The sequence below is a fragment of the Equus asinus genome, chromosome 17 (genome assembly GCF_041296235.1).
Source record: "Equus asinus isolate D_3611 breed Donkey chromosome 17, EquAss-T2T_v2, whole genome shotgun sequence".
NCBI lineage: Eukaryota > Metazoa > Chordata > Mammalia > Perissodactyla > Equidae > Equus > Equus asinus.
Genome location: NC_091806.1, coordinates 29,905,638 through 29,977,726, shown reverse-complemented (window position 1 = coordinate 29,977,726; position 72,089 = coordinate 29,905,638). Strand labels below are relative to the sequence as shown.

Sequence of the window (72,089 nt, the reverse complement as noted above, 5' to 3'; positions counted from 1 at the left end):
TAATTTCTACTACATTTAGAATTGATGTAAGCGCTTACTTTAAGCCAATTAAACCGAGCTCTTAATTTTGGCCATACCATCCGAGGGAAAAATGTCACACATATAACATACATAAGACATACGTACACAGAGACTGCACAGCTATTGTTTTTTTTACCAATATTTGTGGAGGAGCCACTCAAGATGCTAGATTTTTGGCAAGGGCATGCTTATGGCTGTTTTTCCTCTCCCCTCCTCTTTCTTTCTTTCTTTCTTTTTTTTTTTTTATCAGTCTTAGGAATTAGTGATGGGCTAGATAGTAGTTCCTGGAGAGGGGAGATGAAAATCCTTTCCGTGATAAAGGAACTAGGTGGAATCTGAACTGCCTCTAGAGCTGTATTTCCAGTCTTGCAAGGATTTTCTAAGGACAGTTGCTCTTGATTTCCCAGAAACTGGATTGTAACTCAAATTACATTCCAGGTTGATCTACCTGTCCAACTGCATCACAAAGGCACAGAGAAACCCCTCAAATTTTCTCCCAGATGGAGTTAGAACGCATCCACAGGGTGGGTCTCTGGGGATGCTTAGGAGCCTTCCCCGTGGCGGTAAAGCCAGTGTCTGACTGACAGCAGCTGGAGAAAGGGTGCAGAGGCCGATTGCGGGTGTGCAGAGGCCGACTGCGGGTGTTGACATAGTTATAAGATTTAGTCAAGTCCCGCTCAGCCTGGGCACTTTGTCTCTGAGCCAGCAAAGTTGAGGTAGGGAAGCAGGAGGCAAAGGCCTGGAACTGGCTGGAGGCTGGGGCTCCCAGAACCAGGTTGGAGAGTTAAATCCCTGGCAAAAGGCTTACTTTTCCAATTTTACAGAAGGTCAAGGTTCTGCTCAGGTCTAGCCTGAACTTAACCTCGACTTGGTGACAACAGAAGAGATGATGAGCAAAACAGACAAAGAAAGGAAAAGAAGAGATCAGACCTCACCCTCATGACCTCTTCCAGAGGGTTATCAAGATAAGAGTCACACAACAGTTCCTGTGCTGGGGCACACTACGCTAGCACGACAGTTCACAGAATAAATCACAGGTCTCCTACCCTCATAACCGACTCAGTAGGTGACTAAAATACTCAATGAGTCAACTGTCAAGAGAGGGCACGCCCACTTAGGGTTGCTGGGGTGATCAGGCCCAGAAACCCAAAGTTGGGGCTCCCAGGGGTGGAGCCTTTTACGCTTTAAAGATTTCTTTGTTTCCCAGTCGCAAAGCTCAAAAGGAGATGAAAATGGCCATTGTAACTCCAAGAGAGACAAAAGAAACGGGTCCATTACCTTGAAAAATCCCCCCTGAACCTAGGGCAGCGTCCTGCCCATTGTTCGTACTGTGGGGTTCCTATAGCAAGGGGTGATGGGGGCGTCCCCCGGCATTGCATCCCTTGTATACCTTCCCTGTTATGCCTGGCAGTAACAGGTGCCTGGTGAATGGTCCCCGAGAGAAAAGGAGAAAGAAAAGGAGCCATTACCTCGAAAATCCCCCCATTGGGGTTCCTGTAGCAAGGGATGATGGGGGCATCCCTTGAACATCTTCCCTATTCTTCCTGGCAGGAATAGGTGCCTGGTGAATGGTCCCAGAGAAAGGGAGCCATTACCTTGAAATCCTCCCAATGGAGTTCCTGTAGCAAGGGATGATGGGGGCATCCCTTGAACATCTTCCCTATTCTGCCTGGCAGTAATAGGTGCCTGGCGAATGGTCCCCAGGATAAAAGGACAAAGACAGTGAGAAAGAGAAAGACAGTGAGGAATTTTCCGCCAGTCTGGGGGACATTCTACCCAATTGCATCCTGGAGCCATTCTCCCAAGAAGGGGTTCCCATACTCCACCAAAGGTTAGAGTTTGGTACTTTCCTTGAACTGGAGTCCCGAGTGGGACTTTCCTCACAGTTCAGAGCGTGGTCAGGTGCCAGAGGGAGGGATCCCAATCCAGCCTTAGGAAAAGAAACCTTCCACGGGAGTCTTGGAGATTGGCGGCCGTCCTAATGACTTAAGTGGCCTACCCGCGCCCACATAAAATTTGTCTATTAGAGATAGAGTCAGAAAGGAATGGATTAATTCATTCTCCATCACCCTGAGGCTTAAGGTACTGATTCTCTTCAAGCTGAATGCCACAATTTGCCCCATAGAGTAGCCATGGGCAGCAAACGTGGATTCATACAGCTGTCCGAGAAAGTTCCCGATGGAGCAGTGAATCTAGATCCATCCTTGAAAAAGAGCAGGAAGGAATGGATTAATTCATTTTCCATCACCCTCAGGCTTAAGGTACTGATTCTCTTCAGGCTGAATGCCACAATTTGCCCCATAGAGTAGCCATGGGCAGCAAACGTGGATTCATACAGCCATCCAAGAAAGTTCCCGATGGAGAAGTGAATTTAGATCCATCCTTGAAAAAGAGAAAGGCACAAGGAAGAAAAGGGCACTTACCAGAACTCGAGCTCACAAGCCGATGAAGCAATTCCCCGTACAGGCCACCAGAAATGATGCGGGATCGGTGAGCCGAGGAGTCGAAAGAAAGATTTCTTAGACTCTCAAGATCTGGCAGTAGTGCTCTTTTATTTAGAGAATAGTGTGGAATAGCATGGGGACAGGACCCATGGGCAGTCAGAGCTTCTGCTGCCGCCGCTTCTGCTGCCCCCACTGGCATGGGGACAGGGCCCATGGGCAGGCAGAGCAGCTGCTGTTGTCCCCGCTGGCATGGGGACAGGACCCATGGGCAGGCAGAGCTGGTGCGTGGGGACAGGACCCACGGGCAGTCAGAGCTCCTGCTGCTGCCCTGAGTTGAGGGTTAGGGCTAATTTTATTAGGCATGGGTACGTGACTTATTTTTACTGGAGAAAAGAATAGATGATGTAAAAAGTCATTAAAGGATTTCAGTGCAGATGGGGTCTGGTTATTGTGCGGTCATATAACTTTAGATACGAATCTGGCCATATAGATCGGCATGTAGGTGAGGATGCCCTGGGCTTCTCTCCCTGGGGCGGTCCTAATTCATACCATAAAAAAAGTCCACTGGGTCGTATAGTTTGGCACGTAGGCCAGGTCACCTTGGGCTTCTCTAGTTGGGACAGCCTTAATCCACATCAGATTGATTGTGGATTATTTTTGTCGACAATGTCATGCTCTAAACTGAACAGAAGACCTCCCGAAACATTCATATCAGTTCTTAGCAGGACAGCATCTTCTTCCCCACAGGGGCAAATATCACTGGATATCTTATCCCTTCTAACCACATTTATCACTGAGTCTTAGAATTGGAGTATATACAAGATTAATTCTTGCTTAATTATATTCACTGGGAATTTTCACATATAGATGTAAAAGTGCATCTATATGTAAACATACTACTAAGCCAAATCACATAAGTAGGATTAGAAAGATGTAATATGGAGAAAAAAATAACTTTAGAACCATTGTGAGACTATTTCCAGTCAAGAATAAAATATCAGGCCCGTCATTTTGTTTCAGTGAAGATTAATTTAACAAGTATTTTCCAACTTGCCATAGCAAGTGTTTCTTTTCCTTTTACTTAATAATCCAATTATTCTACCTTGAAGTGTGGTTAGATATGTTAAAAATTTTATCACCAAGTTAGATGAAGTAGCTAATTATTTATCCAATTTTTAATCATTAAAAAATTAGAGCACCTATTTTATGTCAGTGTCAACTTAAAGGGAAATTCACCTACTATTTTACCCTCAAAATGAGTTTTACATTGAATAGCCAAAAGAATTTCATTTGAGATGTGCATGATTTGGGAAACAATAAGAAAATTCCGAAAACAGAGGAGGGGAACTGTTTTTGAAGAGAAAGGGGGGAGTAGGTAGGGGCTGTTCTAAACTAATATCCATTGAGAGAAAATAACATTTCAGTGCGGCAATGGCTTCTCATTGGCTGAGTTTTGGCTTTTCTCAAGAGCTGGGCTGTTGCCAGGTGGGGAGAGAAATCTTACTTAGTAGTAAAATAGTTTTACTTCTATTGAAGATGCAAGTGTAGGTCTCTTCCTGTTTGATGAAATTGAGGATGTATGATAGGGAGTGAGAGTTTCCTACGAAGCTTCTGGACTGAAATTTAGTTAAATTTTCTTTAATGAATTCCTATGCCAGAAACTCTGCTATGACTGAGGACACAGCAATTAATAAAACAGGAAAAAAATTATGCAAAATGTGGTTTCATTGATTTTATATTCTCAAAATAGGGTCAGGTGAAAAATGGGGAGACAATTTAATTAAGTAATTATAGTCTTATTCAGTGCATATAAGGCAGCAAACAGGGTATGTGACAGAAAATAATAGGAGGAATTCTACTATGGATAAGGTTATCAGAGAAGACCTTTCTTAAAAGATGATATTTAAGTTGATATCCAAAAGAGAGGGAGTTGCTACTATTATAAACACTGTTACATGTAGGGATATTAAGTAAACATTAATTAGATAGGCAAGTAAAATTATGTCACGCCGCAGATGACATGATCTACATGTAGAAACTAAAACTTTCACAAAAATTTTTATTGCAGTACTCTGTTGAAAAAGAGTGAAGTGAGTGGACACTCTTATCTTGTTCTTGACTTTAGTGGGAAAGCCGTCAGCCTTTCACTGCTGGATAAAGGTTATTTGTGATTTTGTCATGTATGACCTTTGTTATATTGAGATGCATCCCTTCTATACTCAACTGTCTGAGAGCTTTTTATAATGAAAAGATGTTGAGTTTCCATATGACCTATGAAGGGCCCAAAGAAGAAATTAAGCAAACAATTCAATTTACAACAGGATCACAAATAATGAAATATTTACAAATAAACTTAATCAAGGAAGCAAAGTGCTTGTACACTGAAAAATACAAAATGTTGCTGAAAGATATTAAAGAAGACACAAATAAATGGAAAGACTTTCATGGACTGGAAGATTTAATATTATTAAGATGTCAAACTACCTAAAGTTATTTGATGCAATCACTATTAAATCCCAAAAGTGTGTTTTGTAGAAATAAAAAATCCAACCTAAAAATTCATATGTTATTTCAAGGGAGTCCAAATGGTCAAAACAATCTTGAAAGAAACAGTTTGAGATCTCACACTTCCTGATTCTAAAACTTACTGCAAATCTTTGGTAATCAAAATAGTGTGGTATTGGCATAATGAAAGACATATAGACTACAGGGATAAAATAGAAAGCCTAGAAATAAACCTTTGCATATGTTTTCAGATGACACTTGACATGGGTGCCAAGAACATTCAATGGGGTAAGGGCAACCTATTCAACAAATGGTGTTGTGAAAACAGTACATCCACAAGCAACTGAATGAAATTGGACCTTTAACTTACAGCATATAGAGTAGTTAACTGAAAATAAATCAAAGATCTAAACTACTAGCTAAAACTAGAAAACTCTTCGAAGAAAACATAGAAGAAAAGATTCATAAGGTTGGATTTGGTAATTATTTCTTGGGTATGACACCAAGCACACAGATAAGAAGAGAAAAAATAGATAAATTGTACTTTAGATAATTAATTAGATAATTAAGAACTTCTTTTCATCAAATGACACTATAACAGAGTGAAAAAGTAAGCCACAGAAGAGGAGAAAATATTTGCAAACAATATATCTGATAAGGTATAAATTTCAGAATATATAAAGAACTTCTACATCTCAGCAACAACAACAAAAAGCAAAATAACTGATTAAAAATGAGCAAAGGATTTGAATTGACTTTTCTCCAAAGAAGCTATATAAATGGCAAGTAAGAACATGAAAGGATGTGCAACATCACTAATTGTTAGGGAAATGCAAATAAAAATCACAGTAAAATACAGCTTCACACCCATTAGGATAGTTATTATTTAAAAAGAAAAAGAACACTTGTAGGAGAGAATGCAGAAAAATTGGAACAATTTTGCATTTCTCATAGGAATGTAAAATGACATAGCTGCTAGGGTAAGTGTTATGGTGGCTTCTCAAAAAATCAGTCAAAGGAGGCTGACCCAGTGGTGCAGTGGTTAGGTGCACACATTCCACTTTGGTGGCCCGGGGTTTGCCAGTTCAGATCGTGGGTGGCAAACCATGCTGTGGTAGGCATCCCACATATAAAGTAGAGGAAGATAGGCACAGATGTTAGCTCAGGGTCAGTCTTCCTCAGCAAAAAGAGGAGGATTGGCAGTAGATTTTAGCTCAGGGCTAATCTTCCACAAAAAAAGAAAAAAGTCAAAGAATTTTTGTATCATTCACTAATTCCATTTTTGGGTAATATATCCAAAATAATGGAAAGCAGGGACTCAAACACGCTGCTAAGTCTATACCCATTTTCATGGTAGTATTATTCACAATAGTCAGAAAGTAGAAGCAACCAAAGTGTCTATTGACAGATAAATGTATAAACAAAATAAAATATACATGCATACAATGGAATATTATTCAGCCTTGAAAAGGAAAGAAATTCTGACACATGCTAAAATAGATATTAACATGCAATACATCATCCTAAGTTTCATAAGGCAGTCACAAAAGGACAAATGTATGATTTCACTTACATGAGGTACTTAAAGAGGTCAAATTCACAGACAGAAAGTAGATTGTTGGTTGCCTGGGGCTCAGAGAGGGTAATGGGAAGTTATTGTTTAGTTGGAGATTCACTTTGGGAAGAGAAAAAGTTCTGCAGAGGGATAGTGGTGATGATGGCATAACAATGTGATTTAACTTAATGCCATTGAACTGAATATTTAAAAATGCTTAAAATTGTAAATTTTGTTATGTAATTTTTACAACAATTTAAAAAATGAATTTAAAAACTAAGGTGACTTCATTAATAGGCTTATCATGTGAACATAAACACAATAGCTCAAAGTGTATGTAAAGATCCTCGGCTTCTTATATACCTGGGTAATTTGTTTAAAAGGTAGATATGTCAATCCAACGAGAATAGTACTAAATTTAAACTTCTATTGCTGTGTTCTAAGAATTGGCATCCTAGAACTATCCTAGCTAATTTTGATAGTACATTCAAGCTTGAAAACCAATTGGACAACACACAAATCTAAATAGGATATTTTTGTAATCATAAATATTTTTCTACCTAGACCTTCCTCATAATGCCTATATGACCTCAACATACTTTTGACAACGTTAATTTGGCCCTGAAATAAAGTTATCTTCTTTTCTCCATTTAAAGGGTAAAGTCATTTTAAATGTTCTGATTATTTTTCAAAGTCACTTTTTTACTCCAGAACTACCTCAGTATTTTTCACCTATAATTTTCTGAGTGCACAGGTTTAAGAATTTTAACAAGGGACTTATCATGGTATGAAATATAGCCACAGCTTTATTAATGGAGAAGATTATGATTGGATACAAACATATAAGTTTGCAGGGAACAAAAATTAAGATGATGATAGCAATGTAAGAGACACAGGTCAAGAAGGCATTGCATCTCCCCTCCAAGCTACAGGTCCTTAGGGTAGCACAAGATGATTGCATAGGAGAGTATCAAGAGAAAAAAAAATAACAGGCAGATGAAACCACTGTTGGCAGCAACAAAGAAACAAAGGGTATAAGTGTCCAAGTAGACATGTTTCAACAAAGTGTCATCTATGAATGGTCTATGACATTGGAGCCAAAGACAGGCAGACAGACTGTGAAGAGGATATGAATTCTTGCAAGAACAAAGCCTCTGGCTCATGCCACTCAAAAGAAGCAGCCTGGGGCCAGCCCCATGGTACCTGAATAAAGAGATCAATGAAGGAGAATAGACCCCCGAATTGGATCCAAATACAGATGGGACTTTAGAATACAGTAGTCTGGATTCCAAGTCAATGGTGAAAAGATAATGATGCAACTATAAAAACCAACCAATATTTTGAAAAACAACTAACATCCAATCCCTATTTGACTCTTATACTAAAATAAACTCCAGATGGATCAAAAGATTTAAAATAATTCATAAGAACACAAAAATGCTTTAAAAATTAAATGCTAAAAAATAGTTGAAGAATATTTTGGTAAGAGTGAAGTAGGGAAAGTCTTCTTAAGCAAGATACCAAAGCCAAAAGAAACCACTAAATATAAAATGTAAAGAGAAAATGATGCATACCAAAAGCATTCTACACAGTAAAAAAGTTAAAACCATAATACAAGCCATAAAAATAATAATTACATATACAATAGTAAAAGGGATAGCTTTTTTAGGATGTAATTAACTCATAAAAACAGTATGCAAAAGATCAAGAATTACATAAATAGATAAAATATATTAACAGACAATTCACAGGAAAAGAAATACAAATTATATTAAATATGTGAAAATACTACAACAATTATATTACAAGCGTTTTGATTAAATTATAAAAATGAAATAAAATAACTTTAATCAGATTGTCATATGCCATAAATATTTGTGAGGTACTGGTTGTGGAGAATGTGGACAAAGTATCCTCATAGATGTTGGGCAGGGATGAAGCAGTAAGTACAACCTCAAGGATGGCAGTTTGGCAATAACTGTGAGTACCAGCATTTTCTATACATACATCTGACCATTGATTCAAATACATTATGACAGTTTCACTTTAGGAACTCATTCTTGCACATATTGAAAAATATATACTTATTGCACAATTATTTGGCCCAGAAAAAGATGAGAAACAACAGGAAGAGGAATGGATACATTCAGTTTAGTATATACTTATAGGGCAGTATTATATAGTATGAGAAAAATTAACAGACCTGTATGAACTAGTATGAAAATATTTTCAGCATGTTACATAGCAAAAACAAATGTTTACATACACACATGAAAACATAAATATATTTAAATACACTTGCATTTACAAAGACTATTACATGATGAATCTTAAGAAACAGTGTAAATGACTGCCTCTGGGGAAGACCACTGGAGACTATACTGAGAGATAAACTGGAAAATTATTCAACACTATATCCCATTTGATATGGTTTTCAGTTTTACTATTTAATATTATCTATTACATTTCCATTTTTCCTTTAAAAAGTAGAAACACCACTCTAAAAATTTGGTATATAATGCCACTAAAACTTAATAGAGAAGACAGGCTATACAGCATTAAATATTTTAAATACTAAAGTAAGAACAATTAACTTAAATGACAAAAAATCTGAATAGAAAAAATATTGAGAAAAGTAAAAAAGAGAAATACATATATTGATCAAAAATTAATGCAAGTATATAAAAATTTTCTCACTAATCCATTACATATTATAGGTTCCTTGCTCCATAATCATCACAAGTTTCTAGGAAAAGTGATAAACAAAACTTTATAGACCTGACATTCTATCATGGAGGGAAACTGTTCTTAATAGTACAATCCTAAATTTATTCTTTAATTATAATTATCATAAATTCTTTGAAGAAAGGAAAATCAGCATCAGATTTGAGACTTCTGAATTTCAAAGAAATGAATCATAATGTCAAATAACACTCTTCAAGGTGGATGACACACTTATTTACCACAAGATATGACATTAGTTCTCCAGAGCATCTTCATAGCATTTGTCATTTCTGAATTTCTGAGTGTAGATTAATGAGTTTAGCATTGAGTTTAGGACTGTATAAAACATGCTTAATGATTTGTCAATGGGGAAGATCTTTTCAGGTCTTATGTGCATGAAAATACAGGAACAAAGAATAAGTCAACCACAGAGATGTGGTAACCATGGAACTGGAGTGCTTTCCACCTCCCTTCCTGACTAACGCTCTTTAAAGAGTGCAAGACGACATCATAAGAGATGAGTAACAACAGAAACATAGTAGCACAGAGCATTCCACCATTGGCTGAAACTAAGAGGCCAATCACATAGGTGTCAGTATAGATGAGTTTCAATAAGGGCTACATGTCGCAGAAAAAATGATCAATGACATTGGGGCCAAAGGACTGGAGTCCATAAATTCTGCTAAGTTGAATCACTGAGTGCAGAAAACCTCCAACCCTGGACACTACTATCAGCACAATACATACCCATTGCCTCATGATAACCAAACAATGCCAGAGCTTACAGATGGCCACATAGTGGTCATAAGCCATCAACAAAAGAAGTAAGACTTCTAATACACCAAAAAAGTTTCTGTGTAAAGAGCAGGGTCATACAAGCTTGGAAGGATATGGTATTTTCCCCAGAGAAAAGGTTTTGAAATCACTTTGGAAGAAATAGATGAGGAATAAATGACAACTATGAAGTGATAAGCTAGCAAGAAAAAAGTATATTGGTGAGCCCAGTGTCTTTCTTGACAGACACAGCCACAACAATGAGCCGGGTACCCACCACGGTCAGCACAAAGAAAAGCAAAAACAACAAAAAGGACTTTCTGTTCCTTTGGATTTTGCTTGAGGCCCACGAGGACAAAGTATGTCACACTGCTCCTTAGCTCCATCTATTCTTTTATAGGTACTGATTTCAGATGTGAGTTTACCTATAAAACATGAAAAAATATCTTTAAAAGTATCTAAGTTTGGGGCCAGCCCAGTGGCACAGCGGTTAAGTTGGCACCTTCTGCTTTGGCAGTCCCGGGTTCGTTGGTTCAGATCCTGGGTGCGGACATGGCACTGCTTGGCAAGCCATGCTGTGGTAGGCATCCCAAATATAAAGTAGAGGAAGTTGGGCACAGATGTTAGCTCAGGGCCAGTCTTCCTCAGCAAAAAGAGGAGAATTGGCAGCACATGTTAGCTCATGGCTAATCTTCCTCAAAAGAAAAAGTATTTGTTTAATCTTTTATTTATTCATTCAATTAAAAAATGCTTTGGAGAATCTATTTGTGTCAACAAATCTGCTATGGATATTGGTACTACCATGTTGAATAAGAGTCATTCCCTACTCTCAGTGATTTGATATATAATCATGGGATCAGACAGTTAAAGACCAATGTAATACATACAATTATAAGTGTATTCATGTTGTGCTCAGGAACATCTAAATCAAACTGGGCTCTGGGAATGCTTCCCAGAGGAAGTGATGCTTCAGCTGAGTTTTAAGGGAGAATTGAGAGAACAAGAGAGGACGGGAAGCTAAATCCATGAAAAGATACACCATGGATAACATCACAAAAGTGTAATAATTAGGACTCATATTCAAAGTCAGTAGTACAAATTATGAATGGAAGTCTATAGACTAAAGGTCACAGTACTAGTTGTTAATGTTGCCACTCCACCACAGTAATTGACCTTCCTCCAGTTTCCAGAAAGATGTTTATTTCCATTTGAGACCTCAACTTTAAAATTTATATTTCTCCACCGTATCTGAAGGAAAGTTTCACTAGACAGAGTATCCTTGGATGAAAGTTTTTGTCTTTCAGTATTTTGAATATATCATCCCACTCTCTCTTAGCCTGTGGGGTTTCTGCCAAGAAATCCACTGAGAGCCTGATAGGATTTCCTTTGTAGGTTATTTTCTTCTGCCTTGTTGCTCCTAATATCTTTTCTTTATCATTAACTTTTGCCATTTTTACTATTATATGCCTTGGAGAAGGTCATTTAGCATTAATGAAATTGGACATTCTATTAGCTTCATTTATTTGTAAATCCAGAACCATCCCCAGTTTTGGGAAGTTCTCAGCAATTACTTCTTTGAGCAAGCTCTCTGACCCTTCTTCTCATTATCCCTCTGGAAAACCTGCAATCCTTATGTTGCTTTTCCTAATTGAGTCAGATATTTCTCCAAGAATTCCTTCATCTTTTTACAATCTTAGTTGTGTCTCCTCTCCCACCTATAGAATTTCTACATTTTTATCCTCTAGAAGACTAATTCTTTCCTTCCTAAGATCCATTCTATTAATGATTCTAGATTATTTTTTATTTCACTAATTGTCTTTTTCATATACAGAATTTCTGCTTGATTTTTTTATAGGTTCTATCTCTTTGGTGAAGTGGTTTATTTTATTGCTGAGCCACTTGAATTATCTTTCCATGTTTTCTTGTAAGTCATTGAGTTTCCTTATGATGGATATTTTGAATTCTCTGTCATTTATGTTGTAAATTTCTGTGTCTTCAGGGTTGTTTTCTGGAGAACTGTCATTTTCATTCAACTCTGAATTGTTGTTGCAGTTTCTCGTGTTGTTTGAAGAACTAACCTTTTGTTGGGGCATTTCTGGTATTCTTAGAACACAGATTCCACCTGTTAGAGCCACGAGGAAGCTGGAGCAGAGTTTCTGGCCCCACCTCATCTGCTGGAGGCTGTGGGGGTATTATGGCTGCTTGCCTCAGCCTGGGGTGCATTCAGGCACTTGTGTGGCTTGTACTTGGCAGGCAGGGCTTCCTTGCTGGACAGAGTTAGGGCCACTCTTTCACTCCTCAGGGGCACTGTGAACTCCCCCTCCCTGCCAGGAAAGTGATCACCAGTGGGCTAAAAGCTGCCACTGCCTCTGCCCACGGCTGCCCAGGATACATTCCTTCCTTGAGCGCTCTGCAGCTCTTTGAGTGCTCAGGTGCGTGGGCCTGGGCTACGTTTGCCCCAGTGTGTAGGTCTGCTGCAGTCTCTGCTTGAAGTCCGTGGGGCTGCTGTACTTGGTGGGTAGGGCTTCCTCGCTGGGACCCAGGCTAGGGTCACTCCCTGGCACTGCATGGGCACTATGGACTCCCGCTCCCCACCAAGAAAGTGAATGTGAGAGGGCTCAAAGCTGCCACACCTATTCCCACAACCACCCGGACATGTTCCCTCTTTTGGGGCTCAACAGCATTATGAGTACTTGCTCGGGCCTGGGGTGTGCTTGCTCCAGCAAGTAGGTCTGCTGCAGTCTCTGTTTATGGTCTCTGGGGCTTCCTTGCAAGACCAAGCTAGGGCCACTCCTTGGTGTCACAGGGACACAGTGGGCTCCCCTTCCATGCTGGGAGAGTGATCATGAGCGTGGGCTAAGTGTTACCAGTACCTACTCCTACAGTCACCCTGGTTCCTGTTCCCACTTTTGAGGTGTTTATGCCAGTCTAGAAAGCATTTGTGTGCATGCACAGGGCTACCAGAGGAGAGCAGGGTGTGCTCACCTATCTCTGCCACTCTCCAGGGAGCCAGTCCATCCACACTTAGGTGTATAGAAGCATGTGTCTCTCAGGTTCCCTGCTGTGCTGCAAGTACTTCCTAGATTGGTGAGTGAATGTCCATTTAGTTGTTCAAAAGGCAGAGAGACAAAGGGAACAGCTCACTCAGCCATGTTGCTGATATCACCTATCTTAATGTATTCTTAAAGCACAAAGGCAGTGAAGGATAAGATGAATTGTCCCCATTACATGTGGGCAGGGCACATGCAATGAGGTGCATGGAAAGAAAACGTCTTCCAGATGATCCCATAAATGCTTCATTGAGAAGCTAGTTTTAGAGTTCCAAGCCCCAAAATAGTGGTCTCTCTTCTAGATAGCCCAATGCATTATAGAATTCTTCCAGGGGCAAGAAGCCTTGAGAAGAAAGTTGAGTGCACTTCTAATTGCCAGCTTTTCTCTAGAGGAGATGGCCCTTGGGAGAACCAGCAGCCAACTAGTATGTTTTTATAATTTCCTGATGGTCTATGACAAAGGTTAGATTTAATGATAAAAATCAGGCAAAAACCCCAAAGTTGACTCATTCATCTTCATTATTTCACTAATTACCTCAGTTTCCTGCAAGTCTTGAAGAAATCGGAATATATTTAAAGAACAGTTCTCTTTTACAGTTTTCATCTGTCTGCTTCTGCCCCACATCACACAGAAACAAACAGAGAGACCAAACAACTTGGTCTTATGTAAAAATTGATGTCTTTAATGTCCTGTGTTAATTGACAGACTGAAGCAGAGGGTCAGTTTCCCTTTCTGTTCTAGTTCAAAGACCACTAGTCTGCCTATTATCACTGAAATCTTCTAACACCCATATATTTGGAAAAATTAGAAGTGGAGAAAAGTGTTGATCTAGCAGGATGACCCTGATCTTCCATAAAAGAATAATTGCATCCTTGCTCAGACTGCAACTTAGAGACAGCAACCCAAGCAGACAAACTTCTTCTAAGCAGAGAAAACTTAGTTACCTGTTTAAGTTCCATACACTCAAACATTTTGAAAGCTAAACTTTTTCTATAATATTGCTTTTCTGCATTGTTAATAGCAAGCAGAGATTTCTTTTTCTACCATGTAGTTCCTATAATAATAATTATTGCTGAGTTTTTCTCATGTACTAGGTAGAATACTATAAACACTTTATGTGCATTATTTCATTTAATCCTCACAAAAATTGCTATAAGGTTGGTACACTATTAACTATGTTATAAAGAAAAAGCAAAAGTGGAAAGGAGAAGGCAAAAGACTTGTCCAAATTCATAATGGTAAAAAAATAGAGGAGCCTATATATAATCTAGGATGTCTGTCTTTAGCTCTTTAGCACTGAGTGCTTCTTCAGTATAGATCCAGTTTACTTCCAGGAATCAGCAATGCCAGAGTCTGGATGAGTGGCCACAAACTGTGCCCATATGAAATCCATGGCAGTTCTTTTTCCAAGCTGTGAACTGTAGAGTAAGATGTTAATGAGTTTGAGGTTCCATTGGACAAGACCCTAGAATTGTTGTAAGCTAAAAATCCTCCACTACCTTGCATTTTATCAACATATGTGCTCTTTAAATATGAAAACATGGAGGCCCAGAAAGATAAGGTCCAAGGAAACACACTTAATTAATTAGCAGTAGACAACTATAAGAATCCAGGTGTTCTAATGGTCACCACAGTGATTTTTTTTTCCACCACCACACCTTATCTTCCCTAACATGTCTTAAGATGGGTGTATAAAAGGAAAAATCACCCTACAGTGACAAAGAGAATTAGCTTTTATCTTTCATCTTTAGTAATATCTGTCTTGACTCTCTAGAAAAACAAGGGGGCTGTCTGACTTTAGGGATGCAGAGATTCAGTTATACTGCTGGGACCACATTTGTTGTAGCAGAAATAAGGTCTTGCCTGGCTAGAACAAAATCCAACAAAGTTTGAATAGTCAGAATAAAAACCCTGATTTAGAGTTCAATATAGATTCACAACCACAGAAAAGAGTACATTGTTTCTTTGCAGATCCTATATTTTACGGCATTCTCCTTTGGGATGGCAGTTTTAGAGCTGAAGCTTTACATCAAAAAACAGAATCCAGGGGGGCTGGCCCCATGGCCGAGTGGTTAAGTTCGCGTGCTCCGCTGCAGGCGGCCCAGTGTTTCGTTCGTTCGAATCCTGGGCGCGGACATGGCACTGCTCATAAAACCACACTGAGGCAGCGTCCCATATGCCACAACTAGAAGGAGGACCCACAACGAAGAATATACAACTATGTACCGGGGGGCTTTGGGGAGAAAAAGGAAAAAAAAATAAAATCTTTAAAAAAAAAAAAAAAAACAGAATCCAGGGACTGTGCCAGTGGTGTGGTGACTAAATTTTGGCACACTGCACTTCAGCAGCCTGGGTTCTTGGGTTTGGATCTTGGGTGTGGACCTATATCACTCATCAGCCATCCAGTGGTGGCAACCCATATACAAAATAGAGGAAGATTGGTACAGATGTTAGCTCAGGGTGAATCTTCCTCAGTAAAAAAAAAAAAGCTAAAAAGGCCCACCGAATCCATAAGTTGTCATTCTCTCTCCCATAATGACCTGCTTTTACCACAATGCAAGTTACACATCCTGTCTCAGCTCCTCCTCAAATTTGCCTTTTTTATTCTCGTTTGCCTCTCATATCTCCTCTTATCAGTACAAGTTAGGATTCTTTTCCATCTTTCATCCCTGGAAATTATCAAAGTCAGAGATTGTTTCAAGGAAATGAGTGACTATACAGAAGCCAATCTCTGACTATCAAAACTATGACACAGTATGTCCTATCTCTGGAAGAAATCCCCAAGAACTCATTTAGCTACAAATTACTGCACTACTGCACTGTCTGCACACTCAAAAGCCTAGAAATTGACTCAGGAATCCATAAAATGTAAACATAGTTCTGATAAACAGGGAGGAGGATACACATTTCTGCAAAACTTTTAAAAAGTGATCCTCCATCAAATTTCAGAAAGTAATGCTTCAATGATTTTAATTACAAACACCTTGGGAGAAGATGCAAATGTAAGAAACTGAATTAAAAATAAAAATTCTAGTTAACTTACCATGGTGACCTCTGTAGTTAAGGAGAATGGCCAATGTATTCAGGAATAAGAAACAAATGTTATATGTAGCTGTTCAAACATCATATTATGTAATGTATATTTCCCAAGTCTCCACTGACTGGACAATGTTACCAGAAGCAGAGAACGTGAAGATGGCACAAATTTATTCAAATAGATTTGGCAAGCATTTCAAAGCTCCAACGTCTTGGAAATTTAAGTCAAAGGGAAAGAAAATGTTATGGTGAATTTGAAACCAAAATTCCTCTCACCTCCTTTATCTCTCTCTTAGGTCTTCCTATTGGCCATTAAATATGATCAAGTCTCTCCCATCTTGAAAAAATATCTACCCTCAATCCTTTGTCCCACTTTAGCAACTAATTTGGTTCTAATAACAACCCTTTGAGGTAATCTTATTATCTCTATTTTGCAGAAGAGGAAACTGAGGCAGAGAGAAGTTGAATAACTTACCCAAGATCACACAGTTTATCCAGGATTCAATAAATGATAATCAACAGTATTACAGTAGTGGAAAATGCAAATATTTCTTTCACATAGATTCAGAAAATATTTTCCAAGTATTTTCTATGTATAATGCACTAGCTGGGTGATTTTATATGCTACCTTTTGGTGTTCCTCTCAGTAACCCCAATGTATTCAAGGCTATTTTACAAGTTCTGGTAAGTTAAATGTCATGCATAGAATCTTAAAGCAAATAGAACTGGGAGTCATACCCAGATTCATGTCTTTGATGTATTATTTGTCTAGGGCTCTACCATGTCTCATCCATGTAGAGGATGTCCCTGGTCCTAAGTCTGAAATTCCATTCATCTTCCCTTCTACTCTGCAGGCATTAGGAAATTTCCAAGATCAAAACTCCCGAGATAGTGCTTAGGCAGATCTCCTAGATGGGGGCCAAACATAGGAGAGGAAAATAAGAGATGTTCTTTTTTCTCTATGATACTCCTTTATGGTCATGGCTGTGTGTGGGATCCATCTGAGGAATGTGTCCTGCCTGCCACTGGTGGTAGAACCAAAGCCTCTAGTAATGCACAGCTGGTCTGAATCAGCACCTCCCCTCCCATCACTCCCAGTGAAAGAGACACATCATAGAACCAGCGTCTAATGCATTACAATAATGTAATTGTTAGAGCTCAGGCTTAGAAATGAGATCAGTGTGTATTTAAATCCAAGCTTTACCAAATATAAGCTTTTTTGATCTTGACCAAATGATGCTCACAGTGAACAACAATTTCTTTCCACATAAAATAGAATTATTCATACCTCCTTCAAAGGGATTATGTGAGACTTACATGAAACACAACATCTAACAGAGTGACATAAATACAAAGGACTCATTACTTGTTATTTCTCATTGTATCCACTTTCCTTTATCTCCTACAAACTTTTCAAGGACTCTCAACTTCACTGTCAGATGTTTTTAGTGAAGAGAAGGTCAAATACTCATAGAAAGATTTCTAAATTATTATGATTTATGAATTAGTATTCAATACTTTAAAAGTTGGCCTTTCTTCTGTCCTAATGTCTTTATTTGCCAAGATTCTATAAACCACAATTGTAAAGAAGATAAAACATGTATATATGAGTTGAGACAATTCTTGCCAGAAACTGTTAGTCACACCCTGAGCTCTGAGTTTCCATACAGAAAATGACAACAGGCAACAGTGAGCTTTTACTTCGTGCCAGGCACCATTCTAAGCACTTTACGTGTATTATCTCATACAAACCCCAGAACGGTCCTGTGATAGATACAATTATCTCTCCCCTTTTACAGATGTAGGAACTCAGTTATAAAGATGCTGAAAAACTTGCTCAAGATCACATAGTTAGCAAATAGAACGGCCAACAAAACTCTTACTCTGAAGCAAGCTTCAGATTTTTATCCTTAAAGATCAGTTTCTCTAACCTATGTGTCTATCCTCAGTAGAATAGCAGTTTTGTACTGACAGACATTTTAATATGTTGTCTTGTTCAATCCTCCCCATAACTCTGTGACACAAGTATTATTAGGGCTGTTTCATGGACTCTGAGTGGCTCATACATCCATACTCCCATGACTAGAGCATTCTGTGCCTTGGGTCCCAGACTCTAAAATCACTTCCCAAATACAGTCATAGAGAGGCTGAAAACTGAGCCCATCTGGTTCCTCCATACGTTGGTCACAGATGCCATGGCCACAGGAGAGAAAGGATAAACTGCTTTGGCTCCCATCTTGATTGAAGCTGATAAATCTACTCCTCTAGGAGTTGAGAGATCAGAGCCTCCCTAACTCCTTGCACTTGAGTAACACCCATTCACATATTTCCCTGGAACTGCACATGAAAATGTTGATAAGGGCAGACCTGGGAAGACCACATAAGCATAATGGGCCATGGATCACAAGAGTTGTTTGGTTTTGAGTTTTCAACCCATTTGGATCCAGATTCCCAAGGGCCAAAGGAGATATCTCCCAGCTGAGCATGATCTTACTAAGAAAACGGCTTAAAAGAACTAGCTTCAGGGACTTGTTTCTCCCAAGGCAACTTTCATTTATTGCTGATTTTATGGTGCTTGCAATCCTTAGTTCTTCTGCTTTAACATACCTTGTTATTTTCAGGTCTTTAAATCAGATCAGATCTCAAAGTGGCTTTTATCATATAATTCATATGGTCACCGAGAGAGACTGACAAATGCTTGGTAAGGCGGCTTGGAGAGATGTTCTCTAATGCTTATGGTTTTTTTCCCATCAATTTCTTTTGAAGCCTAATGCTTTGGAAGATGTCTGACTAACGAAATTCATTATCTGAGCTGAGATGCTGTGCCTCACACTCATAGGATGCTGTGACTCTGTAAAGCAAAAATAAACCCAGCCCATGAACTCAGCATTATTTAGGAAGTCTCTCTTAGTAATTATTTTCAAGTCATTAAGTGAGGAAAAGAAATATTATAATTAAGATAAAAATAAATGAACCTGCAAAGCAGTGTCAGTAATGGGCCAGTGATTGCTACAAGGGTGGTGTACAAGTAAGATGTCTTATTATAGAAGTAACCTGTTACTTCTTTCCCAAATGCACTCAGAGAGGTAAGTACAATCTGTGATTTCTTTGTTAGTATTTTTTTCTCAAGGTGATCCTAGAGTTTTCAATTTATAAGTAAGTTAGATTTAAACAGATGTTTCTACTGTCACAGATTTATATGAATAGTGACTGGCATATTTAGTCTACTGAGAAAAGCAGTCACTTAGTATATTATGAACCCAGACCCAAGATAAGATAATAAAATTTCTTTTATTAAATTATTTTACTGATTATAAGGGTAATCTCTTTTCTTTGTAGAAAACTTAGACCAGAAAATTTTTCAAAGAAAAATTGACCTTAACTTTGAATTCAAATAACCACTATTAGTCTTTAGTGTACTTTTCAAATACTTTTTAATGTATACATATCATTTTGAACAATTTAGATCATAATATATAAACTATTTTATATCTTGAGTTTTCCACTCTATATTAGAAGAATCTTTCTGCACCACTAATTCTTCTTGCACAAAACTTCAGTGTCTACCTGGTATTTCATAAGTATAATTCAGTGAACTGTTCCTCTTTATGTAAACATTTGGACTTTTTTTCCTTTTTTCATTATCATAAAATAATTGTGAAACAGAACGTGTATGAAAAAGTTTTGTCCTTTTTTTTTGAGCAAAATTAGCCCTGAGCTAACTGCTGCCAATTCTCCTCTTTTTGCTGAGGAAGACTGGCCCTGACCTAACATTGCACCCATCTTCCTCTACTTTATATGGGGGATGCCTACCACAGCATGGCTTGCCAAGCGGTGCCAGGTCCGCACCCAGGATCCAAACCGGCAAACCCCCGGCTGCTGAAGTGGAACGTGCGCACTTAACCGCTGCGCCACTAGGCCGGCCACTGTCCATCTTTTTTATCTAGAATAGATTCTTAAGCATAAGGAGTATGGGACCAAGGGACATGACCAGTTATAAAGCCCTTATTATATAGAGTCAAACTTTGTTCCAGAATTGTTTATACTACACGCAGTCACCAGCACTGGGCAATATAACATGTCATGAATCTTTGCCAATTTGCCAGTTAAAAGTATTCCTCTGTTTTTAAATTGTATCTGATAACTTTGAATTTAATGACTTCTGAAATAAAGGATTTTTTAGATGTCTAATGTTTTTGTGAACATTATCTTTTTATTAGTTTTCCCTTTATTTTTATAATAGTGTGAGCCCATCTTTTTGTGAAAACTATTTCTATAATAATGGTTATCTATTACACTTGTTACAAGTATTTTTCCATTGTGTTTCATATCTTTATGTAGTTGAGTCTGTTAGTTTTGTCCTATATCTTATACCATTGCATTTTGCTTAGAATGCTCTTCCTTTCCCATCTAGAGATTAGATAAAATATTTTTCTTTATTTCTTTTTTTGTTTTGAACAGATCTATGATTTATTTGAAGGCTTTAATACACTCTATTCTTTTTTCCTTTTTCTTTATTTTTCCTTTTTGTTTTTTTGTTGGTGACAGCATGAAGAGAAGACTTGCTTTACTTTGAAAAACACCTATCTAGTTATTGAAAAATCTTTGATGAACTACACATGACATTCTTTTAAATATTCTGTAAAAACAATGTCCTTTTGCAATTTGACCATATTTGCTTCTTACTGAACGTATTTGTACTTATCAGATTTATTTGTACTTTTAAAATACTAAAAAGCTTTGGATTTGTTTATCAAGTCTAATATTTCCCTATTACCTGATGTATTGATTTCTGCATTCAACCTTTCTCTGAATATAATCAGTTGCTTTTCTAACCTCTTGAATTGAGTATTTCGTTCATTTATTTTCTCTATTCATTGTGTTCTTTCTTAATATTATAACAATCAAATATTTTGAGGATAAGAATAATGAAATGTGGATTTTTTTCATTTTTATTCTATTATCAAGAATTTGGAATGTGTGAAAAGTTATGCATTTTACCTATAAGTTAAAACTTTGACCTATGTAATAATGCTGTTTTTCAATTCCTCTATGCTATTTTTTGTTTTTCCTATTTTATATATGAGAAAGTTTAGGCACAGTAAGGCTAAGGTTTGCACACAACGTCACATGGCTACTCATCCATGAAAACAGAGTAAAGAATTGTCTACCAGACTATAAAGAACACACGCTGGCCAACAAATTATGATGCTTTTATTGCCTCACCTTAAATGTATCTGTTTTCTAAATAGATCCAGAGAATTTGTCATAGTCTTCCTTAAGTTGAGTTTTGATTTTCAAAATGCCCCTGAAACCTAATCATGAAAGAAGTTCTCTAACTAGTGAATTCTAAACTTTCAAATAAATCTGTGGAATTGCCTTGCATCATGTTCTCTGCTTTATCCTCTTCAGGATATCTTTCTGCCTTCCTGTTTAATGATATTCCTAGACAGTTCTGTTTGAATGCAGTGTAAGCTCACAATCTAATCTCCAGGCTTATTTTGCTGTAGTCTCAAACATTCACTCAGTTCAGTTTTTCTGAAATGTGACTACATCATCCTTAGTTTCAAATTGAGTTTACCTATTGTTTTATATACACCCTGAAACAAGTTAAAAATAACAAGAGTAATGAACTCTGCAGCTTAGCCTCATCAGCACAAGTGACTAGAGGAAAGACATGCGGGTGTAGGCTCATGAATTCAAGCCTCTGGTCTTCCCTACTGGTCCTCTTTTTATTCCTGTTTTTCTAAGGAGGAAATAATTAGGCAAATGATGAGACAATGTCCATCCACGTACAATTACAAGAAAATTCCTGGCATGTCAACAGTCATAAAACCATGCTTGTGTATATAAATGTGTGCATGAATGTGTGTGTGGGAGAGAAAGAACAGGGCTATGTGTTCATTATGCAACTAATAAGATAGCCCAAATTTAAGTCTTAGTTTTATCTTCTTGCAGATAATAATCCTAACAGAAATTATTTTCTTGATCAAAATTTATCTGCCACAATTGCAGCCCCTGTGCTTGTGCTATTCACAGATAACTCAATTATCCAAATACCAAAAAGAATTCATGGAGCTAATGAGCAATGTGACTGAATTCATCCTGCTCGGCCTGACGCAGAACCCAGATGTGCAGAAACTCTTGTTCCCTGTGTTTGCAGTCATCTACTTTTTCACTGTGGCAGGAAACCCACTCATTGTGGTGACAATCACCACCAGCAGAGCCCTAGGTTCCCCCATGTATTTTTTTCTGTCTTTCTTGTCCTTTATAGATGGCTGTTGCTCTTTTACTGTGGCTCCCAAAATGCTATTTGACTTACTTGCAGAAAAGAAAACCATCTCCTTCGGTGGGTGCCTGACTCAGCTTTTTGCAGGGCATTTCTTTGGGGGAGTTGAGATCATCCTGCTCACAGTAATGGCCTATGACCGCTATGTGGCCATCTGTAAGCCATTGCACTACACAATCACAATGAACAGGCAAGTGTGTGGCCTCCTGGTGGTCCTGGCCTGGACTGGGGGATTTCTTCACGCACTGATTCAAATTCTTTTTTTGGTCTGGCTGCCCTTCTGTGGCCCCAATGTCATTGACCATTTCATCTGTGACCTTTTCCCTCTGCTACAACTCTCCTGCACTGATACTCATGTCCTTGGACTTTTTGTGGCTGCCAACAGTGGACTGATGTATATGCTTATTTTTTTTATTCTTATCACCTCCTTTGCTCCCTACGACCTCACATCACTGAAGGACAGCGGAAGTCTCTCTCTACCTGTGCTTCTCATGTTACTGTAGTCATCTTATTCTTTGTACCCTGTATATTTGTATAACTTCGACCTGTGATTACCTTCCCCATTGATAAAGCAGTGGCTTTTTTTATACTATGGTAATACCCATGTTAAACCCTTTAATCTACACCCTCAGAAACTCAGAGGTGAAAAATGCCATGAGGAACATCTGGAGCCAAAGGGTAATCTTGGATAACAATTCATGTGACTGCAGAAGATAAAAACAAAATCTATTCATATTTTAACAAGTATGACTAATAGAAAGGACAATGGTCTTGAAGTCCAAATACATGCTTTAAGTATCTTTTGCTTCCCTTTTTTCTGGGTTCTTTAATGGTCCCTATTTCATAAAATATAAATATTTTATTAAATGATGACTAAATTCTCCTCCAATTAGAAACCGCTTTGCATTTACAAATTGTTGGTCAAAGGGACATTGCTAATCAGCATAAAAATGTCACAATGTATGGAAAACCTCTGAGTTTATGTATTCAGTAGAATAATTCTTTGTAAAGCTTCAGGTATAGATTATATAAGCAATAGGCCAAGTAATTAAATTGTTTAAACAAAAATGCCTAACAGCTAAGTATTTTCTTGAGAATGAGTAGTTTTAATCCCAACTACTGTATTCAAGGTAGATTTATTATTGTGAGAGTTAGAGATCAACAAGAAATGAATGGGTTTTGAGGAATGAGAGAGTCATTAAGGGAGGAATCATCCCAAAATTAATGCTGTTGTGTTGCACAATTCCAGGGGGCACCAATCACCTCGTAATCTGGGCTCTTCTCAGAATAAATTATTTTCTCTGCCTAAAGCCAGGAAGGAATATAAAATTCTTCCAGGTACAATTGTTAAGCAATCTTGCACATGATGTCCCAGGTAGAAGATATTTTGTGGAGCACTTTTTGGTCGAAGACATCCTATATACCATTTCACCTCCAATGTAACTTTTATTGGATGGATTTATGCCTTAGCTAATAGAAACAAAAGTTTCAGGTACAAAAGAGTTGATGATATCTGAGTAATCAAGACAAAGTGTGCACATTCAAATTTAAATAGAAAATTTCAGGTCAGTTGAAGACCACTGAGATGGGAAATAATTTGAGATACAGAAACAGTTCAATTTTTAGAGAGATAACCCAGATAAAAGAAGGGATCAGGACCTGGGCTAGGACAGAAGTCCTGCAAATCCTAGCAATTCCACTTCTCCCTTCATAAGGGGTGAAATAACCCAATGACTCCAAAGTCATGCCTATATTTTATGCTATGTATATATTTCATAAAGATTGATATTCAATTATCTAGCAAACAATCTATTCCAAATGTGAGATCAGTTTTTTCCAAGCACAGCCAGTCTATTTGCTGATCACTAAGAATCCATTCTCTAATACCATATTTTCCAGCCCACTTGTTTTTAAGTAGGACCATGTTTGCAGAAGGGATGTATGTCACACCCAGGCTGAAACATTTAGGAGCCAGTGTGCTACTCCCCAGCTTTTTTTTTCCCTGCTGCAGCAAGCCTGGATGACACTCATTGAGATGGTAGGTCCACCCGGCGGAAACAACTTGGATTACTGAGTAACTACATGGAAGAGAACTACCCTGGAGGATAACCTAATCTTAAGTGGATTAGGCCTGAATAGGAAATAAAATTGTATGAGTCAAGCCACTGAGAGTTCAGGATTCATTTGTTTTCATGGCAAAATGTAGCTTATCCTGAGTAATACATTGACTAATTTTACCTTTTAAAAGATTTATAAGTATTAAGGAGAGAAAAGGTTAACATAAGTTTTGCAATTACAGTCAGGGGTCACTTGAGGATGGGGAATCCATTGGTAGGGGATTTCATTGTTGTGCCAACATTGTAGAGTGTATTTGCACAAACCTGGATGGTAGGCTATATAGTACTAATCTTATGGGGCCACTGCTGTATAGGTGGTCTGTCATTTACCAAAATATCATTATACAGGCTTGACTGTATGTTAATTCTCAAATAGGGTAGAATTGGTAAATAGTAATCTTTACAAAATCTCGCCTATATAAAGCCTTGTTCTGCTTCAAGTGTAACATACTACACTAACTGAAGTATTTAAACCATAATTTATATACCATCTTCTTTTTCCCTTTACCTAAGATGTAAGGCAATACTTAAGAAAATTATAAACTAGGGAGTGCCAACAAAAATTATGAAATCAAATGTGAACTAGGACTTCAAAGCTTCTTGAGCAAATTTTCTGGCTCTTCTAGACAGTTCTTTCTTCCTAAACATTCTTCTGGGCATATGTCCAAATTTTTCACCAATTCCCTATAACCTTGATCCCTTGAATTTTCCTTTTATCCCAGGAGGATACTATGCCTCCTGCTTCCCAGGAAAATAGGGGCCAAAACAGAATCATTCTCCTAACCTTAAACTTCTCATCAATAATTATATCTATAATTCATTTTTGCCTACTTGCCCAAACTATTAAAATATGTGCAAGGCCTCATATTTAATGTTAATATATCTACATGTATTCTGCATACAACTGCTTCCTTTCTCCTCAGAAATTTTAACTTGTTAATTATCATCTTCTTTTTTTCTGGTCATTAATACGTATGTTCAAACTGAACTGCCACTCTTATGTGCTCCAAGCCCAATAAAGGAAACAGTATTTTCAGCCTCAAGCTCATTAATCACTTAGTTAGTTCCCTTCATAGTTTATTCTCAACCCCACTCACACTCTTCCTTTTCCTACAAAATTCTCCGTATTAGCTTATTTCACTTTCTAATACATCCTTCCTTCTATAAATTAGGAGACCTGCTTTTCCTATTGAATTTACCACCTCTTTGAATGATTTCACCATTCCATTAGCTACCAGAGCACCTTCAAAATATCTATGGGTCCTGGTAAATCTGAGGGTTTGGGCTCCAGAAGAAAGCATAATAAAGAAGATTAATAAGTCTGCTTTTCTTCATGTCTACTTGAAATCAATGCTAAATTTGAGTTATATTTATTTTATGCTATTGCTAGGAAATTTCCACTATAGATCAGTCATCCTGTCTTTTCTGACATCCTTTTCCTGGGACAGAACTCCAACCAAGCAGTCAGGTTGATGGAATCCAGCCTCTGCATACATGAATAGGTGATTTTATGGATCCCCAAGGACTCTCACTTCTTGCTCAGAACAATTCTGTAGGTGGGGAGTATGCCCATACCTATCCCTTATCATCTCCTTCGGTAAAGGAATAGCCTGAACTCAAAGTGCCAAGTAAGTTACACCAACCCAGATGATCCCTGGCAAGGTTGCAACCAACTCCACATTAAAGGCTGAAAGAGAGTGAATGGAAGTGGAGTCCTGCTCCCTACAGTGCTTTTGTTCTATCTCCTATAAGTGTCTTCTACAAAGAAGCTTCTCTGAGTGTGATTTTTTTCAACCACTTCTGCCTATAAGCATAATTCTTAACTTTACATCCTCATGATTCTCCATTGTACAGTAGGAAGCAAAGCTTTACTCCTGTGCCTCCTGACTCCTAGGAACTCCGGAAAAAAAATTATATCCATGTCTTTTAATTCATTCAACTTGGGGAGCTGAGAGTAGCTAGGAATCCTACCCACTAAAGCTTCTCAGTCAATCATAAATGAAAAGGTCACAGTCTTCCAGGGTGTATAGATATTTAGTCTTAAAGGCTGGCATGTCTATACTATGGACAATCAAACAACACAAGCCAGTAATGTTCTCAGAGGAAAACTCTTTCTTCTGAACACAATAAGGCTTAAACCCAGCCAAAGATCAAAAGACAGGATAGTGAAAACCGCAATCAGACCTTTTGATGAACACTTCAGATTTGCTCCAGTCAAGTCTAAACTCCAAACATGGCCAGCGACATACTTTGAACTCAGGCCTAACTATGTCTTCAAAATTGTCCTAATGATATTTATCACTACCAAGTGAGAATAACTAAAAGTCATCAGCTGCCATTATTTGCAAAGATTCTAACAGGATTACTTACTACTCCTTTGAGGATTTGAAGAGTAAGTACATCAGCAGATCCCTACACTCAAAATCTACTTAAACATTTCTCTAGATTAGTGAAGAAACAATTAAAGAAAAGGAACCATGAGCAATTAGCTGCAGAATACCATCTCAAAGATAGTCCATGACTTTGAGCGGGTGGGGCTAGGCACAGGGCAATGATTATTAAATCCAGGTTTTTCTCAAATTTGAAACAGACCTAACTTATCCAAGCATGTTTACTAAAATTAGTTTTGTGGTGACAGGCTAAAAATAAACAGGAAGACAACAACAAGAAAACTATCTGTACATGTAACTGTATACAGATTTACATAATTAGCAACAGTGTGCCATATACCCAGCATCCATCACAGTGCCAGATAGTCTAGGCTCTAAAGATAATCTCCATGAAAAAGGCATACAATAGCTACACAGATTTTTTAAAACTTCCAGTTATATGCTGTCTACAAGATACTCACTTAAGGTTTCAGGACACACACAGGTTCAAAGCAAAAGTGATGAATAATGACATTTCATGCAAATAGTAACAGAAGTAGAGCAATATGTCAGGTAAAATAGACTTTAAGCCAAAATTGTCACAAGAAACAAAGTAAGACTTTACATAATGATAAAAAAATTCTGAAGGAAGATATAATAATTAGAAATATATATGCACACAACATTGGAACCCCTTAATATATTAAGCAAATATTATCAGATATGAAGGCAGAAATAGAAAACAATTAAATAACAGTAAGAAATTTCAATACTCCATTTTCATGATGAATAGAACATCCAGACAGAAAATCAATGAGAACAAAATTGACTTGAACAACACTATAGACAAAACAGACCTAACACACATATACAAACCATTCCATCCATTAGCACAGAATATACATTCTTCTCAATTGTACTCAATTGTATTGTGGATAATTATGCAGGATATATCATATGTTAGGCAACAAAACTAGTCTTAAAAAAATAAGAAGATTGAAATCATACAAAGTATCTTTCTGAGCACAATGGATAGGAACCAGAAATCAAGAGCAGAAGGAAAACTGGAAAATTAACAAATACATGGAAATTAAACAACACAGTCAGGTACAAGCAATAGGTAAAAGAAAAAATCAAGGAGTGAATCAGAAAATATCTCAAAACAAAGGAAAATTAAAACACAACATACTGAAACCTATGGTATATGTTAAAAACAATACGAAGAGGGAAATTTATAGTAATGAATACCTACATTAAAAAAGAATATCTCAAGAAAACCTTACATTATACCACAAAAAGTGAGAAAAATAACAACTAAGCCCAAAGTTAGCAAAGGAAGGAATAATAAGATTAGAACAGAAATAAATGAAATAGAGACTAGAACAACAATAGAAAAAAATCAATGAAGCTAAGAGTTGGTTTTCTGAAAAGATTATCAAAATTGACAAACTTTAGCTAGACTGAGAAAAAAAGAGGAAGTCAAAATCAAAAATGTAAAAGGAGACATTGCAACTGATGCCAAGAAAATAAAAAGATTATAAGAGATTGCTATGAATAATTTTATGCCAACAAATTGGGTAACCTAGAAGAAATGGATAAATTCCTAGAAATATACAAGCTACCAGATTTGAATTGTGAAGAAATAGATAATCTGAACAGACCAATAATGAGGAAGGAAATTGAATCAGTAATCGAAAACTTTCCAACAAAGTTTAAGAGCAGATGTCTTCACTGGTGAATTGTACCAAACATTTAAAGAAAAATTAACGTCAATCCTTCTGAAACTATTCCAAAAAATTAAAGAGTAAAGAACGCTTCGAAATTTGTTTCACAAGGCCAGCATTACTCTGTTACTAAAGCCAAATAAAGACACCACAAGAAAAGAAAACCACAGGCCTTGTCACTAATGAACATAAATGCAAAAATATTCAGCAAAGTACTAGCAAAGTGAATTCAACAGCACATCAAAAGGCTCATACATCAAAACCAAGTGATATTCATTCCTGGGATGCAAAGGTAGTTCAACATACAAAAATCAATAAATGTGATATACCACAATAACAGAGTGAAGGATGACAGTCATATGCTCATATCAATAGATGCATAAAAATCAATTGAAAAAATCAATACCTTTTCATGATAAAAACTCAACAATCTAGGCTTAGAAGGAAATTACCTCAACATAATAAAGGTCATATATGGCAAGCCCACAGACAACATAGTCAACAACTGAAGAACTTCTTTCTTCAACAACTCAACCAGTGAACAACTGAAGATTTTCCTCTAAGATTTGGAACAAGGAAGGATTCCCACTCTCACCATTTCTATTCAAAATAGTATTGAAAGTCCTAGCCAGAGCAATTAGGCAAAAAAAATAAAATAAAATAAATAAGTCATCCAATCAGGAAGGAAGATGTAAAACTATCACTATTTTCAGAGGACATAATCTTACATGTTGAAATCACTAAGGAACCCCCTCAACTAATAAAGAAACTCAGATTTTTGTTCAGATTATCTATTACCTATTATTTGTTAGAACTAATAAACAAACTAAGTAAAATAGCAGGATACAAAATCAACATACTAAAGTCAGTTGCATTTCTATACTCTACCAAATAACTATTCATAAAGGAGATTTAAAAAATCTCATTTACAACAGCATCAAAAAGAATAAAATACTTAGAAATAAACTTAACTAAAAAGATGAAAGACTAGTAAACTGAAAACTACAAAGCATTGGTGAAAGTAAAAAGGACACAAAAAAATGGAAAGCTATCCCATATTCATGGATTGTAAGACTCAATATTGTCAAGATGTCCATACTACTCAATGTAATCTATAGTCATTGCAATCTACATCAATATTCCAATGCCAATTTTCACAGAAATAGAAAAATAATCCTAAAATTCAGATGAAACCACGAAAGACCTCTAATAGCCAAATCAATCCTGAGAGAGAAGAAGAATGCTGGAGGCATCCCACTTCCTGATTTCAAACTATCTTACAAAGCTATAGTAACTAAGACAGCCCGGTACTGGCACTAATTTTTAATATTATTATGGAGGAAAGAATCCATGAGGACAACTGTACCAAAGGCCCACAAAAGTAGTAATATACGCCCTGATTGTAGGTATGAAAGAGATCAACAGCAATATTCTTGAACACTCTTTATTCCAAGCATTACAACTAGAGTGAAGTTTTATTTTAAAGGAGAAAACAACTGTATCTGGAAAAAGTGTAGAACAGCAGGAGAAGAGCCTTCAAAAAGTGCTTTTAATCAAAATATACTTTTTCGTCTCTTTCTAATTTTAAGAGGTTTATATGTCCTCCCTCCACAGCAATATATTTTTTTTACTAATGATAATCTGAAGAAGAGTGCATTTTCATGCTAAGCTAGTTTTAAAAAATCATATCTCGGGGCTGGCCCCGTGGCCGAGTGGTTAAGTTCATGCACTCCACTGCAGGCAGCCCAGTGTTTCATCGGTACGAATCCTGGGTGCGGACATGGCACTGCTCATCAAACCACGCTGAGGCAGCGTCCCACACGCCACAACTAGAAGGACCCACAGCTAAAAATACACAACTATGTATGGGGACTTTGGGGAGAAAAAAGGAAAAATAAAATCTTTAAAAAAAAAATCATATCTCCACCATTCTCTGTAGCATACAGTGGTCTACAAAAAGAACTAGAATCAGAATTGGCTGGTACAAAAGAAATATAATTAAGAAAGTCCATAGAGTAAAACAGAAAATATCTGTACATTAAAGTCTTGTTTTAGACATAGACAAAGGCAATGCAAATTCTGAAAACAAAACAGCTTTTATAGAAAATTACCAGTGATGTAAGAACAAGTTGGTGTCATGGAGCTGGACAATGATCATGAATCTGGATGATAGAAAATAACCCATATCATGAACATAATGAAATTCTAAGAGCTTTGGAAATAGAAGCTTTGGAGTCAGAGATTAAGAGCTTTGGATCAAATGGCCTTGATTTCTCATCTTGTCTCCAGCTTTAATTAGCCTTATAAATGTAAGCAAATTGCTTCACCTCTCTACCTGTTTTTTTAATCTGTAAAAGGGAAATAACATTACATATTTCCTAAGGTGTAAGAATTCAACAATTTAACTTGAAAAAATGAGTCAGCTGAAAAATAGTGAAAGTTTCTCAGATGCTGTATAGCCTTCAGAGATGTCTCCAGGGCATAAGGTATTCTGGGGACTGCAGTTCCTGACAGTGGAGACCAAGAACACTGCTACTGTCTTTCATCAACCGTGATCACAGGAGGACTAAACATGTGACTCAGCCTCATTTCACTTCAAAATATGTCATAAATGTCATCCACTTACAAGTAGGGACAGCATAATGGTGAGTAATTACCTCAGCAAGGAAAGTTAATGGGGCCAATGATCAGGTCTCTGGACACCAAGAGCTAGCCCATTACCAGCTATCTATTGTGGGATTAAAATGCCCTTAAATATCTCAGCAGTCACAAATGGGAGAGGTGGTTGGAGCGACTGCGAGATGACTAGGTAGAACTAATATAAAAATCTCTCATTAATGATGGATTCTGTCCTGTCCTGTCCTCTGGAAGAAGGAGGAGAAAGGAGAACCCAGTTCTGAGACTAAAAGAATTATCTCTGTACAGAGCTTGTGATTCTTAGAGAAGAGCGCAGAAACCTGTTTTCAGATTTCTCACCCAGGGATTTGAATATCATGTGATCCTGACATTTCTCACGTTCTCAGAACCTTATATCAGGTTAGATCTCACAATATACAAAGGCCTTTAAAAAATAGATGTTTTGATTTATGGCACTCCTATGTGTGACCATCTTGTAAATATATGCAGGCAATGGTATGTTTAAAAGATCAAATTTTTAAATCTTTTAAAGATCTAGTTGTAGTTCCCAAGAAGGATGGAATGAAATAGGACAATGCGAAAATAAGGAGGAGGCGGCGGAGGAGGAGAAGGTAGAAGATCTTAGCTAATGTTAATTGAGCACTTTTTGTGAATAAAGTCTTGACCTAAGCACTCACTTTATATGTTTTGGAGGCAGCTAATTTCTGACCCTAATTTCTTTCTGTCCTTAATTTATTTGAAGCCCCAAACTATGGAACTTACCTCTGTATAACACAATTCACTGTTTGGACATAACGGTGACCCCACCCATAGGATGTGTGAGCAGCATTAGAACAATGATAGTACATATAATTATAGCAGCTTTTTTTATGTGAGTGCTTACTATGCACAAAGTGCTTTATATTCTTTCTGTTATGTAATTCTCACCACAGCTCAAGTGCAGTAATATGGATAATCACATTTCATAAATTAAAAAACCAATGGATGGAGAGGTTAATTACATTGCTTAAGATCAATTAGCTAAAACTGAACTGAATCAGAATTCAAATCTGAGCTAATCTGACCTAAACTCTTTGTGCTTTATAAAACCCATTTTTCATCCCCTTAATATAAACAGATAAGAAGGTAAATTTCTTACATTCCTCTCTAATCATTGTAATTCTCTTCTTGAAGCCCTTTGGCCTTCATTGTTTAAACCAATTTGAAAGTGGACTTGCTTTCATAGATAGTCCTGGCTGAAAAATGTATGAGTCTGCAAAGAACCAGCTGGTGACTAGTTGACGATTTATAACTCTATGAATGTTTCAAGTTCCACATAACAGGAAATGCTTTGAAATTATTATCTTCTCCATCTGCACTAGTTTGTACATAAAGAAGTAGCCTGTGGCTTATACAGTACTACTTTTATAAATAAAAAAATATTTAGCAAATATGTTTGACAAGAATGTGAAAAAACAAAACCAAAAAAAATCCAGTTGAGAGAGGGGAGTTCAAGAGAGGGGAAACACTATTTTTTTAAATTCCACCAGTAGCCACATAACAATGGCCTGCAAAATAAAAATCTCAAATACAGGTCTTCTCTTTTTACACCACAAGTATATTTTCAGCAGTACTTAAAATTCAGAGACTTACTTTATTTCTAGCCTTTATTCTTCTGTTTCCCTTTTTTCACTGGCAGGGAAGGGAGCTATCATTTGTTAGGCTCCGGTCAACTTGTCTGATACTATGCTCTTCATAAAGATTTTCCTTTCATGAGGGCATAAACTAAGGATTAAAATCTCATTTTCTGACAAGGAAACTGAGAATCAGAAAACTTTATTGCCTAAGACACCTAGTAAGCTGAACAAATAAATAATTTAGCCCCTGAGAGTAAATTTTAAGATGGCAGAAGCTGAACCAAGTTTATAGAAGTTGAAGAACAAGGTTGAGGAGAGAAAAAGATGATGAGGAATAGAAGGATATCTACCAAAATGTTGATAGTGATTAGGCAATGGGATTATAGGTGGATTCACACATAGACACTCACACACTTCTATTTTCTTATTTATTGCCCATCTTTCTCTTCTTATTTTCTAAATTTTAAAATAGATATATATTTGGGGAGAAAATATTTTACATAGTCTCCAAAATGGAGACACCATTACCTTTGTAAACAAGATAAGTAATAATTTTTAAATCATATAGGAAATTGATGATATTTACTCATGTGTTTATTCTACCAGGTTGAAATTTTTCAAAAATAAGTAGCAATCACATGTTGTTTGCGCCATTGTGAATCAAGATTTGGACAACAAGAAATAAGGCCACACTAGGATCAGATCTTTATGCTATTTGATATTTTAATTGTACTAAAAATAAAGGTGCTTTTCAAATTTCAACTAAAGTAAGTATGCTTTTCTAGAATGTCTCGTGATAAAATTATGGCAAGCTGGCAAAAGATAGGCTATTCTTTAGTGAGCCTCACCATGATTTCATATTTTTTAGTTGATTGGAAAAATGGCTCACTTTTATATCTAACAGCAGAAATAAATAGGTGTAGAATTCAAGGTCTCAGTTATATCCAGCTATTATTAATTAGACTATCAAAATGTGACAAAGTGAAAGAAGACATTTATTTTGAGCAAGAACTCTGTAACTTTTTTTTGTTAGACATACAAGTTTGGAGGTAAAATATTAATTATATCTGGATGATCTTCTGAATGTATTGGTTTTTGGAGACTAATTTTTGAAGAGTTATAATAGAGAAATTGATTTTCATATTAATTTCTATATTTTCTCCTTAGTGTAAAACATAGATATGTTGCAACATGATGAATTACAGTTTATTTTTCAAACAAAGGATAAGTTCATTATAAATTCTGGCTGCTACATGGTTAAAGGGTGAAGCCTCGGCAGGGACATGGTTAGAGTTTGTAACACCGGTAAACAAATGGAATGAACGCGGATGTAATTTCAGATTCCAGAACACTAGTATCTTTTGGAATTTGAAACAGAGCTAAGAAAAATACAAAGAGATATCACTTTGCATCACTGGCCAAAAAATGTCATTCTGCTCTAAGCACAGTGTATATTTCAAACTTAATGGAGATAGAAAAGCAAAAGAAAACAAGCTCTTTGTGGAAGGTTAGGAAAAGGTTGAGGTATATATATATATATATAACAATAGCAAGTAAAACCTTTTGCGCATGTATGTACCAGAAACTGGATTAGGAACCTTACATAGATTATGTAATTTAAAGCTCACAATAACACTTTAGACGTGTATTATCTTCATCTTTATTTTGAAGACAAGAATCAGAGGGTTATAGAGTTTTTATCACATACTCAAATTCATGCCATAAACAAACATGGAAAATAAGACTGAAACTCAGGTTGATCTGTCACTAGAACCAGATCAACAATGAGTTTAGGGGCCATAGAAGAAGAATAACAGTTGTCAACAAAGGACATGATGGCTAGGAAAAAAATACATGGGAGAAACCAGAGTGGGACTGGAGGTGACGGTGACAACAATGAGCCTGTTGCCACAAACTATAACCACATAGATGATCAAACATACCAGTGGCCAGCCAAGTGGCACAGTGGTTAAGTTTGCACATTCTGCTTTGGTGGCCCTGGGTTTGCCCGGGTGTGGACCTATGCACCGCTTATCAAGCTATCTGTGGCAGGCGTCCCACATATAAAATGGAGGAAGATGGGTACTGATATTAGCTTTCTGTACCTCTGGGTTCTGTGAGAGTCCCAGCATGAAAAATTCTGTGATATTGTGTGGTATTTCCAGAGATTTCAAGAACACTGAGATTGCAGGTACAGTATTGCCTATAAAGTCAAAAGAGAAACATAATTGTGACAAAATTAACTCCAGGGTGAAAAAATGTTGCAAAGTTTCCTTTAGTTACACCCACTTCTCTTTGTTCATCTTAACCCTTTCTGTTCCAAAAATCTCATACCAATTCATTCTATTAACCACAAAATGTGAGCAAATGTCTGCCTGTTAACTGTAGCATCACTGGACAATAGACATGTAAGTTATTACAAGAAAATAATAATCTAATAATCTACATTTTAATTTCTTTTGTTACTACTGAAATTTAACATTAGGCATTGATTTTCTAATTCAACTGGAGTACATCTCTGACAGTTTTCAGCATGGTTCCATATAGACACAGCGACACTTGAGAAAACCATGACTATTTAGGATCTCCTGAAATTTCTGCATATGTAGTCCATATACTTAAATTAAATCTTTCTTCTTGGACTTTGCAATGAGGTTTGCTACACTTTCTATGAGTGTTTCCAGTAGTAACACAAATTGATGTAAAACAAACTGAAGCAGGATTGGAAGAAATTGACTTGGTTGCAGCTGGAGACTTGCCCAACTTCTCCATTTCCCTCCTTGCTCATTTACTCCCACTCCATGCCCATGCTGTGGACAGCATCATGTCTACAAAGCCAATTTAAAATTCTCTTCCTCTTTGCTTTATGAATTTTACATATTTCTGGGTTTTTCTTTACCTGGTCTTGGTGAAAACCTTCCAGGTAAAGGTTAATAGTTCCTCTGCAGTGTACAAGGAAAAGTCAAAGTTGAAAAGAAATTAAGTTTGGTGAGCATCAGTGAAATATTCCACTAAATGATGATCTGCCTATTCACAACATAAGGAAACTACGCGGGCAGGGAAAACAGATGCGCTATCTTAACCAGCTATAAATTACAATCTCATCTAGTACAATATTCCTACTCACCTTTATTATCCTAAGAATATTAAGGAAATGCCTGTGTCTATCTTAGTTTAGGTTAAACAAAAAACTGTCTCTAACCCCACCTACTATTAACCTATTATTTTCCTGGAAACACAGACCTTCTTAAAGTAGCTACATCTTCAACTTGCTGAAGATCTGACACTCAGTATAAGAATTAAGGGAGAATCATTAGGTATCAGAGGAAGAAGAGACATCCAGATATAAGAAACACGGGAGAGAAGACTCCTGTGTTGATTAGGAAGCTTCCCCCTTTTTCTCTCTTCAAGCTTTATCGCAAAAAGGCAAGTATAGCTTTTGCAAGTGACAAGTCTGATAGAGACCTTTTCAGGGTAGAATATTATGGCCAAGAGCACAGACAGCAGTTATAACAGCAAACACCTATGTAGCACTCAGTCTTTGCCAAGTATTATCCTAACTGCTTTACATACAACAGGTCATTCAATCCTTACATCATCCCCATGAGGTAGATTACTGTTTTTATCCTCATTTTGCAGAAGAAGAAAATGAGACATACATTTAGCAACTTACAGAAGCATATTCAGCTAATAAGTGGCAGAGCTAGGTTTTGCATCCGGGAAGTCTCACTAGAGAGTCGCTGAGCTTTGCTGTACTATACTGTCACTTAAACTCAACTGACTTTGAATCTTTCTTCTGCCATTTATTGGTTGGTAATCATGGACAGCTTCTCAAAGCCTCAATCTTCTTTTCTATACAATAAAAATAATAATACTGCTCTACCCTGAGGTTGCAGAGAGGAGCAAAGGAAAACAGTGCATGTCAAGTGTTTGTACAGAGCTTGGATGTGATAAACATTCAATAAATGATATCTCTGATGTCACTATCATCAACACTATGGGCAATAAATTCTTCATGTGGCTTAAGGAGCTAACAATCAAAGTGTATGCATCCAAGATTAAGCAGGTATTGATATGGGTATAATTTTATTATAAATATGAAAAGTGTCCTAGTACTGATCCCCATGCAGAATATGAGAGTAAATACAATCAGTAAGAATAGTACACAATTTACTCAAATAAGGAATTCACATGTCCCCAAACAAAAAGCTGATTCATCTCTGTGATTCAAATTTGTATGAGTGCAATATAAATTATTTTTAAAAATTAGCAAAGAAAAGAACTCTCCTGTTTGAGTAATCTATGAGAATTTATTCTCTGGAAAGTAATGGGAATTTTAGTGAAATTATTCCATTGAATTTTTATTTCATTTAATTTTTAAAAATATATTATAGAAAGCATACATTGACTGGATCTGAAGACACCAGCAGGCCATAGGTGCTTTGTCTCGTTTTGTTTTTACATCCTAACATCATGGAATGGTAGACCTGGAAGGGTTCTTAAAGTGTCATCTAGGCCAGCTCCAAGCATAGCATCACAAATTTCGCTGTTTCACATGATTAAACTCCTGGATAAGATTTGAGTTGTTTTTTAAATTGAGACAAAGCACAGACTAGGTAATTTCCATTGATTACAGAAACTCGTCTGAGCTGAAAGTTTCTTAGAAAAGTACTAGATGAAAACTCAGAAAGAGAGTCACTCATTTATAAACAACTGAAATTTCTTCCATTATCCATTGCTCTTTTATTTGATGAAGAAGCCTATGACACCTAAAATCATCTTTTCCAATCAAATCTACTTTAAAGATGGTGGATTTAAGACTCATCAAGATTATGTGAAGCTGGTTCAAAGTCACACGGGTAATTCATGGCAGTGGTGAGGCTGGAACTCAGGTTGCTTGTCACTCCAGCTTGTGCCCTCTCCAATTTAACCACTATCTTGCATTATCTATTTTTTCTGCCTTTGACAAGAAAAGCACTGCCCCTGATATTAGGGAAGAAGGCCTCACAGAAGGGGTAGCTGGCTTATTAGCTCTGCTTCCTGCTAAGAATACCCATTAGCACAGTCTCAGAGAACATCTTTTTTCTTCCTCTGGGAAGGGTTATTTATAAGGTGGGACGGACAATATAGGAATTATCAGTGCTATGTGTTTTCTGCCTTTCAGCGGGAGGCTAATTCTCCCCTTACAGGATCACTTGCTGAAGTAGTGTGGGAATTAGCTTTTGCCTCATTCACAGTGAGGTTAGAAGAATGTTGATGCCATTATTTAATTAGTCCCTTTGAATACAGTTTCAATCTCACAATCTCACAAGGAAGTGACTTCTATTCTGCCTCCTATGCCCAGTGTCTTTCTAGTGTCTAGACAGAGTCCACAAATTGTCCAGAGAAAAGGGAGTTAGGATATGTCAGGAATTGATCTTGGAAGGTCAGCAACTTGAGGGAAATCACTGAGTGAACAACAATAAAAGTCAGCAGATGTATTAAGCATCTTCTGTGTTCTAGGCATGGGTCCTGGGCCCTTTCACATACATTGTCCCTTTCATCTTCTCTCATAAAGCTGAGAGAAAAGTACCACTGTCTTTTATCCATACCTCTACTGTATAGTGTGCTAAAGGATCAAGAAATCTAGAATCAGAATGACCTGAATTAGAAATACACTTCAACCATTTCAACCGTTGGGTAAATAATTTTTCAGGCCCCACCTAATAAATGAAAGCACTTTGCTAAATGGCAGGAATACCACAGTGGTGAGGCAGACTTGTTCCCAGGCACTATGGAGCTTATATTCTAAAAGGGGCAGTAGCCTGCTCCAAACAAAGCAGGGGCATAAACAAATAACCTCTCCACGAGGTCCCTCTAGGGTTTATAGGTTCATGTCTGCAGGGCAGAAAGCATGAACAGTGCTTACTCCATCTTTTCTGGAACTAGAACTCCTCAAAATAAGGTATACTCTGAAGTTGAGTTAAGAAGATTTGCTCAGAGGTTAGCTATCATACAAGAGAGAGAGAAGGAGCAGACTCAATGATGACTCCAAAATTTGGGGGCCTGAGACAAAAGAAAAGCACAAGAAGGACTAGGGTAGAGAATCCCTACTGGATAAGGAACAAGCATATAGGTACATCTTCTCAACTCACTAATTCTACAGAACATAATGGGAGCTGAGGTGGTACCTCCTGTCTCTCATTGAGGAGAACACTATTAAAATCCATAAACCTTAAAAAATCTCTCATGCTTACATACTCCAAAAAAAAAAAAAAAACCCAGAAAACCTACCTACTTGTTTTTCTCTACTCTATCCCACTATTTTCATAAAATTAGCTTTATGATAACCCTTTGGTTTTTACCTGATATAAAAAGAGAGCACAATAAAATATAAACTTTGGGTACTCAGACAAAAATTCCTCTCAAGACATCTCTCATCCAGAAGAATTTCCAGAAACTAATTTATTCCTTGAGGACAGGATTTAGTATGATTCTGTGCAGTGCTGTGCCTCCAGAATCTAGGACAGTGTCTGGTTGTTTGTTTTTCATCAAGAAATCAGCTTATTTATGAGTTCTAGTATATTCTGTTTTTAACATGCCCTTTGGAAAAACCATGTGTGATTATTGTAAATGAAAAACAAACACTTAAAAGTATAAATAAAGCTTCAAAGTAAAATAGAATCCAACCACAAAGTCAAGTACTGTGGGCATTTTGATAAATCTACTTGCAAACACATAACTATCCATACCTACACAAGCAGAAATAAGGAACAAAAACTTACAGCACTCGGCCACATGTGGTTTCATTATCTGATTTTTAAATTCCATCTTGTGTTGTAAACACTTTCTATGACAAAAAATACAGATAAATGTTATCTTTTTTAAATGGATGAATAGAATCTGTATACCATGGAACATGAAATCATGGAGCGACGCATAACTTACTCGCCTTAGATGTGAATCAGTAAATGTATGAGCTACTGAAACCGGGAAAAACATTTAATAGTATTACACAGAAATGTTATTATATCTAATGAGATTTTTCATCTGTGTCCATATTATTCTTCCTTCCAAAGAAACATTTTAAAAATTTCCTTTCACAAGAAAATTATCAACAAAATGCAGTCCTGAATCAGAATACCTGGGACAGCTGACCAGAGAACTCAAAAGGTCCCAGTTATAATGAGACAAACAAATGGAAAGCAAACCATCTCATGGTAACAAGTAACCAAAAGCCAGCATTTTATTGAGTGGATTAGAGAGAATCAAATCCTCCTTGATGACATACTTGATAATGACTCTGGAGGTTAAATAAATCTGGATAAGTGCATACCAGAAATTGACAATAAAGACATTGATAATAGGAAGCTTACAGGCAGGAAATACAAACAAAATAAAACATGCAGAGGAAAATCAGTAGATATTAAATCACTGTTATGCAAGTGCTTTAACGAAACTTCCAAGATTTTAGTTCAGTCATTCCTAATTGTATTTTCTTTATTCTCAAAGTCCCAAGCTACAGATTCTTTCTGATATTATTATTGTACATAGAAATCAGATATAGGTGAACCATCAATAACTACTCTGATCAATACTTTGGCATGCCGAGTTGGAAGACTAGGTTAGTAACATTTCAATAAGGGGATTCTGCTTATCATAGGCTCTCAGTACCCAACACTGATGAAGACTCCATCTCAGACAAAGGTGACAGAGAGAGAGGTGATGTTTCCATGTTCTGTAATTTAGTGTAAACTGTTAAGAAGAAATTAAACTGGTGTACAATCACTTGTCTGGTGAGTAAGATAGGCCAGAGGATAGATTAGACATAATGTCAAACATTCAAATCAATTTTACTCTGAAAATTTTTGGTGATCTCTCAGCTACTATGACAATATGAATTCTTATTAAGAATGATTGGTTATTTCTTTCTCTACTGAGCCTGTATCTTCCATCCACAATTGCTTATTTTTTCCAAAGATTCCTCATGATGTTGCTTACTTCTGCATTTCTCAGGGTATAAATCAAAGAGTTTAACATGGATGTAAAAATACAATAAAACACAGCCACTATTTTGTCTATTGACAAAGTACATGATGGCCATGTGTAAATAAATACACAGAGCACAAAGAACAGGAAAACAACAGTGAAGTGGGCTCCACAGGTGGAGAGGGCTTTATGTCTCCTCTCTGCACTGTGAGACCTCAAGAACTTAAGGATAACAAGTTAGGAGGCAGCCTGCATGAGAGAGTTCAACAGGCAGATCACACCACTATTGCCAACCACCAGGAGACCAATGACATATGTGTTGGTACAGGCATTTTCCAGCAAGGGGTACAAGTCAGAGACAAAGTGATTGATCACATTGGGCCCACAGAAGGGCAACTGAAAGACCAAGAGGAGCTGAACCAATGAATGCAGGAAGGCTCCCAGCCAAGCTACAGCCATTAACAGGGCACAGAGATGCCTAGTCATGATGTTTGTGTAGGGCAGGGGCTTGCAGATGGCCACATAGTGGTCATAGGCCATCACTGTGGGCAGAATGATCTCAGTTTCTCCCAATAAATGTGCAACAAAGAATTGAGCCAGGCACATTCAAAAGAGATGGCTCCCCCTTCATACAAGGAATAACCAATGAGTTTCAGGGTCCTTACAGGAGGAATAGCAAGTATCAATAAAGGACAAATATGAGAGGAAGAAGTACATAGGCAAGCCCAACGTGGGGCTAAAGATGATGGTGACAATGATAAGTAAGTTTCCACCAACAGAGACCAGGTAAACAACCAAAAGGATAAAAATAAAACTCTCTGCACCTCAGGGTTTTGTGAGAGTCCCAGCATGAAAAATTCCGTGATGTTTTGTGAACTATCCATGAATCTGGAGCCACAGCAAAGACTGGGATAAACTCCCTCCTTTCAATGCTGGAAGAAGTTGGCACCAGACCAGGAATTTATACATTGTAGTCCTTTGAGATCCTGTCTCAGAGGCTACCAAGTCTAGAGAGTGTGGTCAAGTGCCAGAGTGTGGAAATATACAGAAGTGGACAAACTTGTCACAAATACTGAACCTGTGGCCCCAGGTTTTCCAGTCTTCCAGGCTCACATTTTATGTTATACTCCCAATAAAATAGCTTAACATTCTATCTTAGGTGCCTGCAGGAAATCACTCTCCTCCAAATTTCTGCTCCAAGTTTTTTTCTTTGGGTAAATTACTTAATCTTTAACTCCCTGTGCCTCAGTTTCCTCATCTCCTTAAAAGTTGTTGAGAGAGTAGATCTTAAATGTTATCACCACACACACACAAATGACAATTATCTGAGAGCATAGAGGTGTTTACTAACCTTATTGTGGTAATCACTTCACAATATATATTTATATCAAATCATCACTTTGTACACCTTAAACTTATGTATGTTATGTATCAATAATATCTCAATGAAGCTGGAAAATAAATAGTGCCTACCTCATCAGGTCATTATGAAGACAAATAAGATAATTTATATGAAATGCTTAGAACAAGGCCTGGCATGTTGTAATTGCTATGAAAGAATTTGCTATCAGTACCATTATTAGTAACTATCATCAGTGCTACTCTTCTCTAAGCATATTCATCTAACCACCTCATCACCATCTCTGTGCCCCTCCAGCACCTCCCTTCCATCGTTTCAGCATATGGACACTTGGTTGAATTTTATGACCTGAGGATATCATAAAGGAAGTATAGTATTAAAAAGGAAATCTTAAATTTTAATATCAAGCACCAGTTGTCCCAGTGGCCACCAACCAGATCACATGCCAGGGAGACTCTAGACCAGCTTAGCTCCATCTCTCATGGTCCTGCTTCCCCTCAGGCCTCATCCCACCTGCCAGATCTACTCTTTCCCAATCCAGAGCCCCAAATGTCTGCCTCTAGCTGCTTGGAGATAACAAAAATCATTACTTTTTTACATGCAACTTTTCATTACTAATGAGTTTACAAATCTCATAAAATTATTAGTTTGGGCATTTTTTTTTCCATGGGAAAATAATGATAACCTCAACTTTTAAGAATAGAAGGAACTTGGGCCAGCCCAGTGGCACAGCGGTTAAGTGCACATGGTCAGCTTTGGCAGCCTCGGGTTCGCCGGATCCCGGGTGTGGACATGGCACCATGTGGCAAGGCATGATGTGGCAGGCATCCCACATATGGACTGAAGGAAGATGGGCGAAGATGTTGGCTCCGGGCCAGCCTTCAGAAAAAAGAGGAGGATTGGCAGATGTTAGCTCAGGGCTAATCTTCCTCAGAAAAAAAAAAAAGAATAGAAGGAACTTTCTTACCTTGAGAATGTATATCTACCCAAAACTGACATCAAACATTATTCTTAATGGGGAAATTTAGAAACATTCTCTTTAAAACCAGGAACAACACAAGAATCCTATCTTCACTGCTCATATTTGACATTGTGCTAGAATTTCTACCCACAAATGTAAAAAGAAAAAAAGAGAGAGATAGAGGAAGATACAACTAACTAATATTCACTGACAATATTCACAGATGATATCATTGTCTATGAGGAAACCCAAAAGTGTTTACAGAAAAATTATTAGCAACAAGAGTTTAGGATATAGGCTGCTAGACAATTAATAATAAAAAATCATTTCATTTCTATATGACACAACTTAAAAGATGCATTTTTTCCTGCTTTTTCTCCCCAAGATACATAGTTGTATATTTTAGCTGTGAGTCCTTCTAGTTTTGGCATGTGGGAAGCCACCTCAATGTGGCCTAATGAGCAGTGCCATGTCCATGCCCAGGATCCAAACCAGCGAAACCCCAGGCCACCAAAGCAGAGCACGTGAACTTAAGCACTTGGCCACAGGGCCGGACCCTAAAAGATGCAATTTTTAAGGAGACTATTTACCAAAACAAACAGAAAAACCCCATAAGATTCCTAAGAATAAATTTAATCAAAGGAGTTGGTAGCAGAAATTTATCAACTTGACTTAAAACATCAAAGTACACCAAAATAAAGGAAGAGCATGGAAAGGAATATTGAGGTCTGTCTGTATCCCTGTCCATATCTCTTTCTAGTCCTTTTTTCCCACCCCATGACTTCTATGTGCTTTCACTGCCAACAGCTAGCACATGCTGCCCTTGGGCTGCTGGAGTAAATTTTCCCTGTGTTAAAGGACAGACAAAAGTGGCTGAGAATTTATGCCCCAACCTAACTCCAGAGAAGGCCTTAGCTAATGTCTAAATGGTGTGGGAGTATGAAAGCTCTACTCTCTTCTTTTGAATCAAAACTCCAGGCATAATTTTAACTCCAGAGTTCTGCTAAATCAATCTGAAGTGACTCTCTGCCGGAATTTACCTGAAATTGCACCCTTGTTTAGCTTCCTCTCCCTCTCAGTCCTACTTCCTCCACTCTCTTATCAGTTTCCCCTGGAATACTTCTTTAATAAATCACTTATTAGTCACAGAAATCTATGCCTCCAGATTTTTCAAAGCACTTTGTCATCCAGTAACATCTAACCAATTCAGAGTTATCCCATACTTGTGAATATGATGACTCAATCTCATAAGATGTAAGTTTTTCCAAAGTTGGTCTATAGATACAATACAATTCTAAACAAAATCCCAATAAGTTATTTTGTGATATTTGACAATTTACTTTTAATATGGTCTAAAAGAAGAAAGAACTAAAAACAGAAAAGATATGCACAAAAAAATGAACAAATTTGAGAAACTTGACCTACCAGATATCAAGAAATTACAAATCATAGTAATTAATACAGTGTAGGATTGGCCCAGAAACAGACTCGTGCAAGTATAGAAATTTGATATGTGACATCAGTGGCACTGTGTATTAGTTGAGAAAAGGATTACTCAATAAACAATGATGGAACATTTGGTAGTCCATATAAGAAAAAAAATAAAATTGAATCTTTCCCTCACTCAATGCCCAACAAGCAATTTTAAGTGGAATAAGAACTTAAACAAAAAAGCAACAATATGGAATGAAATATCAATTAGCATCTTCCTGATCTTGACTCAAGAAATTGTTTCTTAAACAAGTCACAAAAACACTAAGAATAACAGAAAAATTTTAAAATATTAACTGCTAAAAAGTGTTTAACACAGCATAAAGTGAAAAGACAAGCTGCATGCTCATCTTGTAACTGAATATATCTGACAATGGTTTAGTCCTAATATACACAAAACTTTCAGAAATCTATTTTTTTAATTCAAACCACTTGATAGAATAATGGGCAATTCTCAAAAGATATAATGGGCAATTCACAGAAAAGGAAGCACGTATGAGAAGAAACAAATGAAAACATGCCCAACTTCGTTAGTAATCAGAGAATTGCATACTATATACCCTCTAGACTAGCAAAAACATTAAGAAGTGTTGGTACTACCACATGTTGGCAAGGACATACATCAACAGAATCTCTTATACATTGCTAATTGGGGTGAATGTTAGTACAACTGCTTTCAAAAGTCAGTTGGCTTGTTTTTTTTGTAAAGAACATTTGCATACCCTTTGACACAGTAATTCCATGCCTAGCTGTCTTTCCCAGGAATACTTTTCCACATATATATGAATGCTCACAACAGCACTCTTATATATGGGAAAAATACGGAAAAAACCAAGGGACATTAACAGGAGAATAATAAAATAAATAATGGTATAGTCACCCAATGGAATAGTGCATAATAGTAAAAATAGTGAAACATGCAACAACATGGATGAATCTTTCAAATATGTTGAGTGAAAAAGTAAGCCCAGAAGATTATATATCTATGATACCATTTTCATAAAATCAGGAAGAAGTATAACACCAAATTTTGTTTAGGCACATATATACATATGTTAAAACATTTTCATAAAGTAAGGAAATTTTAAATCAAACTTCCATACGTTAATTATCACTTGTGGGAAGCAGAGGAATGGAATAGAGTAGTGCATAGATAAATATTATTGGGAATGTTTTAGTTCTTGGGTTGGATATAAAGTTCATGGATGGCCACTAAATAACTATAAATAACACATGTAAAATATATAATATATTTTTTGTATCAAGTATTTTTCAAGAGCTGATAAGGAAAAAAATGCTTTCATGAAAGCAAACCGTTCTTGGGAGCCATAGGACCTCTAGCTTATCTTCCTTTTCTGCCTTCACTGAAGACACTTTCACCCTCCAAGAAGGAGTTCATAGTCCCTTCTGAGAATATTGTGTTTTCAAGACATCAATTGCTATTTCATTGCTATTATTCTCATAGTCAAGATCAACATTCACATTTGTGTTTGTTATCCATCAAATGGAACTAAAGAGTTTTTTTTAACACAACCATCCTCACCCAGCCCTTACCACACTTCTCCTGATGATTATGCCTACTTCATGATTGTTGTTGTAAGAAGTAAAGGGATTAATTCCATCAAAACACTTAGCACAGGGTTTCCAGTTCCTCTCATATGTAAGGGGCTCGGAAGTTGCCATTTTATCCCTAACAACAAGTTCAAACCTGAACAGATTGAAAAGTCAGCAACTCCTCTTGGATCTGTAAGAGAGTGGAGGACACAGGGAAAACCACTGTCCCTAAGATTGGAGAGAAGATAGGTGAATACAGGGAATTGCAGTTTACTGGAGAGAGACTCACGTGTGAAAACTGCCACAGGAATCACTTCCAAGGTAGGAAAATCTCAACTATAATTAATGAATTGCTGGAGGTTTAGCTTGGGCAAGTCTGAGAGTTAAAAACTCCAGGGGAACTGAATAGCCTGTGTCTGGCACATATGTAAATATTAGCTCAATGAAAGGAGTATGTAAATATGAAACTGACTGATTTTACTTTTTGTTTTTTGCTGCACATATATACATTTCCATGCAAATAGGCACACAATTTTCCTACAGTAAATCCTGTTAAGTCTCTGTCCTCTGGCATTGTGATGAACACTTTGCATTAAAAAAGTCATTCCAAACCAGATGCAATGACAGTCTTCAGGATTGGCCAATCCTCTATTTGGACCAGGTAACATCATTCCCAATTGGGCGCATGGACCAAATGGAGCCTTATTTGAAAAGATTCCAGGTATAACGCTTGCTAGATACTTTTTGTGATCTTATTATAGAGAATTTAAACATATGTAAAAGTAGATAGCATCGTATAATGAATTATTTTTACCCATCGCTCTACTTCAATAGTTATCAACTCATAGCCAAGCTTGTTTCATTTATACCCCTATTCACACCCTCCCTTGCCTCCCATATCAATTTGAAGACAATCTCTGACACTATGTAATTTATTTTATCAGTGTTTCAGAGTAATCTGTAAAAGATAACGGCTCTTTATAAATTTAGCCACAAGATCATTATCATATCAAACAGTATGAGACATTTGCTTATGTATTCACTAATTCATTAATATGTTCATTTGTTCAACATGCTTTCATTATTTCCCACATCTGACTTAATTCTGATTTAAACCATCACTCATGGATGAGAGAGCTTTTTTTTTGGAAGTCCAGGAGTCCAGTGCAGAAGTTACAGCACAAGGTTGGAGCAAAAAAATCCAAGATGGGACACACTGGGGGAGGTAAGAGGAATAGTTTGATGTTACCTACATAACCCCTTCTCCAGATGGCAGAGCTCAGTGCCAAGAGAGCCCTTCTTGGCCCAAAAGGGGAAAGTAAGAGCACCTAGCCTCTCTATCTGGGCAGGAAGCTGCCAAAGAGGCCCTTTTCTCTCTCACCCTACGAAGAGCCCTGAGTCCAGAGCAGCAGGACTGAGGGGGCATAAGCGACTAGAAGAAGAGCAGCCAGGGCTCATAAGGGAATATATCAAAACAATATGGATCCCCCAAACCACACCACAGATTCCAGTGGGATCTCCACCCACAAGTCACTAGGGAACATCTCACTGGTGGATGGCCCTAAATGATGACATAGTGACCAAAGACACCCTAAGAACTCCAAGTGCCTCACTGACACACATCCCTGCCTCATGGCCAACTCTTGCATACTCCTGATGGTGGTGAGAGCAAACTTTTCCAGACAGCTAGTAAGCACATGCAGAACATTTCCGCAAATCTGCAGGCCTGACTAGAAGAAACCACAAAATTGGACGTTCAGCACAGGGCTACACAAAGCAAAAGGGAGACAGTCAATATGCAGTCTGGCTGTGCAGAATTGAGAGAAAGCATAGAAGCTTAAGAATTCTTAAGCAGTGAGTAAGAATGATGACTTGAATGGACAGATCTTGAGCCTCAGCCTCTATGAAACAAAGAATCTCTTCCCCACACAGACCAAGGCCCAGTCTCTGGCAGCAGAAATAGACAAAATCTTGCATGAAAACTCATGAAAGCCCTAAAGGAGCAGGAGGAGATCAACTTCTGGCCAAGTACATACACAAGCTTATCCTTGCAATCTTAGACCACAAACCCTCCATCCAAAAGATCAAACACTGAGACAAGGGGGTTGGCTGTGGAGTGGTCTCACGAGCCCCAGATCCTGGGACACTGGGACCAAGGCACAGACCCTGCCTGAAGATGCAGCTCAGGCCAGGCCTCATCTACCCACTGTAAATGTACCTCTGACCACCATGTAATGTGTACTTGTATGTAAATGGGGAGGCTGTACACACAGCAAAGGGTGAGCATGGGGCCTTGGCTGTGGGTGACATGTGCACAATTAGCTGTCCATTCACCTTGTGGTCCCTTTACAAGTAGTAGAGAGTACTGAATGTGGGAGGGGGCAAGGTCTGCTATCAGAGGCTCCTGCAATAACAAGAACTGGAGGCATCTGATTCAGATAGTAGATCAAATGATTCTACCTCTGGGGATAATGATTAAACAATATTCTAGTGAAAAAAAATAAGTGGAGCAAGAAGTGTGGGGCGGGGATCCCCATAGAAAATGTCTGAGAAAGCCTTCAAATTCTTAGTGGAGCTGATGGAAGGTTTTCTCTTGCAAATTCAGTCAGTAAAGCCACAAGGAAATGAATGTTATGTCAAACTTTAAGACAGCAACACAAGACTTCAAGAAACATGAAAAATCAAGAAAACATGACCATACCAAAAGAGCACAATAATTTTCTAGAAACAAACCCAAAGACACAGAGATTTGTGTTTTATCTAATAAAGAATTCAAAATAGCTATTTGAAGGAATCTCAGTAAGTTACTATAAAAGAACAACACAGAGACAAACCAAACCAGGAAGACAATATACACACAAAGTGATTACTTTAACAAAGAGAGAAATATTATGGAAAAGAACCAAAGAAATTGTGGAACTGAAGAATACAATGAATGAAATGCAAAATTCAATAGAGATCATCAACAGCAGAATGAATCAAACACAACAAAGAAGCCAAAGAAATAGAAGACAGAACCTTTAAAATGATCCAATCAGGGGAAAACAAAGAAAAAAGAATGAAAAAGAGTAAAAAAAAAAAAAGAACCTATGTAAACCATGGGATGCCATCAAGAGAATAATCTGTGAATTATTGGAACTCATAGAAATGGAGAGCAAATTGGTGATTGTTAAGGGATAGGCAAAGAGAGAAATACGGAAATGTTGGTTAAAGCATACAAACTTCAGTTATAGAATGAATAAGTTCTGTGGATCTAATGTATAGCATGGTGACATAGTTAGTAATACCGTATTATATACTTGAAACTTGATAAGAGAGGAGATCTCAAATGTTCTCACACAAAAAAAAGGTAATTATATAAGGAGATGGAGTTGTTACCTAACCCTATTGTGGTAATCATTTTGCAATACATTCTTCTATCATACCATCATGTTGTATACCTTAGACGTACACAGTGTTATCTGTCAATTATATCCCAATAAAGTTGGGAAATAAAAGAACACATTTTGAAATGATAGTTTGAAAACTTTAAAACTCTAAGGAAAACACAAAAGAAGATGTCAGCAAATGGAAAGGCAAACCATGCTTTTGGATGGGAAGATTCACATCATTAAGATGTTGACTCTATGTAAATACATTTGTAAATGTAATACAACACGATCAAAATAATAACAGTTTATTTTGGGGGCTATGAAGCTGGAAGAGAAGTAAATATAATTTTAGAGTTCATATGGAGAACTTTGGAAAAGAAGAGCAACAGGAAAAAACTAGCCCTCCAGATATTAAAACATTCATAAAGCTTCCATAATAGGAAACAGTGTGGTGCTGGCTACTGTAGAAGCCATAAAAGAAGATAATTGTAATTAACTACATGAAAAAGGCTTCTGTATATAAAAATATTAAAAGAATGAAACCAGACCCCTATCTTAAAGTGATTCACAAAAATTAACTCAAAATGAATTAAAGACGTAAATGTACAACTGGGGTCAATAAAACTCCTAGAAGAAAACACAAGAAAAAAGTTCCTGACATGGGTCTTGACAATGATTGTTTGGATCTGAAACCTAAAGCAAAAAGAACCAAATCAAAAATAAACAAATAGGACAACATAAAACTAAAAAGCTTACGCAAGGCGAAAGAAATGATCGACAAAATGAAAAAACAACTTATGGCATGGGAAAAAATATTTGCAAACCATATACCTGATAAGGGGTTAATGTGAAAAATCTATAAAGAACTCATATAATTCAATAGCAAAAAAAAAAAAAAACCCAAGCAATCCAATTTAAAAATGAACAAAAGACCTGAATAAACCTTTTATCTGCACACTTGTGTTTGTAGCAGCATTATTTACAATAGCTAAGACATGGAAACAATGTAAGTATCCATCAACGGACGAATGGATAAAGAAGTTGTGTGTGTGTATATGTCACACACACGCACACAATGGGTTATTATTCAGCCATAAAAAATGAAATCTTGCCATTTGCAACAACATGAATAGAACTTGAGGACACTATACTAAGTCAGATAGGGAAAGACAAATACTTTGTGTAATCTCACTTATATATGTGATCTAAAAACAAGGCTTATAGAAAAAGAGATCAGATTTGTGGTTACCAAATGTGGGTAGACTGGAGGCAGGGGATGTAATTGGATGAAGGTAGTAGAAAGGTGCAAACTTCCAGTTATAAGATAAAGAAGGACTAAGGATGTAATGTACAACATGAAGATTAGAGTTAACATTGCTGTGTGATATATTTCAAAGTTGCTAAGAGAGTAGATCCTAAGAGTTCTCATGACACAGAATTTTTTTTCTTTTTCTCTTTTGTTGTATCTATATGAGATGATAGATGTAAACTAAATTTACTGTGGTAATTATTTCACAATATATGTAAGTCAAAACTATGCTGCACACCTTAAATTTATACAGTAGTTATGTAAATTATATCTCAATAAAACTAGAGAAAAAATAAAAAGCTTTTAAACATTGAAAACTTTGTGTATAAGACCAAAGGTAATTAAATGTTAAAACATTCCTACTCAAAAAAATTGCGAGTTAAACAACAATAAGACATCTATCACATTTTTAAAATATTTTAAAATAATTTACAAAAAAGTTGCAGTAGTAGTACAGAGAATTCCCATACGCATTTAATCCAAATCCCCCTAATATTAGTATTTTTCCATATTTTCTTCATTTATTTTCTCCATAAATAAACAGATAGACAAACAGAATTTTTTGTGAAACATTTGAAAGTTGCCTACATAATGTCCTTTTACCTCTAGATACCTCAGTGAGAAATTCCTAAATTCAAGGATACTCTCTGATGTAAACACAGCACAAGTATCAAATACAGGAAATTATCTTTGGTACAATTCTATTATATCATTTACAGAGCTTTTGCTCACTAATGGCCTTCACCTAGTATGGGATCCAACCAGTGATCATCTGTTACATTTAGTTATCATCTAACTTTAATCTGGAACAAGCCTTCAATCATTTTTTGTCCTGATACTTTTGAAGATGCAGGCTAGTGATTATGCAGAATTTCTTCAGTTGGGGTTGCCTGCTGTTTTTCAATGATTAGACAAAGTTTATGTGTTTCTGGTAGGAATCCCACAGTAATGATATTGTGTTCCTCTCCGGTTTCAACACTGATGATACTGACTTTGAATAATTGTTTAATGGAGTCCCTTTCAGATTTCTCCAAAATAAAGTTACATTTTTCCTTTTGCAATTAATTAGTGTGTTGTAGAGAGATGCTTTGAGACTATGTAAATTCTTCTTCTCTCCAATAAAATGCTATTGTCAATGTTTATTGTGTCAAGAGCACTTTCACTAGGAAGCAGAATTGTTACAACCATTCTGAGAATGAATTTAGCATTTGCTTCAAAATTCGTTATAGTTTTTATTGCAGTAAATTTACTATAACAAGTGAGCTTTCAAAAACATCAGAAGTATAGTTAAAAATTTCTATTCACAAATCCTTACCACAGTGTTATTTATAGTAGTAAAAAATTAGAAACAACCTAACCATCCAACAAAAATATAGCTAAAGTAATAGTTTATCCATAGTAGGAAATATTTTACAGTGATTACAACGAAGTTGTTTAAGACGGGAGCCAGTTAGAGTAACTCTAGATCTAACAAGTCCTGTGAACTATTCTTTATCTCACTCTACCCTTCAGTTTGGACTCAGCATCATTCTAAACCCAAGGATCAATACGAAGACTCTGTCTCTATTTCTCATCTAGTTTCATTGTCCTGATCCACAGCTTCTTCATGGCCTTCCTCATTTCTGAATTTCTCAGGGAGTAGATGACAGGGTTGAGGAGTGGGGTGATCACTGTATAGAATATGGCCACCATTTTGTCCACAGACAGGGTGGTTGAAGGCCTCAGACAGATGAAGATGCAGGGCCCAAAGAACAAGATGATCACGGTGATATGGGACCCACAGGTGGAGAGGGCCTTGTGCCTTCCCTCAGAACTTTGAGTCCTCAGGTGGAGCAAGATGACCACATAGGAGGCTAAGAGGACCATGAAGCTGATCACAGCCATGGTCCCCCCATTGGCAACAATCAGTAGACCAATGAGGAAGGTGTTAGAGCAGGCAAGTTTGAGCAGGGGAAGCAAGTCACAGAAATAGTGGTTGATCACATTGGAGCCACAGAACGGCAAGTGGAAGATGAGAAGGATTTGGGCAAAGGAATGTACAAAGCCCCCCACCCATGCTGCTCCTACTAGGACAGCACACACCTGCCGGTTCATGATGGTGGTGTAGTTGAGGGGCCTGCAGATGGCCACATAGCAGTCATAGGCCATCACAGTGAGCAGGAACACCTCAGTGCCACCAAAGAAATGGATGACAAAAAGCTGTGTCATGCAGCCCCACAGAGATATGGCTTTTTTTTCAGCCAGCAAATCTAAGATGAGTTTGGGGGCTGTGGTAGACGAGGAGCAGATCTCCACGAAGGACAGGTAGCTGAGGAAGAAGTACAAGGGGGAACCAAGACTTCTGCTGGTCATGACAGTGAGCACAATGAGGAGATTCCCAAGCACAATTGCTGTGTCCAAGAACAGAAACAGCATAAAGGAAACTTTCTGTACATCCTGATTGGAGAAAGTCCCAGAAAAATGAATTCAGTCACATTGTGTGTGTTAGCCATGAGGTCACCACCAGGAGGCAGTAACTTGGGTGAAGTGATCTGAAATGATACAAAATAAAAGATTCCTTCATCAAGTGGTTGAATTATATAATAATCCCTTGCACATCTGAGAAGGTTTGAGCTGGATATTGAAAGCTGAGTAGGGGTTAATTATGTTTACAAGAAGAGAAGAGTGTTCCCAAGAGGCACAAGAGCATACAAAGTTATAAAAATTCATCCATGTGTGGCTGAAGCAAACCAGAGAATCACAAAGATAGAGCTGGAGATAGAGTCTAGTATCAGATCATGAAGGGCTGTGGTGAACTTCACGGTTTATCCACAGACAATGGGGAATCATTGAGAATGTTAGTCAATTGGAAAGTATGACCACTTTGTATATACAGATTGGAATAACGAAAGCAGACCGGGGAGAGGATGATTAGGAGACCAATACCTTATTGGCTAATGTTGGGCAGCAAGGATAGTGTTGCTGTCTCCATGTTACATGTCTCTCTGACGCCCTTTGTATGCTTTTAATTGTCTTTTGCCTACAGCTTTCCTTCATCACACTTCCTTTTACTCCCTTTTCATTCTTTGTTTATAGAATAGCTTCCTCACAACTCCACTTCCAATGAGAGTCTTCAGACGTCAGCATCTTGACAGTCAGCATCCCTATTTCTACTTTCTCCTCATAATTCTCTTCTTCTATACCTGGTCACTTGGTGATCTTGTCCATTTCCAAGGACCCAGTGAATTCATGTACAATTCTTCTCCTTACTGGTACCTTCATCTCCTCCAATCATATGCACCCAGTAGCTACAGAGATACAAAGTTCCCCTCCACCCAGAGTGCCCCCTCATGCTGTGACACATACTCTGTGCAGTCCAGTCTTCCAACACTTCAGGGCATTATGAAGAATGTGCACTGACTGATTTGCAGACTGTCCTTGTCCATGCTGGACTTTGTCCAAGATGACTGAGGTCTATGTGTATCAACACAGTCCCTTGTACAGCGAGACTCCAGGGAACTTGAGACTAAGAGTCACATGCCATCTATTCATGTCACAACGCTTCTTTCCCTCAGGGACCAGGGACAGGTTTGAGTAATTAAGGACAACCATGAGCCACAAGGAAATTGCTGATAAAATTTACAATTAGAGAGGCAAATGGAGGGCAGAGACAAGCCCAAAACTCTCAGATCACCTGGGGAATTTTACCAAGAAGCTGTTCATGTAAGAAAACACTGCCATCCTTATGACTCCTGGGTTATATCCAAGTTTCTTTAGGTAGTATTTATGTGAAATTTAGAAAGCTCTTTTTTTTAGAGAGATTTTATTTTTTTCCTTTTTCTCCCCAAAGCCCCCCAGTGCATAGTTGCATATTCCTCTTTGTGGTCCTTCTATTTGTGATATGTGGGATGCTGCCTCAACATGGCTTGATGAGCAGAGCCGTGTCCGTGCCCAGGATTCGAATCAACAAAACACTGGGCCGCCTGCAGCAGAGAGCATGAACTCAACCACTTGGCCACGGGGTCAGCCCCTAGAAAGTTCTTTAACCTCTCGGCGTCTCAAGATCCAAACTGTAACATGGAGATGATACCTATATCACGGGAAGATGCCATGCATCCCTCTCTCAGACCACCCCAGAAGAATGTAAATTCCCATCCTCTGTGCAACATTGGAGTCTTCTCAGAGATAGAGAATACATCTGCACAATCCATAGGCCTTTATGGTCTGTGGCACTCTTCTCTCACTACATTTTGGAATCACAGTACATTTCATACTGAATTGTAATTGTTGTATGTGACCATCTACCCTACTAAAATTTCTCAGGACATAAATTATATCTCGCTACTACTCTGTCTCCAGTGCTTACTGAAGTGCCTCCACAAAATAGCATTCAGTGATTGGAAATTAAATGAATAAAAAGTGGATATAGATCCACCCTAGCCTTCTTAACACACTATTTAGTATACTGTACATGTTCAATAAATATTGAATGAAGAAAGATCCCCAAGGACTGAGACTACACCTTCTCCACTCCTGAATCCCATATGTACACTGTGATTGCATCAGGCAAAGACCAGACCAATATGAGAGAACTTTTTAAAAGGCCTTGTGTGTGCTTCATGGCCACATTCCCTTTGCTTTCAATGTGGAATTGTAATCATCATGCAAAAAAAGTACTTGCTCACAAAACAAAACTCACCCCAGTGTTTCTGTGGCTTTGCTCTCACCACAGTTCTCTTTTCTGTTCTGACCACAGAGATGCAAATAATGCCCTGAGAACAATGCTTGGCTCATGCAGGTTTCCAAGTTACCCAATTGGAAAGCATTAAGGCCCAGCTACCCACCAGAGCTCTTACCTCTCAGGAGTCACCAGATGGAGGATCTGCTCCCCATGCAGCCTCAGGATTGGGAATGCTGAATCTAAGCCTCTGGGTCTATTCTACCTGATTTTTAAAAAGAGCAAAGTAGGCTTGCTGGACAAGTATTCCACAGGGAAGTAAGAATTCTGGCAGCTCAGCCTTGAGTTCACTCTACTTGAGAGACACTCGGGGGGAAGGTGTGATGATCAAATGAGAGAAGATTGGTCCCCAGACAGCCATACCTTTTCCCTTCCTAATTAGGTAGACTACCTCAAGGGAAGCAGGACCTGGGTACTAAAATCTTAAACTTCCTTGTAGGTAACATAACTTCAGCAATAAATAGGAAATGTGAAAAATTTAAATTCATCCAATGTTCACAGGGCACTTATTCTGTATGAGGCTCTATGCTGTTCAGAGGTCAACTCAATGTAGCTCCTGCTTATCATGAACTCAATCATGTGACTCTACATGAAATGACACTATTCAAAGTGTGGGTCCAAGGAATATGGTCTGCAAGTGTCAGAAAACTCTAACAGTACTTCACTTTGCCTTGGTATGGATGAAGCTATACATCCTATTCTCAAATGAAAGTGATTTTCTCCCCCACAGGACATTTGGCAATATCTGGAGGAATTTTTCATTCTCACAACCTGGTGGAGAAGAAGTGCTACTAGCATCTAATGAATAGAGGCCAAGAATGCTACCACACATCCTAAAATACACGGGACTACCCCCCACAGCAAAAAATTGTGTTATCCAACATGTCAATAGTGCTATTCTTGAGATCCTTGGTAAGATGAAACTAAATTTGCCCTGATTTAGTAATTATTGAAACTGAGTGTTGGGTGTATGTGAGTACATTACCCTGTTTTGACCTCATCTGTATATATAGTAAATTTTCTATAAAAAATGTATTAGAAGTGCCATAATGGCACTTTATAAGATAAATGTGCTCTACACCAGTGCTACTCAAAAATGTCACTATTTAAGCCTTGACTAAAATTAGATTTGAAATAAGATGCCAAGTTTCAACTAATGATTAATTAAAAAATTATGTCATTTTAAGATAAAAAAGGATTTAATATTATTGTTTTTGAGAATACAAACACTGAATTGATCATTATTATTTATATTGAAAGAAACACAATGGAGAAAATTAGCAAATAATTGCCTGAAAGCTCCAAATATTTTACTAAATCCAATATTTATTCTGTAACTTGTCATCATGAAGTTGAGTTTCTGTGAAAGTCTGTCAGTCAAAAATTTTTTTATATTGAAAGGTTTGGTTTAATAAACCTAAGGAAGACAAATTTCTATAATCTATGGTTATAGAAATTGGCATAGTGGTTGCCAGTGGGGAGTGGGGATTGCATGGAAGGGGTGATGAGAGACGTTTGTGGGGTAATAGAAATATTCTGCCTCTTGGTTGGGCTGTTGGTTACACAGATATATAAATTTATCAAAACTCATTGGATTGTACACTTCAGGTCTGTGCATTTCATAGAATATAAGTTTTTCTTCAATTTAATAAATAAGGGTCCAGCCCCATGACATACTGGTTAAGTTTGGTGCCCTCTCTTTTGGTAGCCCAGGTTTGCAGGCTCAGATCCTGGGCACAGACCTACACCACTCATCAGCCATGCTGTGGAGGTGACCCACATACAAAATAGAAGAAGATTGGCATAGATGTTAGTGCAGGGCTAGTCTTCCTGAAGAAAAAAAAAAAAAGAGAAAGATTGGCAACAGATGTTAGCTTAGGGAAAATCTTCCTCAGCAAAAAAAGAGAGAGAGAGAGAGAAAGAAAAATAAATTTTAAAAATGAAAACAATAAAACCTGCCTGCAATGGGAGATGACAATGGAGGAAATATCTGGTCTGGGCGTTAGTACCCAGGCTTTGTGTTTGATTTATTCAGGAGCAAGGATTGCTGGTTTCCTCCAAGACGTGTTTTCTCCTTCTTCTTTCTGTAGTATTAGGACTTCCGAATTTTCTTCTGGGGACTACATACCTGGAATAAATGTTGTACTACCCAGCCTCTTTTGATTTGCATTTATTCCATCGCTTCCTCTTTTCTCATCACAGGAATACTGCCATTTTTACTGGAGCTCTAGCAGCCATCTTGGGCCATGAGATAAACTTAGAATGAGAGCTATAAAAGATGGAGAAACAAGATAGATAGAGATCCTTTCTATAACCAACTGTCTAATTTATTTTTTTCTGAGGAATATTCACCCTGGGCTAACATCTGTTGCCAATATTTCTTTTTTTGTATGTGATCCACTGCCACAGTATGGTCACTGACAGATGAGTGGTGTAGGTCCCTGTGTGGGAACCAAACCCAGGCAACCAAAGCAGAACAGACTGAACTTAACCACTTGGCCACTGGGGCTGGCCTCCCAACTGTCTAACTCTTGACTTCTATCTTCTTTTATACTATGTTCCTTGCACATAAAGCCTAATCTAAATGATGCTTCAACCTCCAAAAATGTACATTGAGAATGATTAATTCAATTTTTATTGACATCACAGGATTTTTATGAGACTCTGGTGAAATAAAGGATGTAAAATGGCTTGAAATATACACAAGGTGTTACGCAAATATAAACTATATAAATTGCTCTACTAATAAATCCAAATATAGTTTTTGGGCATTTCAATGCAGTTTGGAAATTTTTCATTGGAAGATAATGTATTAACATCACTTCTTTATTTCCACTAAAAGTGATTCAAACAAAGTTATTCTCTGAGTGCAAATTATCTCACATCTAGCTCAAGCCTTTCCCAAATGATAAGCAATGTTAACACTGCATTGTATCTTTTACACATTCATTAGTTATTGAGTGCTACCATATGGCACTCCTTACACTATGTAATAAAGCAGAGCAATTCACCTACAATCAATTCACCAGCTATGAGTCTGCCAGAGAACTGAATTGCCCACAGCTCATCCATGGAATTAACCAATTCAACAATTTAGCTGTTAGGCAAATAACAAATCCATTGAAGTATTAATTCACCAAAGACACGCTTCCACTTCCAATCTACTGTACTGCTTTCACACTAAATTAAGAAGCCTTGAAATATTCCAACTGTAAAACAGAGAAAATCAACATTCAATGAATATAGATAAACCAATCCATAAAGAGTAAAAAAGCAGTTGAATTACACCAACCTGTCAGAAATTTGCACACACTATTTCCAGTTAGTTCAAATTAAGAGCAAAACCCTCAGGCAGCAGAAAGGACACATCAATGCCCATGCTCAGCAAAATTATTATAGAAAATGTGAGGTAAGCATACCAAGGCTAAAAAATATTAACTATTTTTACCAAAACTGCTGACATTTCTGTTTTCCTTTGACAAATATTTGTCAGTTCAACTCTAGTGAGATTGTGATGCATAACAAATAACCACAAATCCTCAGTAGCATGCCACAACAAGCATTTATTCTCACATTCCTGGGTAGACAGGTTGGCTGGGACAGCTGTGCCTCAGGCTGCAATTTGGTAGGTCAGATGGAGAAGTACTGCTCCATCTGTGTCATTCTGCAGCCCAGGCTGTGGTGCAGCTGCTGCCTGTCATCTGGTGATGGTGACAGAGATATAAGAAGCAAGCAGAAATACACAAGGCCTCTTAAGATCTAGGCTCTAATGGCTACATTGTCATTTCCAGATACATTCCATTAGCTGAAGCAAATGACATGGTTGAGGCCAAAAACAAAGAATGGAAAAGTATATTCCATGTTTTGTGGGAAGAACTAGAAAGTTACTTGGAAAAAGACACAGACACAAGAAGGAGTAGATAACTGGGGCTGATAATTCAACCTGAAACTTGAAGACTTGGTGAATACAGGTGAAAACGTGGCCAAGCACAACCTCATCTGCTATCTGTATCTGCATGTCTTTCTTGACAAAGTAAATCCAATTAGATTTCAATCTAGTCAACTAACTTTCCTATATCTCTTCTTGCATAGACTTAACAGAAATATGTTTTTGATGAATCTAAATTTCATTATTAGCAAATCACTGCTTGGGGAATTTATTTGCAGTGAATTGGCCAACAACTCTGGGTGTAGGGATACGTATGCACACAAGACTCATTCCCTGTCTTCAAGGAATCCAAGGATGTTTTGGTTCCTATTTGCAACTCCCAGGCAGTCACATTCCAGGGCCCCATCCTATATATTTCAGAGGGAAATTAAAAAAGGGTGCACACTCAGGAAAACAGTGACAATAAGGAAAACGGTTCTTCCACTTGGCCCAAACTTCCATGCCAAGGAAACTGAGTTGCAAAGTTTCAGTCAGTTGCCTGAGCTCATATAGATAGACACCACATGTTTAAGCTGGGTTTCATTCAGTCTGGCACCAGATTCAAATGGCTTAACAACTTCTCTGTACCCAGGTACTTTACCCACAAAGATATAACCTTTACTAAAACACACTGTGGCAGACATTCCTTCCTTAATCACAGAACCACGAGTCTGGTCAAGCACCAATGTGCCCAGGTCCCGGGGGAACAAACACAGTACCTGGTCAAAGTCAATATTATAATCCCATTCCCCTTTGCCACTTCTCACTGTTCCATCCTCCTTTGCATCTAGGCATAGACATATGAAGTAGTTCTGATCAGTAAGAAGAAAATAGTAATGTTTCTGAGGAGTTTCTTATAAATATTCCCCAAGATAAAATGAGAGCCGCTCACTTCCTTCTTGTGAGCATTTAATACCTAGAGCTGTTGTGGCCATCTTGCAGCCACGAGGGGACAGCCAAAAGAATTGGGGACACCAAGCAGATGCTCTGACATTACAGAATTAACAAAACAAATCTAGAACCACTGATCTCCAACTGCTTATTGAGTAAGAAATAAATAATATTACAACTGAAGCCAGGGGTTGGTAAACTTTTTCTGTAAAGGGTTAAATAGTAAGTATTTTGGACTTTGCAGACCACACAATCTCTGCCCCAACTACTCAGCTCTGCCATTGTACCATAAAAGCTGCCAGACATATAAAAAGTAAAATAATGGGCATGACTGTAGTCCAACAAAACCTTATTTATGGACACTAAAATTTGAACGTAATGTAACTTTCACATATCACAAAATACTATTCTTCTTTGATTTTGTTCAACTGTCTAAAAATATAAAACCATTATTAGCTGACAGGCCATACAAAAACAAGTAATGAACTGGATTTGACTTAAGCCACACCTCAGTGCCCAGTTATGACTGTCTAGAAGGGGAAGGGTCTTGTGAAACTATTCACATTAAGACATTAATGGTTAATAATAGCTTTATTGTATTTCATGTCCCAGTGATATTTCCATACTAACAATGTCCTACTCCCATGAAATAAAGCTCTTACTGAGAATTCTAGATATTATAACCATATTAATGGGGGCGGGGGCATCATATGAAGTACAAAAGACTTCCTGGCACTTCTACAAGATCACACAGATAGAGAGGGAAAAAGGAAAACAAAAATTAAAAACATAGATTTCTGTCTCGAAATACCACAATCATTCTACATACCACAGCTTTCTAACACCAAGAGACAAAGTGAGTGAATGCAAGGTTGCACAGGTGCAGGATGATAGAATAGGTTTCCAGTCTAGGTGATCCCTCTCTGAAGTCTATACACTTTGCATTGTAAATCACTGAAGAAGACAAGGCACACAGTGAATTTTTAACATTCCCCAAACAGAGACAGCTATAAAAGTTCTGATTTATATTATGTAATATGAAGGGCTCATCTAAAGTATAACAAAAATATGAATAGGTTAACATTTGCTCTCTTCCTTATAGTTGACAAGAATCAGAATGCATATTTAGTCACCCTATACAAGCTAATTTTCTATGTTTTCACTTTTATTCCACCTATAAATTCACTATCTTGCCCCACAACCTCTTCATGGTGATTTTCACCTCTGCATTTCTGAGGTCTAGATGATGGGATTCTGCATGGGGGTGATGACTCTGTTTGTCCTCAGTGAGGGTGGAGGAGGGTCAGATGTAGAGGACGATGGCAGGTCCAAAGAAAAATATGACCACGATGATGTAAGAAGCACAGGTAGAGAGGGCTTTGCCCTCTCCTCTGCAGAATGTTCATCAAGTTGACCAAGATGAAAATACAAGAGGAAATCAAGAGGAGGAGGGAAAAGACAAAAAATGGTCTAATGTTAGCCAACACAATAACACCCTCCGCCGTAATATTGGCACAGGCAATCTTGAATAAGGGATGGAGTTAACAGAAGTAGTGGCCAATCACATTGGGACCCACAGAAGGGCAATTGGACAGTAACAACAATTGGAATCATGAAGTGAATCACACCACTAGAGAGGAAGCAGCCACCAGAAGGTGATACACAGGTTGGCTCATAATGGTTGTGTTGTGAAGGGGTTTACAAATGGCCACGTAGCGACCATAGGCCATTACTGTGAATAGGAAAGTCTCAGTAACGTCAAAGTGGAAGAAGAATATCTGAGCCATGCAGCCTTCTATTTAGATGATTTTAATTTTGACAAGTAAGTCTTTGATGAATTTAGGAACAAGAGTAGAAGAATAACTGATCTACACCTGGGACAGGTGGCTAAGGAAGAAATACACGGGGGAATGCAGACTCTTACTGATGCTGACTGATGCCGACGGTTACAACAATGAGGCCAGCGCCAGCCAGCATGGCTCGGCACATGGGAAGAAATGCCACAAAGTACACTGTCTGCCCCTCTGGACCCTGGAAAAGACCAGAGATAATTAACTCAGTCACGTTATTTGCACTTGCCATGGAACCCATTCAGTTGTGCTGGACGAGAACTACTGAGGGCCTTGCAATAAAACAAACATTGATTGTAATAATCACCTCATTTATAGCACTTCAGACAGTGTAAACCATTTTGCAATATACACTTTTCACAAACTCTTTATTTAGCAAACAGGTACTCATTCAGCAATAAATATTAGAAATCTAATAAATGTTTATGTAATAAAAAATGAGGGCTCAGAGAAATGGTCATTTACTTAGGATCATCCAGAATATGGTGGATGCTCAGACTCAACAACCAGGCTTTCTGACTTCAATCCAAGGTTCTTTCTAATTCACCACAAGATATTCTTATTTGGGATCCACTCAAGGTCATAGCTTACATTTTTCTTATCATCCTTGCACTTTTCTCATATTATCACTTTCTTCTTCTCTATTGTGTTTTCCATATTTTCAGCTTTATGGAGGAATAATTGACAAATAAAATTGAACAATATTTCAAGTGCACATGGTGGTAATTTGATATACATATACATCATGAAAGGATTCCCACCATCGAGTTAATTAACACATCCGTGACCTCACATATATATCTCCCCTTTTTTTGGCAAGAACACTTAAGTTCTACTGTCTTACTAACTTTCAATTACATAATACAGTGTTATCAACTATAGTCACCATATCTTACATTAGATCCTTCAATTTTACTCATATTATAGCTGAAAGTATGTATCCTTTGACCAATTTCTACCTATCTTCCTGCACAAGACCCTAGCAACCACTTTTCTACTTTCTGTTCCTATCAGTTTGGGCTTTTTATTTTCTCTTAAGATTCCACATATAACTAATACCATGAAATGCTTGACTTTCTTTATCTGGCTTATTTCACTTAGCATCGTGCCCATCCATGTTGTCACAAATGGAAAGATTCTGCTCTTTCTCATGGCTGAATAATATTCCATGAACATATATACCACATCTTAATCCATTTATCCATTGATGGAACTTAGGTTGTTTCCATATATTGGACTTTGTGAATAATGCTGCAATGAACATAAGGGTGCATATATCTCTTCCATATCCTGTTTTCATTTCCTTTGGTATATACTAGAAGTGGGATTGCTGGATCATATGATAGTTCTATTTTCAATTTTTTGAAGAACCTCCATACTGGTTTTTTTTTTTATTAATGTTATGATAGATTACAACCTTGCGAGATTTCAGTTGTACATTTTTGTTAGTCATGTTGTGGGTACACCACTTCCCCCTTTGTGCCCTCCCCCGACCCCTCCTTTTCCCTGGTAACCACCGATCAGATCTCCTTATCAATATACTAACTTCCACCTATGAGTGGAGTCATATAGAGTTCATCTTTCTCTGACTGGCTTATTTAGCTTAACATAATACCCTCGAGGTCCATCCACGTTGTTGTGAATGGCCCAATTTTGTCTTTTTTTATGGCTGAGTAGTATTCCATTGTGTATATATACCACATCTTCTTTATCCAATCATCAGTTTCTGGGCATGTAGGTTGGTTCCACATCTTAGCTATTGTAAATAATGCTGCGATGAACATAGGGGTGCAACGGACTCTTGAGATTTCTGATGTCAGGTTCTTAGGATAGATACCCAGTAATGGGATGGCTGGGTCATAGGGTATTTCTATTTTTAACTTTTTGAGAAATCTCCATACTGTTTTCCATAGTGGCTGTACCAGTTTGCATTCCCACCAACAGTGTATGAGGGTTCCTTTTTCTCCACAACCTCTCCAACCTTTGTCGCTCTTGGTTTTGGATGTTTTTGCCAATCTAACAGGTGTAAGGTGATATCTTAGTGTAGTTTTGATTTGCATGTCCCTGATGATTAGTGATGATGAACATCTTTCATGTGTCTCTTGGCCATATTCATATCTTCTTTTGAGAAATGTCTGTTCATGTCCTCTGCCCATTTTTTGATCGGGTTGTTTTTTTTTTGTTGTTAAGCAGTGTGAGTTCTTTGTATATTATGGAGATTAACCCTTTGTCGGATAAGTGGCTTGTAAATATTTTTTCCCAATTAGTGAGCTGTTTTTTTGTTTCAATCCTCTTTTCCCTTGCCTTGAAGAAGCTCTTTAGTCTGATGAAGTCCCATTTGTTTATTCTTTCTATTGTTTCCCTCAACTGAGGAGTTATAGTGTCCGAAAGATTCTTTTGAAACTGATGTCAAAGTGTGTACTGCCTATATTCTCTTCCAAAAGACTTATTGTCTCAGGCCTAATCTTTAGGTCTTTGATCCATTTTGAGTTTATTTTGGTGTGTGGTGAAAAAGAATGGTCAATTTTCAATCTTTTGCATGTGGCTGTCCAGTTTTCCCAGCACCATTTGTTAAAGAGACTTTCTTTTCTCCATTGTAGGCCCTCTGCTCCTTTGTCGAAGATTAGTTGTCCACAGATGTGTGGTTTTATCTCTGGGCTTTCAATTCTGTTCCATTGATCTGTGGACCTGTTTTTGTACCAGTACCATGCTGTTTTGATCACTGTAGCTTTGTAGTATGTTTTGAAATCGGGGATTGTGATTCCACCGGCTTTGTTTTTCTTGCTCAGGATTGCTTTAGCAATTCGCGGTCTTTTGTTGCCCCATATGAATTTTAGAATTGTTTGTTCAATTTCTGTGAAGAATGTTCTTGGGATTCTGATTGGGATAGCATTGAATCTGTAGATTGCTTTAGGTAGTATGGACATTTTAACTATGTTTATTCTTCCAATCCATGTGCATGGAATGTCTTTCCATCTCTTTATGTCATCGTCAATTTCTTTCAAGAAAGTCTTGTAGTTTTCATTGTATAGATCCTTCACTTCCTTGGTTAAGTTTATCCCAAGGTATTTTATTCTTTTCGTTGGGATTGTGAATGGGATTGAGTTCTTGAGTTCTTTTTCTGTTAGTTCATTGTTAGTGTATAGAAATGCTACTGATTTATGCACGTTAATTTTATACCCTGCTACTTTGCTGTAGTTATTGATTATTTCTAATAGTTTTTCTATGGATTCTTTGGGGTTTTCTATATATAAGATCATGTCGTCTGCAAACAGCGAGAGTTTTACTTCTTCGTTACCTATTTGGATTCCTTTTATTCTTTTTCCTGCCGAATTGCTCTGGCCAGCACCTCCAGTACTATGTTGAATAGGAGTGGTGAAAGTGGGCAACCTTGTCTTGTTCCTGTCCTCAGAGGGATGGCTTTCAGTTTTTGTCCATTGAGTATGATGTTGGTTGTGGGTTTGTCATATATGGCCTTTATTATGTTGAGGTACTTTCCTTCTATACCCATTTTATTGAGGGTTTTTATCATAAATGGGTGTTGGATCTTGTCGAATGCTTTCTCTGCATCTATTGAGATGATCATGTGGTTTTTGTTTTTCATTTTGTTGATGTAGTGTATCACGTTGATTGACTTGCGGATGTTGAACCATCCCTGTGTCCCTGGTATAAATCCCACTTGATCATGGTGTATAATCTTTTTGATGTATTGCTGTATTCGGTTTGCCAAAATTTTGTTGAGGATTTTTGCGTCTATGTTCATCAGTGATATCGGCCTGTAGTTCTCCTTCTTTGTGTTGTCCTTGTCAGGTTTGGGGATCAGAGTGATGTTGGCTTCATAGAATGTGTTAGGGAGTACTCCATCTTTCTCAATTTTCTGGAACAGTTTGAGAAGAATAGGTATTAAGTCTTCTTTGAATGTTTGGTAGAATTCTCCAGAGAAGCCGTCTGGTCCTGGACTCTTATTTTTGGGGAGGTTTTTGATTACTGTTTCTATTTCCTTACTTGTGATTGGCCTATTCAGATTCTCCATTTCTTCCTGATTCAGTTTGGGGAGACTGTAGGAGTCTAGGAATTTGTCCATTTCTTCCAGGTTGTTCAATTTGTTGGCATATTGTTTTTCATAGTATTCTCTTATGATCTCTTGTATTTCATTGGTATCTGTTGTGATTTCTCCTCTCTCATTCGTAATTTTATTAATTTGCGATTTTTCTCTTGTTTTCTTGGTAAGTCTGGCTAAAGGTTTGTCAATTTTCTTAATTCTTTCGAAGAACCAACTCTTTGTTTCATTGATCCTTTCTATTGTCTTTTTTGTTTCAATATCGTTTATTTCTGCTCTTATTTTTATTATTTCCCTCCTTCTACTGACTCTGGGCTTTGTTTGTTCTTCTTTTTCTAGTTCTGTTAGGTGTTGTTTGAGGTTGCTTATGTGAGCTTTTTCTTGTTTAGTGAGGTAAGCCTGTATTGCAATGAATTTCCCTCTTAGGACTGCTTTTGCTGCATCCCAAATGATTTGGTATATTGTGTTCTCATTTTCATTTGTCTCCAGATAATATTTGATTTCTTAATTTCTTCAATGATCCATTGTTTGTTCAGAAGCGTGTTGTTTAGTCTCCACATTTTTGCAACTTTCTCTGCTTTTTTCTTGTAGTTGATTTCTAGTTTCATAGCATTATGATCAGGAAAGATGCTTGATATTATTTCAACTCTCTTGTATTTATTGATGTTTGCTTTGTTTCCCAAAATATGGTCAATCCTTGAGAATGTTCCATGTGCACTTGAGAAGAATGTATAACCTGCTGTTTTTGGATGAAGTGTTCTATATATATCTATTAAGTCCATCTGGTCTAATTTTTCACTTAATTCTATTATTTCCTTGTTGATTTTCTGTCTGGATGCTCTGTCCATTGGTGTTAATGGTGTGTTGAGGTCCCCTACTATTATTGTATTGTTGTTGATGTCTTCTTTTAGATCTATTAAGAGTTGCTTTACAAATTTTGGTGCTCCTGTGTTGGGTGTGTATATATTTATAAGTGTTATGTCTTCTTGGTGGAGAGTCCCTTTTATCATTATATACTGTCCCTCTTTGTCTTTCTTTATCTGTTTTGCTTTGAAATCTACCTTGTCTGATATTAGTATAGCGACACCTGCTTTCTTTTGTTCATTATTAGCTTGGAGTATTGTTCTCCATCCCTTCACTCTGAGTCTGTGTTTGTCTTTGGGGCTGAGGTGTGTTTCCTGGAGGCAGCATATTGTTGGATCTTGTTCTTTGATCCATCCTGCCACTCTGTGTCTTTTGATTGAGGAGTTCAATCCATTTACATTTAGAGTGATTATTGAGATGTGGGGGCCTACCACTGCCATTTTGTGTCTTGTTTTCCGGTTTTCTTCAATTTCCTTTGTTTCTCGTCCCATGGTTTAATCTGTTCTGATGAAGAGCTGCTACTCTCTGTTGTTGTCCTTCTACTTATCTCCTCTGCTCTTGGTTTTGTAGCCCCTTTCCTTTTTTGGATTTTTCAGGAATGAGGGTTTTCCTGAGGATTTCCTGAAGAGGAGGTTTTGTGGCAATGAACTCCCTTAATTTTTGTTTATCTGGGAAAGTTTTTATTTCTCCATCGTATTTGAAGGATATTTTCTCTGGATAGACAATTCTCAGCTGTAGATTTTTGTCCTTCAGATTTTTGAATATATCATTCCACTCTCTTCTAGCCTGTAAAGTTTCTGCTGAGAAATCTGCTGATAGCCTGATGGGGGTTCCTTTGTAGGTTAGTTTCTTTTGCCTGGCTGTCCTTAGTATTTTCTCCTTGTCATTGACTTTTGCTAGCTTCACTACTATATGCCGTGGAGTTGGTCTTCTTGCATTGATAAAGTTTGGAGATCTATTGGCTTCTGTCACCTGAAGATCCATCTCCCTCACCAGATTTGGGAAGTTCTCAGCCATTATTTCTTTGAATAGGCTTTCTGCCCCTTTCTCCTTCTCTTCTCCCTCTGGTATACCTATAATCCTTACGTTGCCTCTCCTAATTGTGTCTGATAATTCTTGGAGAGTTTCTTCATTTCTTTTTATTCTTGCTTATCTCTCCTCCTCTGCCTGCAGCAATTCTATATTGCCATCTTCCAAATTGCTAATTCTTTCCTCCATATTATTGGCCCTACTGTTCAGAGCATCTAGATTTTTCTTAATCTCCTCTATTGTGTTCTTCATTTCCAATATTTCTGTTTGGTTCTTCTTTATCGTATCAAACTCTTTTGTGACATAGCTCCTGAACACGTTGAGTTGTCAGTCAGAATTCTCTCTTAACTCATTGAGTATTTTAATGATGGCTGTTTTGAAGTCATCATCATTTAGGTTATATATCTCATTTTCTTTGAGATTGTTTTCTGTGTATTTGTTATTTTCTTTCTGTTCTGGAGATTTAATGTATTTTTTCATATTGCTTGATGTTGTTGATTTGTGCCTCCGCATGGAGATAGAGTTTAGTTGCTCCTTTCACTTGTTTCAGCTGCTGTGGTGGGGGAGCAGCTGTTTATACTGCACCAACCAGGAACCCTGTCTGCCATTGCTAACTGGGCCTGGGCCCCTACTCGTAGTCACAGTGGTCCTTTGGATTCCCTCCTCTGCCGTGGGGGCCATCACAGGGGGGCTTCAGGCTGCTGGTGCCTACTGTTGCAGCCCACCTAAACGTGCTCCCTCCTTGGGGTCTGCAACGGTGTTATGGGCTTTTCCAGTGGCCAGGGGTGGGATCACTTATATTTGTTGCTCCATTGCTGTCGGCACCCACAAAATCTCACTTGTCCACTATGGGTCGCAGGAGAGCTATTGGCATCTTCTACAGTCTGTGGTTAGTTCACCTAGCTATGCTACTTTTGTCCCAGGGTCTTCCAGCCTTGTGGCTGCCGGATGGGTGCTTTCTACTAGTGCTGTGCAGAGGCTTTCCCTGAGGCTGCTGTGAGCCTGTAGGGTTTCCCCCTAGGCTATGGAGCTGGGTCGCTGGAACTCCCCCCAGCCCCAGTCCTGTTCCCCCAGGAACTCAGGGAGCCCTTTGCCCTGTCTTGGGGGGATAGCCAGAGATCCTGATTTCAGTGGTAGCTGGTCAGCTGCTGCCCTGCCTGATATTCTCCTCTCCGGGACCCTCCTGGTATTGTGGATGCTGGGCATGGCCCCTCTGCTAATAGCAGACAGAGTTTTGTCTGCTGCCCGGGCAGAACTCTGGAGCTTCCCTTCTGGGCTGTGGATCCGGCCTCTGGAGCTTCACCCAGCCCCAGTCCTCTCCAAGATCTCTGGCAATCCCTAGCCCCACGGGGTGGGCAACGGCAGCTGGAGGTCACTTCGCCCTCTGGGATTCTCTCTGGGACTTTCCCGGAGTTGAATGCTGGGAGTGGCCCCTCCGCTAATGGCAGACTGAGAGTTTTGTCTGCTGCCCGGGCAGAACTCTGGAGCTTCCCCTCCGGGGTGCAGAGCTGGCCCCTGGAGCTTCACCCAGCCCCAGTCCACTCGGAGATCTCTGGCAATCCCTAGCCCCACCGTGCCGGCAGTCGCAGCCGGGAGACCTCCGTACCCTAAGCGACTCTCTCTGGGACCCTCCGGGCTCCACAAACACCAGGCGGGATCTCCCCGCCAATGGCGGGGAGAGACTCTCCCCATGGGCCCAGGTGTGCAACTCCAAAGTTTCCCTCTGCATTTAGGAGTAATTGCGGGGGGTTTAGGTAGGGTTCTGGTCACCTGTTTCCACCGTTGCTCCTCTGTTGTGTGCTTGCTCCTGCCCTATATGTGTGTTGATCTTCTGGGGGCATCCATTGGAAGAAAGCCGCTTGTGGGTACTAGGCTATTCGGTCGGGGTTGGAGAGTTTTCACCTATTTCCACATCCTCCCGGAGGAAAGTCTGTCTGCCTTCCGATGTATAGTCGTGTGGGTCTCTCAGACGTCCTGAGATGCTGTCTGGATATCCTTTGTTAAGTGATAAGTGTCCAAATAATTGTAGACTCGAAGGGGGAGAGAAAAAGAAGACTACTCACAGCGCCATCTTGGATCCCCCATCTCCACCTCCATACTGTTTTGATTGTGGCTGCACAACTTTACATTCTTACCAACAATGCACAGGTGTTCCCTTTTCTCCACTTGCTTGCCAACATTTGTTTTCTCTCATCTTTTATATAATAGAAAGTCTAACAATTAAAAGGTTGATATCTCATCGCGCTTTTGATTTACAATTCCCTGACGATTAGTAACGTTGACCATCTATTCATATACCTGTTGCCTATTTAGATGTCTTCTTTGGGAAAGTGACTATTCAGTTCCTCTTTCCATTTTTTAATAGGGTTTTAGTTGGGGCTGGCCCAGTGGTGTAGGGGTTAAGTTTGAACACTCCATTTTGGTGGTCTTGGATTTGTGGGTTCGGATACCAGAAGCAGAACTACACAATGCTTATCAAGCCATGCTGTGGCGAGCATCCCACATATAAAAAATAGAGGAAAATGGGCACAGATGTTAGCTTGGGGCCAATCTCCCCCCCCAAAAAATAGGATTTTTGTTTATTCGTTATTGTGTTATATGATTTATTTATATATTTTAGATATTAGCACCTTATCAGAATATTATTTGCAAAGATTTTCTCCAATTCAACAAATTTCCTTTCATTGTTTTTGATGTTTTTCTTTGCTGTGCAGAAAATTTTTGTTTGATATAGTCCAACTGTTCATTTTTGCTTTGTTGACTTGAGATTTGATGTCATATCCAATAAAATCATAGTCAAAACCAATGTCAAGGAGCTTATCCCCTTTGGTTTCCTCTTGGGGTTTTATGGTTTTGTCTTACATTCAAGTCTTTAATCTATTTTTAGTTAATTTTGTGACTGGTGTAAGAAAGGGGTCCAGTATTGTTCTTTTCCATGTGGCTCTCTAGTTTTCACAACACTATTTGTTGAGGAGACTATCCTTTCCACATTTTATAGTCTTGGCTTCTTTGTCATAAATTAATTGATCATTTATGAATGGATTTCTGAGATCTCTATTTTTTCCATTAATCTATCTGTCTGTTTTTATGCAAATACCATACTGTTTTGATGACAATAGTTTTGTGATATAGTTTGAAATAAGGAAGTGTAATGCCTCCAGTTTTGCTCTTCTTTCTCAGTATTTCTTTGGCTAATCGGGGGCTTACTTGCTTCCATACAAATTTTAGGACTGTTCTTTTCATGTTTCTGTGAAAAAATATCTTGAAATTATGAAAGAGATTGCATTGAATCTGTAGATTGCTTTGGGCATTATGGACACTTTACTTGTCATATATGGACTTTATTATGTTAAAGTACATTCTCTCCATACCAAGTTTTTTCTGATTTTTAAAATAATGAATGGATGTTGACTTTTGTCAAATTCTTCTTCTGCATCTTTTGACATGATCATATGATTTTTTTCCTTTATTTGGTAATGTGGTGTATGACATTGATTGATTTGTGGATGATGAACCATCCTTGCATCCCTGCAATAAATCCCACTTTACAAGGTATGACATTTTAGTATATGGTTGAGTTCCATTTGCTATATTTTCTTGAGGATTTTTGTATCTAAGTTCACAGGGATACTACCCATAATTTTCTTTTCTTGTAGTGTTCTTGTTGGGTTTTGATGTCAAGATAATATTGGCTTCATAAAGTGAGTTTGGAAGTGTGCCCTCATATTCTATTTTACAGAAGAGTTTGAGAAGGATTAGTCTTAATTCTTCCTTAAATGTTTGGTAGAAGTCGCCCGTGAAGCCGTCTGGTCCTGGGCTTTTGTTTGTTGGAAGGTTTTTGATGACTGGTTAGATCTTCTTACTAGTAATAGAT

At 37.8% G+C, this 72,089-nt stretch overlaps 2 pseudogenes; one reads left to right on the top strand and one right to left on the bottom strand.

Annotated features, from left to right (window-relative positions):
* The first annotated feature begins 22,191 nt into the window (after positions 1-22,191).
* Positions 22,192-23,116, top strand: LOC139040632 (olfactory receptor 4C5-like; annotated as a pseudogene).
* A 29,323-nt stretch (positions 23,117-52,439) lies between these two features.
* On the bottom strand, positions 52,440-53,368 carry LOC106839958 (olfactory receptor 4X2-like; annotated as a pseudogene).
* Between the last annotated feature and the right edge of the window lie 18,721 nt (positions 53,369-72,089).